The following is a 72,089-nucleotide window of genomic DNA, read 5'->3' as shown; positions in this document are numbered from 1 at the left end:
GGACAACCACACCAAGTCCCCAACACGAAGACGAGGACCAACACGACGATGGTGATTAGCAAAACGTTGAGTCCTCTCCTGGGACAACTCCAAATTGTCCACCACCTGCCCCCAAATACGATGCAACCTATCCACCATGGTATCCACTCCAGGACAATCCGAAGACTCCACCTGACCAGATGAAAAACGAGGATGGAACCCTGAATTGCAAAAGAAAGGGGAGACCAAAGTGGCAGAACTGGCCCGATTATTAAGGGCAAACTCAGCCAACGGCAAAAAGGAGACCCAGTCATCCTGATCAGCAGACACGAAACACCTCAAATAAGTCTCCAAGGTCTGATTAGTACGTTCCGTCTGGCCATTTGTCTGGGGATGAAATGCAGACGAAAAAGACAAATCAATGCCCATCCTGGCACAAAACGCCCGCCAAAATCTGGACACAAACTGGGATCCCCTGTCGGAAACGATATTCTCCGGAATACCATGCAGCCGAACCACATTCTGAAAAAACAGGGGCACCAACTCAGATGAGGAAGGCAGCTTGGGCAAGGGCACCAAATGAACCATCTTAGAAAAGCGGTCACACACCACCCAAATGACGGACATCTTCTGAGAAACAGGGAGATCAGAAATAAAATCCATAGAGATGTGTGTCCAAGGCCTCTTAGGAACAGGCAAGGGCAACAACAACCCACTAGCCCGAGAACAACAAGGCTTGGCCCGAGCACAAACATCGCAAGACTGCACAAAAGTACGCACGTCCCGAGACAGGGAAGGCCACCAGAAGGACCTAGCCACCAAATCTCTGGTACCAAAAATTCCCGGATGACCTGCCAACGCAGAAGAATGAACCTCCGAGATGACTCTATTGGTCCACTCATCCGGCACAAACAATCTACCAGGCGGACAACGATCAGGCCGATCCGCCTGAAACTCTTGTAAAGCACGTCGCAGGTCTGGGAAGACAGCAGACAATATCACCCCATCCTTAAGTATACCCGTAGGTTTAGAATCACCAGGGGAATCAGGTTCAAAACTCCTAGAAAGGGCATCCGCCTTCACATTCTTAGTACCTGGCAGATACGAAACCACAAAATTAAACCGGGAGAAAAACAACGACCAGCGCGCCTGTCTAGGATTCAGACGTCTGGCCGACTCAAGATAAATCAAATTTTTGTGATCAGTCAAGACCACCACCTGATGTTTAGCACCCTCAAGCCAATGACGCCACTCCTCGAATGCCCACTTCATCGCCAAAAGCTCCCGATTACCGACGTCATAATTTCGCTCGGCGGGCGAAAATTTTCGAGAAAAGAACGCACAAGGTCTCATCACTGAACAATCTGAACTTTTCTGCGACAAAACCGCCCCCGCTCCGATCTCGGAAGCATCAACTTCCACCTGAAAAGGAAGAGAAACATCAGGCTGGCACAACACCGGAGCAGAAGAAAAACGGCGCTTAAGCTCCCGAAAGGCCTCCACAGCAGCAGGAGACCAATCTGCAACATCAGCACCCTTTTTAGTCAAATCAGTCAAAGGCCTGACAACGCTAGAAAAACCAGTTATGAATCGACGATAAAAGTTAGCAAAGCCCAAAAATTTCTGAAGGCCCTTAAGAGAAGTCGGTTGCGTCCAGTCACAAATAGCCCGAACCTTCACAGGATCCATCTCAATAGAAGAGGGGGAAAAAATGTACCCCAAAAAAGAAATCTTCTGAACCCCAAAAACACACTTTGAACCTTTAACAAACAGAGAATTGGTCCGCAAAACCTGAAAAACCCTCCTAACTTGTTGAACATGAGATTCCCAGTCATCCGAAAAAATCAAGATATCGTCCAAATACACAATCATAAATTTATCCAGATATTCACAGAAAATATTGTGCATAAAAGACTGAAAGACCGAAGGGGCATTTGACAGACCAAAAGGCATCACCAAATACTCAAAATGGCCCTCGGGCGTATTAAATGCGGTTTTCCACTCATCCCCCTGCCTAATTCGCACCAAATTATACGCACCGCGAAGATCAATCTTAGAGAACCACTTCGCCCCCTCAATGCGAGCAAATAAATCTGTCAGCAATGGCAAAGGATACTGATACTTGACTGTGATCTTATTCAAGAGTCTATAATCAATACAAGGTCTCAAAGAACCATCGCTTTTAGCTACGAAAAAGAACCCCGCTCCAAGAGGAGACGAAGAAGGACGAATATGTCCCTTTTCCAAGGACTCCCTAATATACTCTCGCATGGCAGCATGTTCAGGTACAGACAGATTGAATAGACGACCCTTAGGAAATTTACTGCCAGGGATCAAATCTATGGCGCAATCGCAATCTCTGTGAGGAGGAAGAGAATTAAGAGTAGATTCCTCAAAAACCTCACGAAAATCAGACAAAAACTCAGGAATTTCAGAGGGAATAGATGAAGCAATGGAGACCAAAGATGTGTCCCCATGATTTCCCTGACATCCCCAGCTTAGTACAGACATTGTTTTCCAGTCAAGGACTGGGTTATGAGTTTGCAACCATGGCAATCCCAGCACCAACACATCATGTAGATTATACAGTATAAGGAAGCGAATCACCTCTTGATGGTCTGGAGTCATACGCATAGTCACTTGTGTCCAGTATTGTGGTTTATTACTAGCCAATGGTGTAGAATCAATACCCTTTAAAGGTATAGGAACTTCCAGAGGCTCTAGATCAAACCCACAGCGCCTGGCAAAGGACCAATCCATAAGACTCAAAGCGGCGCCAGAATCCACATACGCATCCGCAACAATAGAAGATAACGAACAAATTAGAGTTACAGACAAAATAAACTTGGACTGCAAAGTGCCAATAGCAGAGGATTTATCAACTTTCTTTGTTCGTTTAGAGCATGCTGATATAACATGAGTAGAATTTCCACAATAGAAGCACAAATGATTTTTGCGCCTATAAATCTGTCGTTCGCTTCTGGACAGAAAGCTGTCACATTGCATACTCTGTGGTGCCTCTTCAGAAGACACCGCCAACTGGTGCACAGGTTTGCGTTCCCGTAAACGCCGATCAATCTGAATTGCCATTGTCATGGACTCATTCAGACCAGTAGGCGCAGGAAACCCCACCATGACGTCTTTTACAGCATCAGAGAGACCTTCTCTGAAAATTGCCGCCAGAGCGCACTCATTCCACTGAGTAAGCACAGACCATTTTCGAAATTTTTGGCAATATATTTCGGCTTCATCTTGCCTCTGAGAGAGGGCTATTAGGGCTTTCTCAGCCTGAATCTCCAAATTTGGTTCCTCATAAAGCAACCCCAAAGCCAGAAAAAACGCATCCACATTGAGCAACGCAGGATCCCCTGGTGCCAATGAAAATGCCCAATTTTGGGGGTCACCCCGCAGTAAAGAAATAACAATTTTTACTTGCTGGCAGGATCTCCAGCAGAATGAGATCTCAGCGAAAGAAACAATTTACAATTGTATTTAAAATTTAGAAAACAAGATCGATCTCCAGAAAAAAACTCCGGTATAGGAATTTTAGGTTCAGACCGAGGAGCATGTAACAAAAAATCTTGTATATTCTGAACTTTAGAGGCAAGATTATTCAAATTGGTAGCCAGACTCTGGGGATCCATATTTCAACAGATAAAGTCTGAGCCATTCAGGGGTTAAGAGGAGAGGAAAACAGGAGACTGCAATTAGAGCTGGAGTGCAACTTCAGAGGAAGGAAAAAAAAAAAAAAAAAAAGGTTTCACACAGTTCCTTTTCTCTCCTGCTTCAGCCTATAGATTAAACATTTGGGCTGGCCATACTGTTATGGTTTCCAATGGCAAGGAAACATCAGAAGCATAGAATAAACGGACAAGCTCTCGGGTGATGGAAACTAGAGCTGACCGCGATGCTAAACCTACACACCACACTAGAAGTAGCCAGGGGGCATTCCTGCGTTGTCTCTAGATGCCGCGCGCCAGCCGGAGAACTAACTACCCCTGGTAGAAGAAAACACAGTCCTGGCTTGCCTCCAGAGAATGTCCACACAGGAGATAGCAGCCCCCCACATATAATAACGGTGAGAGCAGATGAAAAGACACACGTAGTATGAAAGCAGATTTAGCACAGAGAGGCCCGCTAACTAAATAGCAGAAAGATACAACAGAGGACTTCGCGGTCAGCTGCAAAACCCTTCAAAACACCATCCTGAAATTACCTTAACTCATGTGACAACTCATGCCACTGGAGTGGTAATTTCAGCCCAACAAGAGCTTCCAGCTGCAGAGATTCACATAAGTGCAAACTGGACAAAACATACAAAAATAGACTTAAGGACTAAAGTGTCCAACTTAGCTGAGCAGAAAACTGGGAGCAGGAACATGCAACAGAATCACTCTGGATACATTGATGGCCAGCATTAGAATGACTGAGGAGCAAGGTTAAATAGGATACTCCCACATCCTGATAGGAACAGGTGAACTGAGAAGGCAAAGCTTGCAGGACACCAGTACCACAAGAGACCACCGGGGGAGCCCACGAACTGAATCACAACAGCATGCGCAGCACAGCTCACATCAATGCCTTTGGGACTGTCGGAGACAGCTTTATTCCAAATGGGCAAGTTGTGACTTACTTACAGGATAGTTGGTACCGGGTCCATGAGCAGGTTCTGACATTCACTATTGGAGCAGTGACTTTGTATGAGCAGCACCGCTCAGTTCATTGCCTGTCGTTCTGCTGGTGGTTCTATTGAGGCGTTCCAGATCCCCATTGTTGGGATCGTTAAGGGTCCCAGTAGCGATGCCCCCATCTGTGGATAGGGATAACATTGTCAAGTTGGAGATAACCTTTTACTAATTTAATCCAGAAACAGGATATTGGTGCAATAAGTGATTATTTCCAAAATGACAAATTTATCCTTTTTCCAAGGGAGAGGGAATAAGTGGCTGATTGCTACTGTCCGACCTCCAACGATCCCAAGATTGGAGCTCAAAGAACAAACTTTGCAGTCCCATTCTGAATGGAGTGGAGATGCACACGGTCAAACTCTGCTCCATTCATTGTCTATGCTCCATAAAGTCAAGCAATGTATTGGGATATTTCCGGCAGTCCCAATCAAATTGAACAGAGCGGAAAATAAACATGCACACTTCTGCTTCACTTAGGACTGTGATGCAAAGCCACAGTCTTGGGGTTCGAGAGCCTCAATCTTGGGATCGTTTAGCTTCTATCAAAGCATCCCAAAGGGGAGAACTAGATTTTGGGAATAACCCTTTAACACTAACTGTGACCCATTATAAGGGTGTAGCAAGATGGCTGTGCTCCAGGCACAGGGTTCTAGAGAGGAAGAAAATAAGATACTCTACCGTAACCAGGGTAATTTTATGTAGAGCTAGGGCAGCAAGCTGAATATATATTCCTGGTAATGGAAAGTCCCTCTGTCCATCCAGGTGAAGCCCTCCATCATCAGGTCCAGTAAATGTTCTATCCTAGTTATGAATGTCTTGCCAGTAGTTGTTCATGCCAAGTAAGGTGATAAATACATAAGCAGCTCTCTATGCAAATGCGAAAAAAATTGGCTGATTGGAAATTCTCCGGAGGGAGATCCATACGTTCCCAGCTATATTAACTTCCATGCAAATGAAGAAATCTTGCCTCATTATAAATTCCGATGGATACATAGTCATTACTGTCTAAGACTTATCACCTGCTCAGAGGTGCTAATCCTGACATGGGCTTGTTAATATTTGGTGGAAAGACATCTAATGGGAAACCCCAGAGTGCACGAACAGCATTAATAAATAGCTACATCACGTGTCTCCGCTGAGCGAAGAGGATGAAATATATAATCCTGTCTTTTCCGAGTTTCCTAAAAGTTTCTTAAGTAACATTCGGATACTTTTAGTCTAAAACAAATTTCCCAATTAAATTACAAAGCTTTAATTATAAGGTTATCTCCATCCTAAAAAGTGTCCGACTCTCCATAGAATTGGTGATAACTTGCTGATCACTGCTAGAATTCACGCTCATCCAGAGTTCTGAAGTTCCCCGTGAAATGAAGCAGTGCAGATGCTCCACCGCGTCATCAATTCATTGTCTATGGGACCCCCAGAGATATTCGACCTATCATAGGTTATGTCCAGCAGTCACATAGACAGTCAATGGTTCTGCGTATGTGGTAGTTCAGAGCCACTTTTGTTGAGATTGTTTTTGGTTTCATCGAGTGATCGAGAACCACTTTTGTTGAGATCGTTGCTGGGTTCATCGGGTGATCGGCAATGTATCACCTGTCTTTGGGAATGACCCTCAATTGTAAAGGTAAGAAATAGAGAAACCATGGCCTTGGTCCATCTTTTGCTTTGAATAGAAGACCAGAGGTATTTGAGGTAGAGTTGTTGCATGGAGCATAGTGGAAGACCAACTCAGAAAAACAACTATGTTGGTGTCATGATCCAGGCCGGGGTTTGTTTCTTGCTATTCTTTCCCTGGTCGGGTCATGCGGGGGTTAACCCTCTTTGCCTTGTTTTGGGATGTTTTGCTATTTCGGTCCATGGCTGCCTGCAGGCATTGTCAGCTATAGTTCTTACCCCGGTTTGACCCTGTTACACCTTGATTTGTGCTCTGCCCATTTACTCTGTTCCCCTAACTTCCCATTCCTGCTTCCCCGCTCGTTTTCCTGTGTGCTTCCCATGCTGTGACCTTGGTGTCTGACCCGGCTTGTCTTCTGACCTGTTTCTCTGTCTTACGTCTCTGGCATCTCCGCTCCTGTCTGGCTCTGACTTCTTTGGCTTATATCTGACCACAGGTATTGCTGTTTCCCCTGGTACTGCATTTCCCATCCGTTTCTGATCCGGCTTGTTTGACCTCTCTTTCGCAAACTAGTGGCGCCTGCGCTGCCACACTGAAGTTTTACGCCGTGAGTGCTAACTATCTTCCCTCTCGAGCATCCCCTGGGATAGAACTCATGATACTGCGCTGTGGCAGCATTACAGTTGGTTCAGCGCTGTGTCACTTCTAACGAGAAAGTCCACAGTAATGGACCCCAAAGAAATAGTAAAAAAACATTGTTTGTCAAGTGGTAAGTGAGAGGTTCGAAAACAGCACCAAAGTATTTATAAATAGATCCCCTTATGATCTGTCACCATAATTGAATAACAATTAATATATCGTAAAGTAAGGACACCATCCAGCTACTGTAGCCGTGGCAGAATTATTTCTTTAAAGTTTTCTTAAAACAGGGAACTTATCCAATTTGCACCATAAAGGCTCCTCGTCAGGCTACTTAGCCTCTTGAAGAAACTTTTTGTATGCTGAACTGTACAATATCTGATGTGGAGATCCCTGGACATATCTTATTGAATTACGAGACTTCTGTCCTTTTTCCTTTAAGGCAATTCCCGAGACATAAAATTCCATTGTATCACTGCCACAATTACCATAGTTGGATGCCAACTAAATCCTATGGATCTTATTTATAGAGGATGTTAACTACTTTATCACTGATGACTTATCCTTTGGATTGGTCATCACTATATGATCGGTCAGGGTCCTTCACACAGCACCTCCGCCGATAAGCTGTTATCACTGTTGGCGGCCACCAGACAATAATGCTAAATTGCGAAGTGGTCTAGTGGCCTTGGCCGGGAACTGCATATCCACCTCCCATTCATATCAATAGAATGCAGATGTGCAGTACCATGCCATGGTCACTGTCAGAAGACAGTGTAGCTCCACAATTGAGCCCGTTGGTGGTGGCCGCTGCCATCACCAAGAGCAGCTGATTGGTAATGATGCCGGGTGTTGGACCCCGACTGATCAAACATTGATGACCTAACCTAAGGATTGGTCATCAATGATAAAGTAGTAGGGGACCTCTTTAAGTAAAATCTAATCTTTCTCATACTGCTAGTCATAGATGCCATCTACTCCTATCATAAGAACTAGAGATAAACTATTGGTACCATCCTATGTCATCCATTAATTATTAGAGAGGAGCAAATGCTTCGGTAGTTGTGCAGAATTTTGTCAAATACATTGCAATCACCATCTCTCCAATTGTCCTGAAAAGATGTGTAACTCTCTGAGGTACCTTAGAACTGTATCTAACCCCTTAAACAATGAATTTCTAAAAATTCTACATGAATATGGTATGATTTGCCAGAAATTGATTCACTCATCTCTATTAATTAGTCATTGCAATTTACTGTTGGTTTGTGACGGTTGTCATCCTGGGTCATGATGGTCGAAAAGTCACAAATCCATCTTTTTCATGATATGTGGCTTGGTCTTGGTTTCTTTTGATGAGATACAGATCTGTCATTTACTATGAGTGATTTCTCAAGTAAGGAATCTAACAGTGACCCAAACAATTAAGATAGAAGCTGCCTGCCATGGTTTGGTATCTGTCATTATGATTTAGAGTATGAAAAGATGGCGTTCATCAAAATAAAATCATCTAAATCAGCCTGGTCTGTTGTCCTCAATCTAATCTATGACCATGCAATAGTAGCCATAGTGGCTAGTGTCATTTGTTATATCAAATCTATCCAGTTTATGGCTCCTGATTCCGCAGACTTTGCACCATAATGACGTTGGGTGGTCCCAACTGCTAAACCAGCGATTGATTCTGGAAACCTAATGAAATGGAGGAGCCCAATGAAGCCCTTGAATAAATGTCCTTCATGTGATTAATTAGATTTTACGTTTAAAGAAAGACGCAAATGTGACAAACGAGGGTCGAGATCTCACTAATGCTCGGTCCCATGTATTTCAGCTGAGCCTATGTGTAAATATTCTGTCTCGTCCTCCACAAGTCCCTGCTTCATACCGTGCAAGGAAATGGTCTCCATCCAGTCTCCCGAGTACAAAGCAGTAAATTATAGATATTGTTCCTTCTTCAAAACAAACCCTTCCAATATCAAATGTACAAAGTAAGAGACGAGGGAAGGACAATGGCTTGTGCTCGTCTAGAGAGTCGCTAGTTGAAGCAAAGTTTTTGTTTTTCTCGGCGTCTGTCTTATAGTCAAAATGCATGAAGGTTAATGGGATAATAATCTTTGCGTATTTCAGGATCTGTGCTGGGGGTTCTGTTGGGAGCGGGCTGAGGTGACATCTGTGATAAAAGTTATTCTAAGGACACGCAGATATGTCTACACAATAGGCGCCAGCAATTATACTGGAGTCCTTGGAACAAGTTACAGACGATAAAAATGTTTAGTGACATGATACTAAAATGACAATAAACTGTTTTATAGGTTTTTTTTAACTACTTCTGTAAAGTCTGCCAAGAATAGTTGCACCAGATTTAATTGTCTTCATCTTGGGGTCCTGTGACATCTGCACTATTACAATTCTCCAGACTTACTGACGGTCTGAGAGAAGAGAACAGCTGTCATAGGACTCAAGTACTCATCTTATTTTTTTATTTTCACCTCTGATATCTTTTTAGTCACCTGACTTCCATCTTTTCTTTGTTTATCTCTATTTTCCTTTTCACATCCAATTCCTTACCTTTTTTCTTTTTTGGTTCTTCCTCATTTACCCTCCTTTCCTTGTGTTTTCCCTCTCTTCTTCATCATTCCTTACTTTCATCTTCTTTATTTCCTTCTTTTCTTAACTCATTCGTCCTTCCTTCTTCCCCCTTTCCCTCTCTTCTTTGCTTATTCACTTCCTTATTCCATCTTTCCTTCTCCCACCTTCATTCCATTCCTTCTCTTCCTTTTTCTTTCCTTTTAACATCTTCCTACCTCCCTCCATATCTTGCTACTTTAATTTTTCTTCCTTCCTTCCTTCCTTCCTTCATTCTTTCTTTCCTCCTTTGTTTCTTTTTCCATGCCTTATTTCTTTCCTTCCTCCCTCCTTCCATTTCTTCCAACTTTATTTCCTCTCTGTCTTCCTTCCTTCCTCCCTTCCATTCTATTTTACTTTACTGTCTCCTTTCATATATTTTCCAATCTTATTTCCTCCTTAATCTTCCCTCTCTTCATCCATCCTTACCTTATCTTCTTTCCTCTCTGCCCTTCATTTTTTCATACATTTGCTTTCTTTCTTCCTCTCTGTCTTCCTACTGTGTTCCTATCATTTGCACTTCCCTCCCTTTCTTGCTTCCTTACTTTCATCCTTCCTTCCTATATTGCTTCTTTATTCCCTTCCTTTCTTTCTTCTTTCCTTCCTCCCTGTCTCCCTACTGTGTTCCTTTCATTCCAGTTTCTTCTTTTCTTCCTTCTTCCTGTCCTTTCCTCGTTTCTTCCTTAATTCCGGTCTCTGTTCCCTTTCTTTCTCTCCACTTCCACTCCATACCTTCCTTCCTTCCTTTCTACTTTCCTCCCTCTCTTCCTTCTTTTCTCCCTCCCTTAGTCTCTTATTTTCTTTGTTCTTGCCTTCTTTCTTTAATTCTCCCTTCCTTCCTCACCTTCTTTCCATCCTCAATTCCTTCTTTCCTCCTTTCCTTCTTTCTTTCATGCTCCCTTCCTTTCTTCCTCTCTCCTTTCTTCATTCTGCTTTCTCCTTTCTTCTTTCCTCCCCATCTCTTTAATTTGTTCCTTTCCCTCTCTCCTTCCTTCTTGACTTCCTTTCTTTGGTCCTTCCGCTTCTTTCTCTCCTTCCTTCCTTAATCCTTCCTCCATTCCCAGTGGTTCCCTTCCCTCTTTCCTTCCCTCTTTCCTTCCTTCTCGACTCCCTTTCTCTGTTCCTTTCTTGCTTCCTTCTCTCCTTCCTTCCTTAATCCTTCCTCCATTCCCTGTGGCTCTTTTCCCTCTTTCCTTCCTTCTCGACTCTCTTTCTCCGTTCCTTCCTTGCTACTTTCTCTCCTTCCTTAATCCTTCCCCCATTCCCTGTCGTTCCTTTCCCTCTTACCTTCCTTATTCCTTCCTCCCTTCCCTTACGTTCCTTCCCTTCTCTTTACAATGCATTCTCCCTCTTCTTACACTATTGTGGCTGGAGCAGTCACATTTTCTGGTATAATAAAGCCCTTTACCTCTCGGAGATTAATAAGACTCAGTGCAGTAATATCAATATTAATGTGCGAGAGTAAAAACATGAAATAAATATAGTTTTGTGAAGGTTTCAGGGGTTTCGGCCTCGCGGCTGCTTCCTCTCTTGCAGATTGTGCCCCGGCCTTCTACATAAATGTATAGATCGGAGGTCTTTCATGCACTCGGCAGGAATGAACCGGAGAACCACCTCCCCGTCTTTTCTTTAACCTGACATCTACAAAATATTTATTCAGCCCGAGCTGACAATGGAGCCGTGAGGTGATAAATTCATTCATTAGGGCGATGAAAAGGCTTTGGCTCCAGAAAGTAATTTTACTAAATGTAGAAAGGTGACTGTAAATTGTGCACGGCGTGAAGTCCAGCTAAATAGGTTTGGAATAGAAAATGACGGGGTCGCGGATTGTCCTTAAAACCGCGGTATTGTCACACAATGTATTTTGGCCGAAAATCTCTCGGAAATCACTGACATTTCTCAACTGACATCTTAACTGCTCGACACATGCGCGTTCTGTACAATTAACTCAAGTATCTGGAACTGAAACATTTGCATTGTAGGAACCCAACGAGGCCAATGGTGGCACCATGACGGCACTCTCCATATGGTACATTATTCTCGACGTAATCCTACTGTAAACTGGTCATGGCCGACAGACAAAGCCCGGCCAAAGCGCTGATAATAAACCTCACGGTCAGATTATAATGCACGTGGAAAGGTAAAATCCTAGGGCGTCTACAGCTAGATATGTCCGCAACAATGAGCGATTCAAAGTCTGCCGATCCCTCGAAATTGGCAGAGAACTGCGATTTTCATCAAAGTAATTCATTGTAAATGAAATATTCTACTCTGAGATTTATACAGATCCCAGAATATAATAGACGTAGGGTGAAAAAAAAGGAGAATTAATAATCACCATGCAGATCACCTGTCCTGACATCGGTGCAGCCCGGAAGTCCTGACGTAGAGTGAAGAAAGCCAAATAAGAGGTAAGAAGATGCCACATGGAGAGAAGGACCGGAGGGCGGGCTGCAGCAATGGCGGGACATGTAAGCTGCCTGATGAATATTAGTCTATATTGAGCAAAATCCTTCCAAAACTCTTGAAAGACCTCAATCCACATCACAACTACTGCATGCCCCATACAGACTGATATCACATCAATATGTACGGATTAGGGTTGGTCTCATTTTACACAGATCTGGATATTTTGAGCCAAAAGTTAAAGGGGCTGGCACTCAATGAACAGTTATTTGCTCCAGTGATGGCTGGATGTAAAATCATGGAATGAGCTGCAAAGTGCATGTGTAGTGGCCACTGCGGAGCACCACGGAAGAGCTTCATACAATCTGCAGTGGCCACCGCCGGGTGCTGCAGAGCCAATATTTCCAAACTTTTCCTCAAAAATGGTGAATCGGAAGCACTGCAAAGACAAATGTTTTCTTTTTCTCACACAATAATCATCTTCCCTGCTGTACTGTCACACGCTATCTCTACAGTTTCTTCACTGGATTATATTCTTCTCTCCCTATCTCTATGGATAAGCTGTGAGGTCTTTCACTATCCAGATTCATCTAAAATAGTTGCTTCATTCATAGATAGATAGATAATAGATAGATAGATAATAGATAGATAATATATACAGTTAGGTCCATATATATTTGGACAGACACAACATTTTTCTAGTTTTGGTTATGGACATTACCACAATGAATTTTAAACAAAACAATTCAGATGCAGGTGAAGTTTAGACTTTCAGCTTTCATGTGATGGTATCCACATTAAAATTGGATGAAGGGTTTAGGAGTTTCAGCTCCTTAACATGTGCCACCCTGTTTTTAAAGGGACCAAAAGTAATTGGACAATTGACTCCAAGGCTATTTCATGGACAGGTGTGGGCAATCCCTTCGTTATGTCATTCTCAATTAAGCAGATAAAAGGCCTGGAGTTGACTTGAGGTGTGGTGCTGCATTTGGAAGGTTTTCCTATGAAGTAAACATGCGGTCAAAGGAGCTCTCCATGCAGGTGAAACAAGCCATCCTTAAGCTGCGAAAACAGAAAAAACCCATCCGAGAAATTGCTACAATATTAGGAGTGGCAAAATCTACAGTTTGGTAAATCCTGAGAAAGAAAGAAAGCACTGGTGAACTCATCAATGCAAAAAGACCTGGGCGCCCACGGAAGACAACAGTGGTGGATGATCGCAGAATAATCTCCATGGTGAAGAGAAACCCCTTCACAACAGCCAACCAAGTGAACAACACTCTCCAGGAAGTCGGGGTATCAATATCCAAATCTACCATAAAGAGAAGACTGCATGAGAGTAACTACAGAGGGTTCACTGCACGGTGCAGCCACTCATAAGCATCAAGAATAAAAAGGCTAAAAACATCTAAAAAGCCAGCACAGTTCTGGAAGAACATTCTGTGGACAGATGAAACCAAGATCAACCTCTACCAGAATGATGGAAAGAGAAAAGTATGGCGAAGGCGTGGTACAGCTCATGATCCAAAGCATACCACATCATCTGTAAAACACGGCGGAGGCGGTGTGATGGCTTGGGCATGCATGGCTGCCAGTGGCACTGGGTCACTAGTGTTTATTGATGATGTGACACAGGAATGAATTCTGAGGTCTTCAGAGCCGCCATACTGTGTGCTCAGATCCAGCCAAATGCAGCCAAACTGATTGGTCGTCGTTTCATACTACAGATGGACAATGACCCAAAACATAAAGCCAAAGCAACCCAGGAGTTTATTAAAGCAAAGAAGTGGAATATTCTTGAATGGCCAAGTCAGTCACCTGATCTGAACCCAATTGAGCAGCATTTCACTTGTTATAGACTAAACTTCAGACAGAAAGGCCACAAACAAACAGCAACTGAAAACCACCGCAGTGAAGGCCTGGAGAGCATCAAAAAGGAGGAAACACAGCGTCTGGTGATGTCCATGAGTTCAAGACTTCAGGCAGTCATTGCCAACAAAGGGTTTTCAACCAAGTACTAGAAATGAACATTTTATTTAAAATTATTGAATCTGTCCAATTACTTCTGGTCCCTTTAAAAACAGGGTGGCACATGTTAAGGAGCTGAAACTCCTAAACCCTTCATCCAATTTTAATGTGGATACCCTCAAATGAAAGCTGAAAGTCTGAACTTCAACTGCATCTGAATTGTTTTGTTTAAAATTCATTGTGGTAATGTCTATAACCAAAACTAGAAAAATGATGTCTGTCCAAATATATATAGACCTAACTGTATATGTTATAATGATAGATAATACATTGATAATGGATAGATAGATGATAGATAAATAATAGATAGATAATAAATAACATAATAGATAGATAGACAAGAGATAATAGATAGAAGATACATAATAGATAGATAATAGATAGATGATAGATAATAGATAATAGATAGATATTAGATAGATAGATAGATAGATAGATGATAGATAATAGATATATAGATAGATAATAGATAGATAATAAATAGATAATAGATAGATATTAGATAGATAATAGATGGTAGAGTATATTTGTAGATGTCATTCCTCAGGGATGGGCCCCTTGTTGGCCGAGGTTTTGCCTTTGGCTATTCCTCAGACTTTCCGCTTATGGCTCGATAGTGATTGTCGCTGTTCTCTGAGTGCAGTTCATTCAGTGACTGTCACTTGGTTATTACTAAATTACTACTTTTGCCGGATTGTGGCAGACAGACGGGGATTCGCTGACATATCCGGGGAGGTGCTCGCCGCCTCGGTCAGTACAATGCTGCTCATTGATTATTACAAGAGGAGGCACAAGGAAAATCCGTCCTGCTGTAGAATGGGAAATGGAATATTAATTGTCGCTGCCTCCCATTTTATCTTCTCGGCTTATATTCTCCGGCAGCGGAAACGCTTGTAGAGCAGACAGACAGCGAGGCCCAGATCTTGATAAATCTGTCAGCCAATCCCGGTCCTGAGATCTGCGGTTGACGTCGCTCGCTGAGATTGTTTCCATGAAGAAGATTTAATACGTGAGATTTATAGAAGATTTTATTTACGGCCTCTCTCTTTCTCTTCTTAATTTAAATTACACGTCCGCTCCATATATCTGCACTAAAACCGGCTCCTTAAGATGAATTTTCCTTTCATTGCAACATATGAGGAGCATATATCATCCTGAATGGATTTGCAAATGTATCCTTAAAAAATAAGCTTTTGTTTCAGTTCTGGGTTTTTGCCAAAGAATTATGGACCGATTCATTATTGCATTTGTGACTCTTCTTTATCTAGTTTTTCCTGGCTGCTTTATATTTTGCACCATATTCTTTTTTTACATTACGATAATTTTGAAGTCTATTTTCTACTTGTTTGTGTGTTTTTTTTCTGCCATTGTGATCATGTTTTTTTTTTTTTTTTTATAATCCATCCAATTCATTATTTGTAACTTTTTAAAAAGTTGCAAAACTTTTCCGCAAACTTAATCCGGTCCTCGCTTTCCTCTTTGGAGTGAGTTTTTTTCATTCCAGAATCTTTTGCACAAAAGAAAAGAAAAAAATAAATAAATAGCATTTTTGCTTTTAGGTAAAATTTATGAACCACATGCGCTATTTTGCCGAAATTGGGGCAAAAATTGGCATCAAACGGCCATCATGGCCATTGAAGGACCATCAGTGAGTTGCAATAGCATGGACACCTGAGTGGTGGTCTTCCCAACCCCTCACCAAAAAAATCATGCTCGCCTCGTCTCTTACCTGTCCCTGCTGTTGCAGCTGCCCGCTAGCTTTCTAGGGCACGCACTTCGAGTCTTCCGGTGCCAGCCATGCCTGGATGCACAATATAATATCATCATGTCAGAATGTCTACAATACACCAGAAGTGTCGGCGAAGGATGACAAGTTGACCGAAGCTAGAGAGGGAGTGATTGCCTTAGGAAGCCAGTGGGGAGCTGCAACAGCAGGGACAGGTGAGGGGCAAAATGAGAATAATGTATTATTGTTTTTTTAACCATTTTTATCCCATAATCCAGCAAAATCTAACGTCGCCATTTTTCTAGGATGGTAGAAAACGAATTCCCCTACAATTATTTTTTTATTTAGAATTTTGAAAGATTCTAAACGAATTTATTTAGTTCAGAATCAATGTGCCCATTCATAGTCAAAAGCTAACTAACATTAAAGGGGTTGTCCGGCCTTGGGATACAAGTCTACAGTCACTCTATGCGACTGCAGACTTGTGAATCCTTAGACAGCACACTGCGAGGATTCTTTCGTGCCAGGATCCGGAGTAGGCAGTCGTGTGAGTGCAAGTATGCGATTTGCATACTTCCAGCCACATTCCGACTAGACTTGCATTGCATTGAGCGAGGTGGCGCACATCTAGTTGATATGTGACCGCATATATGCAAATTACATACTTGCTGTCATGAGCCCACCACTTTCGGTGCTGGAGTGACTGCAGACTTGTAGACTTAGGTCGGACAACCCCTTTAATGAGTTGTCCAGAATTGAAAAAAACGTGGTTTGCTTCCAGGAGCGACTCCATTCCTGTCCACTATTGTTTCACATATTACAGCCCAGCTGAAATGAATGGAGCTAAGATGCAATAACACACGCAGCCTGTTCAAAGGGGTGACGCTGTTTGTGGAAAAACTCAGACTTCTTTTTCTATTCTTGAACAAAATGCAAAACTAACTTGCTAAGAAAGCAGAATTCTGCCAATTCCAACTCTTTTACTGGATAATATGTATCACTGTCCATGGTGCTGAAATCTTCCATTGGTCAATATTTACTTTGTTTTATTAAATAGAATACTTCCGGACTATACTTGGGTTTTCCAGTATTAGAAAGAAAAAGGGTGAATATATTTCCAGGCAGAGAAACATATATTTTTGAGCTGCAAAACTAAGCACATTCTATGGAAAAGGATGTATGTTCTGCGGGGGGTAGGGGTAAAAAGCACTTTTTGTCCGGCCTTGACTATTTATTTTTACTACGGTCCTAAAAACTAACAGATAGATAGTCGCCAATTACCTGCCTCTTCTACCCGTTGCGGCACAGAGTGGTCACTGACCGTTCCACCTCAACAGAGCAGCTCTTCTTCTTCCAGGCTGATCTGTTATCAGGGCATGACACTAGGGGGGTGATAATAACTTCAGATTAGTGCAGATTTAAAAGTGGATTATACTAGTTAATTCTGTATGCACAGACAACTGAGACCACACTATGAATTTCGTAATAACCCTGTAATGGATTTCTGAGCCGCTGTCCATGGTGCTGAAATCAGTCTATAACCCTGTTATACAATGTTGTACAAGAGTGCGGAGGCCACAGATTGTATATAATGACTACTGCGGTGTGTAGAACAGCGGGTATATTTATTAATAACGGTAGCCATTGCTGTAATGGATGAAGATCTAGGACCTTGTCACCTTCCCGTCCCTTCATCCTCGGCTGTTATGATTGAACGTTTTCTCAGTTACTGTTCATGGGACGGAATTCAGTCTAATGCTCCATTCGTAGTGTCTATGCAGGTAAGAACTCATTTATGTGTCAGTCATTAGAGAGCTGTCCGTCTGCAGTCAATATATTATACTTCTGGTACCGAAGTGTGAAAATGCTTAGAGGACAAACATTTCACACAGCGTCTGCTCTAGCCAAAAATATATGTACAAAGGACGGGAACAGGACTTATTCCTTCCAAAGACCATACTAAGGACTAGGGGGCACTCATTATGGGTGGTGGCAGGGCGATTCCGGCAGCTAAGTAGGAAAGGGTTCTTTACAGTTAGAGCAGTCAGACTGTGGAATGCCGACCACATGAGGTAGTAATGGCCGACACTATAACAGCCTCTATACAAGGGCTCGGCGATTTCCTCAATTCACATAACATTGCTGGTTATAGATAATTTAGTCACAGAATGTACAGTTGGTGAAGAAAGGTTGAACTTATTGGACCGAGAACTTTGTAAAACCCATGTAACTGTTTTCTCTTTTAATGTAGTAGTGAGAAAAACGGACCACATTCCGTCACATTTGTGCTAGTAATAAAATGTTACAAGGGGTTGTCCACTACTGAAGAACCCCATCTTTACAGCTACACTGTAACCTGAATGGGGGGCCAGAACAACCATTGTTTGCTATGCGGTCATCTGCCTGACAGTGCGTAAAACACTGCCTCTGATCGAAAGTAAGATTAGTACCGCTGGTCAGAAAGCTGTGGCTCCCACTCAGTCACATGACAGTGTAAGTCAGCAGCTGTGAAGGGCAGCAAAAAGTTTACCTCCGGTCTCTGGCATTGGCTGGGGAGAGAGTACTACTCCCATCAGGATACGCCTGCTGTCGCTGAAAACAGCAAGAGCAGGCGCCGCTGATCAGAGTATTTATCAGCCGGTGCCTGTGCTCTAAATAAATATTTTGCTGTTTTTTTTCAAATTACATGGGGCCTCTTTTATTTTTGATAAAGAGCACAGGTAAAACTGACGGGCTGCAACCGTCAGCTGTCAGCTTTATCATGGCTGGATATGAAAATAGAGGGGTCCCCACGCTGTTTTTTTAAATTATATAATAAATTAAAAGAAAAAACATGTGGGGTTCCCTCCATTTTTGACAACCAGCCAATCTAAAACAGACAGAAGGGGGCTGGTATTCCCAGGCTGATAAGGAAATATTGGTATCCCAAGCCTAAAAATAGCAGCCCGCAGCCACCCCAGAAAAGACACATCTATTAGATGCGCCAATTCTGGCACTTTACCCAGCTCTTCCCACTTACCCTGGCTCGGTGGCATGTGGGGTTCATATTTGTGGGGTTTATGTCAGCTGTTTTATGGCCGCTGACATCAAGCCTAGAGGTTAATAATGGAAAGGCGTCTATACGACACCCCCATTATTAACCCCATAATTAGATTGTAAAAAAGACTGCCAGAATACAGTCCTTTATTTGAAAGAAAGACGCAGACTCCTTTATTTGAAGTAAAAATAAAAGGCACAATAATACTCACTTTATGCCTATTCCATTGAAGCTCTTGTCCTCTATAAAAACAGAAGATAATAAACAACAAAAATACTCACCTTTCATATAACCCACCAATATCCATGTACCGTGTAAAAATATCTATATATACAACCATGTCCCTCACCTGTCCAACATGAAGATAAACCATACTGTCCCACGAAGATCTGGATGATTTGTATAGGGGTCGCCTGAGTGATGTGACCACTATTTCCCCCAGCCAGCACACACTGACAGGAGCGTAAAAGCTCTTGTCAGTTTCTAGGACTGATCTTCCATGAGAAAGTTCATAGCTGAACCCTGGTGAACCCTTATAGCACCACCTTTTCTGGGTGGCTGCGGGCTGCTATTTTTAGGCTGGAGGGACAATATTCATGGCCCCTTACCATCCTGAGAGTACCAGCCCCCAGATGTCTGCTTTAGCTTGGCTGGTTGTCAAAAATGGGGGTGACCCCAGGCTTTTTTTTTTATTATTTATCTAAATAATGAAAAAATGGTGTAGGGACGTCTCTATTCTTGATAACCATCCAGGCTAAAGCTGACAGCTGAGGGTTGAAATCCACAGCTGTCAGTTTTGCCTGCACTGGTTATCAAAAATAGAGACCCCACAAAACTTTTTTAAAAATGTATTTATTTATACACGAGCATCGGCTGATGAATACTCCCTTCAGTGTTGTCTGGCCTCGCTGTTTTTAACCCCATAGAAAACCTTTGGAGGGAGTTGAAAGTCCGTGTTGTCCAGCGACAGGCCCAAAACATCACTGCTCTAGAGGAGATCTGCATGGAGGAGTGGGCCAACATACCAACAACAGTGTGTGCCAACCTGGTGAAGACTTACAGAAAACGTGTGACCTCTGTCATTGCCAACACAGGAGATATAACAAAATATTGAGATGAACTTTTGTTAATGACCAAATACTTATTGTCCACCAGATTTTGCTAAATAAATATTGCAAAATCAAACAAGGTGATTTTCTGGATTTGTTTTCTCATTGTGACTCTCATAGTTGTGGTCGACCTATGATGTCAATTACAGGCCTCTCTCATCTCATCTCATCTATTATCTATTTATCTATCAGTTTCCATGAATAGGTTTGGTTGTAGCGACCTCTTAAAATGTTGCAAACTTGGAGACAATGTGACTGATGGAGATCAGTAGGGAAAGTCCTAGAAGTGAAAAGCCAAGAAGGATGATGGCAGCCATAGGCCTATGGAAGAGATTTGGACGCAGATTATAATTTTTCATTTGCACAGTTTAATTGAGCTGCTTACTATTTACGTCATTATACAATATCCATAAGCCCAACATCAGAAGATGCATTTGCTGCGTAGAGCGGCTTCACTGCGCTAATGTACTGTAGCGTCGTCTGAGTCACTCGCGCTCCAGCCGGCTTTATCTAATTTCCAAATGACTTTTTATGCCCGGTTAAAATGCTGTTTTTATATCAATTAATAATTCAGCTAATAACACAATTAAGGAATTTGCCACTTGCTGGGAGCCATTGGAGAGCAGCTGTGGGGGGAGGAGATGGATGGTGTGTGTATAAGTGTCTGCAGGAGCTGGAACGGGCAGGGATCCAACACATGGAGAATGCTTCTAACTGGGATTTTATATAGACTCTGGTGCGTGTTGGTTTTGGGCTTCATTGTAGAATGGCTGCCGAGCATCAGCCGGAGACCTCTTCTTTTTATGTTCTCGCTGTGTAAACAGGAACCTGCGCAGCATATTGATCTTACCCTGGAGGGAAGATACAGTACAGTATATCAGATACACACGTTAACTAAGGAAGAGGCGCATATACAGCGGGTGAAATAAGTATTGAACACGTCATCACTTTTCTGAATAAATATTTTTCAAAAAGGCACTATTGACATTCTCACCAGATGTCGGTAACAACCCATCCAATCCACGCAGGCATAGAAATAACTATAGATGTCCATAGAGTATGTTTAATAATGAGAACTGACTCGGAGAAAAAGTATTGAACACATGAAGAAAGAGAGGAGCAAAAATCCCTGGAAAGTCCTGACACCAGCTGAAATCTACCACTAAAAGGAAAGCAATCCTGCCATTTAGTGACAAATTATAACAGCTGGTTCAACTGTTGGCAGATAAAAAAGGGGTTTAATTATCAAGGTGCCACACATCTCATGATGGGTTAAACCAGTGAGCTGTCTCAAGACCTTCGCAACCTTATTGTTGCAAAACATACTGTTGGCATTGACAGAAGAATTTCTAAACTACTGAAGGTCCCAGTGAGTACCATTGGGGCCATAATCCGAAAGTGGAAGGAACATCATTTCACAATAAGCCGGCCTCGACCAGGTGCTCCCAGCAAAATTTCAGACAGAAGAGTGAAAAGAATTATCAAAGGAGCTAAGGACCAAGTGGGTACAGCTACAGAAAGACCAAGAATCAGCAGGTACAATTGTATCAAAGAAAAACAATAAGTAATGCACTCACCCTCATGGAAAATCTCAGTTAGTTTCAGGGAAAGAAAATAAAGCTGCTAAAATGGCCGAGCCGATCACCGAACCTGAATCCAATGGAAAATGTATGGAGTGAAATAAAGATCAGAGATCATATAAGGAGCCCAGGATGTAGAATGTTTATGTGGAAGAATGGGCCAAAATCCCACCTGAGCAATGCCTGCGACTAGTTACTCTATAACGAAAGCACCATGAAGCTTCATCAGCAACAAAGACTTTTGTGCAAAGTATTAATTACATTTCAGTAAGCGCGTTCAATACTTTTTCCCCGAGTCATTTCTCATTATTACACATAATCTATGGACATCTATGATTTGATTTCCTTGCCTGTGTTGAATGAATGTGTTGTTAGCGAAATCTGGTGAGAATTTCATGTCAATAGCACCTTTAGAAATAGATTTGGATGAAAAAGTGGTGACATATGCAAAACGTATTTCATCCCCTGTATATATATATATATATATATATTCTTTTTAAATTAATATTGTTATGGTTAATAGATGCCAAACACAAAGCTGCAATTGTGATCTGGGGGTGCGCATATAAATGCAAATATGCATACATTAAAGGGGATGCTACTTACTTTGCAGTCCGCTCACCATCCTGGTCGCTCTTCTCTGAACTTGCTCCAGTTTTTCAATGTCTTGTTTAAAATGTGGTTCCCAGAACTGGACCCAGTATTCCAGGTGAGACCTGACCAAGGAGGAGTAGTGGGGGATAATTACTTTCCGTGAGCTAGACTCTTAATACATTCTAGAACTGTGTTTGCCTTTTTTCCTGCTGCATCACACTGTTGACTTATGTGCAGTCTGTGATCTATTAGTATACCCAAGTCTTTTTCAAACGTGCTGTTGCTTAGTTCTATTCCTTCCATTCTGTAGATGTAATGTTCCAACTTTTCTTGGAATAAACATGTATCCAAGCAATTTGACCCCAAGCAATTAGCAACTTAGCACCTATCTTGTAGATATGTATTGTTATGTTAACCATCTGTCTCTGTATAATGCTCCCTATAAGTTCTGCGCACTTGTAAATCAGTTCCATATGGTATTTATTAAAGGAAGTCTAATATATTTTCTTAATCACAACATCCTTGCTGATTCCAGTTATTGGAAGAAACAATAATGAGGTAGTTTGTAGCGACTTGTACACATGGTTGGGGTACACTGAGGTCACTCATGAGTCACAGTTTCGCAACCTGGTGTCCAAATGTAACTTTAGCCCCAGCTTCGATCTGTCTTGGCGTGTGTCATCTGTCAACGTCAAAACCTCAATGAGTTAAGAAAAAATATCCTCCTCCCTTCACACCTCGCACATGGACTGGTTTCTTGGATCAATGCCTCTATTAGTATTTGATTGACAGCTATCAATACCATTCCCTGTAAAGAAAAGCCTCCAATCCCTCTTGACATGTTTCCATTGAAATTCATCCCAAGCAGAAAATTCCACTATTCAGTTCCCCTTTAAGGAATAAAATCCACAATAACAAGAAAAAAAATACTTCTTTGCGTATTACAGGATGCATTGTAAACATTGTAACTTTCTAATCTATATTGATCATAAACAATAATAAAAAAAGAATCTAGTGACAATTCGTAATATTTAATTACAAAGTACAGCACAAGTTGGTGTCAAAGGTCGAGCTGAGCCCGGGTGGACTCACATGCTCAGTCACTCTCCCCACAGTCACGTCTCTGCTCCACTATTGGGCCAATAGAAATAACTTTTTGCCTGCTTCTCAGGAAAGGAGCGGATCATCTGTAGAATCAAAGCAATATCACTAAGAAGCCCCATTGTAAAGAAGAAGTAAGAAAGAACTATATTGTCAGCTGCCAGAGGGTGAAGGAGACTGATTCTTTCTTTATTATGCTCCAGCAGCACCATTGAAGCCACATTTTATGAAAAAGGGTATTTAATCATATTAGAACCACTGTTACTTTAAAAGAGATATTGAGAACCTTTCAGACCTTCAGTATTAACATAATTCATGGGATAACCTTTTCAATCTTTGTCCAGGATTCTGCTCTAACTCTCCTGGCCAAGCGCTCCTGTGGGCTCTAGGGGACATTCGGTGGCTGCTTATCTCCAGGAGAACGGAAGGATCGGCATTATGAATTCCGACATCCCCCCAGAATGATACCTCCCTGGACAATGAGTTGCCCTGGGCTCCCATACAAACTAGATTGTTGGCCGAACTCTTCAGTACTAACCCCTAGAAGCCTGGCTGCCCAACCTATAAGCCAACTAGCAGAGCCTCATCCCCTCAATTACAATATGTGAAGAAATTAAAGACATTTTCAGGTTATTGTTGAACTATACTTATGAAATTTCTTTGATCACTGGGGGGGGGGGGAGATCCGACACTTAGCACGCAGCACCCCCACCAATCTGCTGTTTGCAGCTCCCATACACAACTCCATACACCGTATAGTGGCCATTCTTGGTATTGCATCCATCTCAGCAGCAGTATGCAAGAGCAGCCACTACAGAGTGCCCTGTGTCGGACCTCCATCAATCTAATGATAGGTAATAGACATAAAATCCCTTTAATCAGCACTCAGTCTTGGACCATTTTAGATTTTCTTTTATTTATGACACTGAAGGTTTTTCCATTTAATATCTCTGTAATAAGGTATCCATTCTTATAACCCTGGGGCAAGGACCAAAGTAAATTAGGAATTAATTGAAGGACGAGATTGACTAATGAGCTTTGAAAATTAATTTAATGTAATCCATTGAGGACAATAGACCATGAGTTCGCAGAGAAACTTACTGGAAGTCCGTCATTTCCACTTTCATGACTAAATTAGCAATGTCAACCAGGGATGAGCGAATGGATGAGCAGCTATTGTATAAAGTTTTCCAGATTTGCTCATTTCGATGGTCAACCACATTTACTTTTGTTTCCCTGCAAGGTCGGACTGGCCCACTTGATAATCGGAGGATCCTCTGATGGGCCACTCCTAGGCACTACAACATTGCTCATCTGTGGTATAGATCCTTTACATTGACCGTACTGTGCTTCTCTGGTATTGTGATCACAGGCACCGCTCCTCAGACAGTGGTACACATGGTGTTCTACTCCTGGCTGCACTATTTATTGGCATGTGCACTGTCATCGGCATGTGCACTGTCATCGGCATGTGCACTGTCATCGGCCATGTGCACTGTCATCAGCATGTGCATTGTCATTGGCAAGTGCACTGTCATCGGCACATGCACTGTCATCAGCACATGCACTGCTCATCGGCACGTGCACTGTCATCAGCACATGCACTGCTCATCGGCACGAGCACTGTCATCAGCAGATGCACTGTCATCGGCACATGCACTGCTCATCGGCATAGCTTCTCCACGTCACGTCCTGGCTTCTATACAGATTATAAATAATTCCTTGTATAAATACAGTATTTATGCTTTTGAGGGGGTAAAACCGTCATTATGACCAGTGGTGAATCTAACATATTGCAGTCCAGAAGGATTATATGTTTTTTTTTTTACACTTTTCAACAGATAAATTACACATCGGGAATGGAGTATCCACCTAACGTGTAATTGTGGGATGTCGGTGTATTATTTCACTCCATTATCCACATTTACTGTCACTTAGTGCATTTTAGGAACTCAATTTGCGGTTATTTTATCAGGAGTATGCTTCTATAATATCCTTGCTGAGACCTAATTTAGGTATTTTACGTCCAGTCCATTGTTATGTAGAGTATATATCTAGTAATCTGGAATTTTCGCTAATTTATTGTCTAAAGAAACTGTTTCAAATTGCCAGTGCTGCAGTATAAAGGAAGGGGATCTTGTGTCGCGAATGGAATTACAGTCCTCATGCTCCTGATGGAGCTGCGTACATGGAGCGCTATAGGGGTGCTGCTCCCCAATTCCCCTCTCCTGCACATCCCGGCTGTGAGTATTAGGTCTTAATATGGGTGGATAGTGGCTGGATATCACCAACTCTACAGGCCCGTTGGGCAACATAGCCCCTTTTAAAGTATAACTAAACTTTTGATGTTTTTCTACATATTGTATTGGCCTTTTAAAAGCCTTATAAATCTATGTGGTTTGGGTCCAGAGACCTCCTCTGATTGCTCAAACCACAGGGTGGTGTACCAGCTCAATATAAAGTCTATGGGTCCAAGAGATCTCATGCATGAGTTGGGTGCTACAATGTTGCATTTGTAATTATTGGTGTACCTCCACCGATCTACAGGATTTTTTTGTATCAAAATACTAAAGTAAATTTTAGCTATTTTATAGGACTCTCAATAGGATAAGTTATAAGTTAGGGTCCTAAGGATAGTTCACTAATTTCTTATCCTTAGACCACCCCTTTAAGTTACTAGCAGTAATCCTTTGAAATTACAATTTTCTGTTAACGATTTGGTGATCACGATGATTGACATACTGTTTTTCTCTGTTTTTGTCTCCGTAGGTAAGTGGATTGTCTCTACGGGAAGCTTCCTTCATAAGTTGGGTCGACTTCTTTACCCACTTCTCCATTTTTGAGGTTTGGAACATTTGGCTCATGTTGGTCGTATTTGCCCTACAATGTGATATTAACCTAGTGTGGATGAGTCAAAGTGGATCTTGGAAGTAACTGAGATGTTTTACCATCATATTGTAGGAGAAGTCAAGAAAATCAAGTAAAGCCAATGACTGCAGAGGCAATGTAATGTCTAATGTTGCTTGTTAAATGGGTATACTGGCTCGAAGCATTTACCACCTCTCAACTGTGCCAAATTGGTGGGAGTCCACCTGCTCATCTGTTTCCACCTTTACCATAGACCTTGAATGGTGCGGTAGGGCGCGCGCTTGACCACCACCCCATTCAAACCTCTTTTAGTGGTCTTCTTGCATCTGTAGAGAATGGCGGACAGGGAAGTACCACCGATCTAGCATTTATCACTAATAGGTGATCGATAATCAATTTTTTTATGGCATCAATACTCCTATAATTGGCTTCATAGTTGGTTTTCTGCCCAAAGTTTGAACTTGACTCATTGGAGAACTTTTTTTGTTCTCAGACGTCCATCTTCATTATTCTCTTGGTCAAATGTTTAATAATTACTCTATGGTTTATTGGCAAACAGTTATCAATCAGTATATTCTTAGGAACCAGGACTCAACTGGACAGATGGAATCCCCACGTCTATCTAGAGTAGAAGATTGTCAGTAGTCAAAGAGTAAAATCATTCTGAAGGTTTCCTGTAATGCTAATTGGAGAAATTCCTTTCATCTGCAGAGAGGAATTTAAGAATTTGAAGGTTTACAATTTCTTATAAGTGTGAGAAATAACGAGCAAAAAAAAGGAATTTAGAAACAATTTCAGAACTGCTTTTTGGAATTTTTGCAATTACCACGACACCATTTTCATTGGATTGGAATTTACAAGGTCGTAAGAAGTTTTGCGTCGATATCAATTAATCTGATACTCTAAATCCTCCCCATCTATAGTTACAAAGGAGAAGTTTGTTCACAAATACTTGACACGTCTTTGCTTTCAGAAGTCGTCTTCAAGTAAATATTCAAATTTAAAAAATTCCAAAATGTATCCAATATTACAAAGATGATGAAGAATGTAAAACTCACAACCACTGATAATACAATTGTATCAAAATCCAGTTTATTGTGAGCCCGGCCATCGCTATAAATATAGCCTATCCATTTGACACTTTTGACAAAATCATTCATTTTGTTGAGCCCCTAGGATCTCCCAGATGATTACGACTTTCCATCAAAGTGATTGAATCCAATTGACTGACTTCAGACTGGGATGCCCTTAAGTCCGGACTATTAATAGCCATTGACCAGAATGCTCCTCCGCAGTCATTGTAAATACACTTTACTGTTCTGTAACTTTCATGTAACCTGGTGATACATTGTTGGAAAATTAACCTTCAAGTCATCTATCACTGCTCCAGAGACACATGAGCGCTCCTGGGGGAGACGAACGCAGCTCAACATAAGTTACCAGAGTCATAAAATGGAAAGAAAACTATTTTCATATCAGATGGATGAGTGATATTAATCATGGGACATCTGAAGATGACTTGAACATTTCTAACTTGACGCTTTTATTATTATAAGTGCCATCAAGATGGTTTCCACTCCTGGAGACCAATGATACAATGTATCTCCAGAGTGTTCTTTCAGGTCCTGATCTGTCTTCTGTTTCATTCCTTTTGCGTCTTAAAGATATTTTCATGATTTCTGCTTCCACAAATTTTCAATTTTATCTTTATCATGTTCCTCAACTCTTCTCGTAATTGTCCATCACTAATGTTCTAGATCAGTTGTCCTCAACCTGTTATGTTCCACAACTGTTACTGCTGTCGGACAGCCGACTTTCACAGCATGTTGGGTGTTGAAGTTCTCCAATGAATGGAAAGTCTCAAGTTGGAGACCAAGAGTCTAATATTTCCTATGTTACGTCAAGACTTCAGTCCAATAATTGGTGCTTCATCTTTGGGCGGAGAGGGCATTTTCTAGGATAGGCGAAAGTTGCAGATCACTAGTTCAAGTCTTCCCATAAAATGTCCAATAAAGCTTCAATCTAATTATTGGTTCTTCTCTTGTTTTCTTCCAGGGCATAGTTGGGTTGTTGCATTGCTGTGGTCAAAGCCAAACTTTTTAGATTGCTGGTCTCTATGTTTCTCCAGTTTTGCTCGTCTATTGTCCATCTGTTACATCCAGCAAAGATACATTGTTGATATCTTCAGGTTTCTTGGCTTTTCCAAGTGCATGTTTGTGTCATATCTTCTGACTATTGGCAAGAACATGAGTAGAGGAAGCCCATGGCGCTGCTGTAAGACACTTAGGAAGACGGTACTAAGTCCTTTTGGTTCCATCAACTTTGCTTTTAACAATGTATTGTTCTTTACATTATCATGAGATGAGCCATTTTGGAGAAAGAAAATATGATTTTCTGATACTCTGTTTGGAGATGGTTATGCTATATGTGTGGAGCGCCCCCACACCGCCGCAGGGTCAAGGGGTACCCGGAGCCGGGCCTCTGGGTCTCAGTCCTGGGGTTGTCACGGTGGCTAGACCCGGTCCGTGGCCCTGACTGTCAGTGGGGGACGTCCGGTGAAATAAGTGGTGTTGTAACGGTGCAGTTGTGGGGTGCAGGTCGCGGTAAATAATGAGGACACCAGGTTGCAGTCTCTTTACCTCTTTACTGAAGATCTCTGAGTCCTCAGTCCAGAATACGGATAACCAGGCTGCGCAAGTCCGGCCGGTCCAATGGCACTTCCAGAGTTCTCTTCACAGGAGGAAATCTGTGCCTTCCCCCTAGCGCTATGTGTTGTAGTCCTTCCCTGCTGTGCTTACGGAAAGTACCCCACAACTGTTGTGTCTGTTTCTGATGTTCCCTCACAACTCGACTAGATGATGTTCTGCTAATCTTCCGTCCCTCCCTGAGGTTCGGGTAGGAACGGCACCCGTTTGACGGGTAGGCCTGGAGTTCTTCCGGGACCCTAGAGACGCCCCTCTCCCACAATTGCCTCCCAAGACTTCATAGGTGATTTGAGTTAGACAGCCCACCTGAGACTGACTGTCCTGCCGCTGTTTGGAGTATTGCTTGAAGCTGAATATTATTCTACTCCCTCGGCGTTCCGGCCACCGGTAGTGCGCCTCAGTAGGATGTTGCTTCGGTCTTACAGCACGACTCCTACTGGTATTTCTCCTTTGCTTTGATCTCGTTTCTCACTCAGCACAATCTATCTCTCTTCTAATCCTTTCTTGGGCACCGCCGCTACCCGGAGCAGGCACGGTCCCGTTACGTTCGTTCTCGTTGCCAAGCCTCTGTCAGGATCCCACCCCTGACAGAGACCCTACTGTATCTTCCCCTACAACACCCTCTGCCACAAGGTGTTGCCTGGTTCCAACCCAGTCAGCTTCTGATCTAACTTCCTGCCTGACCCCCAGTTTACCCACTATGGTGGGGAGTGGCCTAATGAATAGCACCCTTAGCTCCCCCCGGAGGCCCGGCTGTGAAATGTATTGGTGTCTGTGATACCTGATCAGATGAACTCCTTCAGTGCCATCGGACGCACCATAGCTCCCCATAGTGGCGGAGCCACAGTACTGCAACGACCAGGACTCTGGGGCGCTGCATGTGCCTATGTGTGGCCACCTAGTGGCTGTGACGTGAAATACAACCAGATGAGATTTTTTGGTTAACGTAGCAATATTGAAATGATTGAAGGTGTGAACTAGTCCGAGCCTCCATCATCAGCAAACACGGTTACTGGAAATTAGAGTGTGGCAAATCCTGCACCCTAATGAGGGCTCATCTATCATTGCTATAAATCCTCCATTCTTCAGTGACCACCTCTGACTTTACCCCTTGTATTTCACATTAGTTAATGTTCCCGTTTCATGTTTCCTTTTCTTCATACTTAACCTTGTATCATCCTAATTAGAGCTGTGTATCCGAACGCTTCTCTCCTAATTAGTCATCTAGGATCTAAATCTGTGAAATTATGGTTTTCTCCATCCCTTCCTGTAAATGACAACAATGCCTCAATCAACGGTTTATTCTAAGACCGGTCGTACACAATTCAGTCCCCCACAAGAAGACTAAGGAAGGTTTGAGTAAAGTTTTAGAAAGTAATCAAGTTTTTCTGATGAGTGCAAAAGATAAAATGTGCATAAAATGCTCTTAAATGTGCACATAATAGGATTATATACACTTTAGTAATATTTCAAATACCAGAGATGCCCCGAGCCCGTGTTTAGAAGTTCCGCTTCTGGTTTGTGTTCACATCATCAACGCTATGTGTGAAGGGGGCTGGCTGATGACCATTTCAATAGGTGAGGCAGTCCTCATTTAGTCATTGCCTGTGATATTAAAGGGGGCTGGCTTAGCTATTGAAATGACCAGTCAGCCAGCCCCCTTCACAAACTATTATCACGAGCTATTCGATTGTATATGTTTAATCTGAAAAATAGGCAGTGTCAATGAAAATATACAAAAGATGTCACAAAAGGGAACAAGACAATACAGTATATACAACTGTATAAAATAAAAAGGATAAAGAAAGAAAACTACTAAACCTGTGGTCATAGGAATGGCTGTGATCTCCTTTGAAAATGGTAAAGAACTACAGCGGACTGTATCTTCGAGGACTGACAATGATTATAATTCAGAATTTGTATTTATTAGATGACAGTCCGCTCCTCGGTGATCTCATATGGGGCTGGTCAATGGGATGTGACTAGGTCCCAAAATATTGCGAGATTCCCAATTTTCAGGATATCTGCCCCCCTGGATGTCCCAGGCGGGAGATATTAATTCTACATTTCCTATCATGGTTTTAACTTTCCATAGATAGAAAACTTGGCATATGTAATGTTATCCATCTGTCTGACATTAATTTGGGACTGATGCGCAGACCTCCCAGTGATGTAAATGATTGCATTATATTCACCACTTCGTCACAATGCCAAAAATATGTCTCCCATAACTGTAGGACCTATGCCTGTCACAAGAAACACAATATTCATAACTTTACTCCAGTGCCGGAGTGTGTGATATAATTCCTTTGAAGACCAGAAGAGTTATCTCAGGAGGTGATAAATTTGTTGTCTCACAACCTCTGGTATAGACTTCGTGTCTGCTCTCCATTGGATGACCCACTTCGATTAAATGTGCACAGCAAGGGGAAGCTAGTGGAATAAGGTTCATGTGGTGTCATGATCCAGTCCTGAGTTTGTTTCTGATCATTCTCTCGCCGGGATGGTCATGAGGGGGTTAATCTTCCCTGCCTCGTTTTGGTATCTGTCTGGCTATTTCAGTCCGCTGTTACCTGCTATCAGTGTCAGTTATAGTTCCTGTCTTTGGCTTGAGCAGCGGACCCCGTTATACCCTGATTTGTCCTCTGCCCTTTTACCTAGGTCCTGTTCCTGTGTTCCCCTGAGACTTTGCTCATTGTAGTACTTGCTCTCCTTGTTGTGACCCCTCGGTATTTGTCATCTGACCTGTTCGACTGACTTGTGCCTCTTGCTTTCCTGCTCCCGATCGGCTCTGACTTCTTTGGCTTGTTTCTGACCACGTGTATTGCTGTGACCTCTGGTACTTCGTTCCCACTCTGATCCTGACCCGGCTTTTTCTGACTACTCTTTCGCCACCTAGTGGCTTCTGCCTGCTGCTCTGTGATTTCACTGTGAGTGTACCTGTTTTCCTTCACCCGCACTCCCTGGTGGAGGTTGCCTGCTATTACGCTGCAGCAGGCATTACATTTGGACTGTTTTTTGAGCTCTTGTTTTCTTCAATTCATGATGAAGCCATGTTTCAAACCCCAATTTGAGGGCAACACAGCCCCACCTAAAAGATGGCTTTATGGATTTTGTTCCCATTTTACCATTACATCTATGAGAGAGAGGGCGTAAAATTAGTCAGGACCCATCAAACATAGCTCATCGATAGCAAACAAAGGGGGATCAAAAGCTGGCAAAGTTTAAGAAAGTGAGAGCATACAAAGTAACACTTTTCTACCCATTGTAAATCAGTTTGTCTCATTCTTTCAGCCAAATAAAACTTCCGTAAAATACTAAGATAACACCGCCATATACAGTACATATAATATCATTAAAGAATGATGAAAACATAAACATTAACCAAAAAATGATCATATAAAAGAGTGTTCTCAACTAGCTATTCCCCCTGAACATAGTTTTATGCCTTATGGCTATAAAAGTGTGGGGGTCCACATTATCGGACACAGTGGGGGTCCACATTATCGGACACAGTGAGGGTCCACATTATCGGACACAGAGTATTCATAGTGATGCTGGATTTTAATTCTACATTTTCCAACTAAAGGAGGACTGTGGTTGTCCAGCAACAACAGCTGAATTAATACCGCCATCCAATGCTAACTAATATTGGGTGGTTTTATATTGTTCCATGACTTCGTTAGTCTTTCAAAAAATATGTGTAACAAATGCAAGGTTTTATGTTCCAGATTTACTTACCGTTTACGATTATGGAGTCAGATTCATGAGTAATGACTTTATTAGTGGGTTTTATGCCTAAAATATGAGATGACATCTAATTAACCTTTTAAGCTACCAACAGAACACAGTTGTTACATTGTATCACCTTGTATTCTGCAGTAAGGTTATATGGTAACACATGGTTCTGTCCAGTTTCGTAAGGTTACACTCTCGTTACATTGTATCATTGATGTCTCTGACCTTTCTGCTCTACTATTAATGACTAGAGCGGATGTATCGGTGTCTTTCAGCCTTAATCTTATCAATTCCTACTTAGTTAAGGACTCCTCTCTCCCTTTGCAAGCCACGGAGAACATTAAGTCTGCCTAGACCATTCCATGACTTAATGGAAGTTAAGGCTTCTGTGTATAATTGGGCGCTAAAATGCCTTAATCTAATTGCAATCCACTTACAGGACATCGGTTTCCAATGGGAATCCTAGTAGCTGCAAGCCGAAATACAGTAAGCTATTAGTGCGGAGGCCACGGATGACAAAGAGAAGGATGTTTCCTAGAAGTAATAAGTAAGGGGAGCAAAGGATCTACATAAATCATCATTGTAAAGTATGTATTCTTCATTCAGATAGTTCAGCTTCCACAAAAATATTAGCACAAAAAACGCAATATATATGCATAAGCAACATAGCAATGGCATATCCATGATGCCTGAGGATGGAGAAAAGATCTCAATAGCTCATTGGCAACAATTCAACAATGACAACCCCTGCTGAATCATACTAATGAAAAACTATGCAGCAGAGCACTTAATGTGCAAAAACATAAATATAACTACAACTAGATGGTGGCCCGATTCTAACACATCGGGTATTCTAGAATATGCATGTATGTATATAGCAGCCACATAATATATAGCACAGGCCACGTAGTATATTGCCCAGTGATGTAGTATATTGGCCAGTGACATAAAATAAAAAATAAACATATACTCACCTTAGTCCTGGCTCCTGTGTACAGTGCAGGCGGCAGCTTCTGGTCCCAGGGTTGGTATGACTATGAGCACAGGACCTGTGATGACGTCGCGGTCACATGACCGTGACATAATGGCAGGTCCTTCTCCAATAGCATCCTTGGCACCGGAACCTGCCGGCAGACAGGACGCAACGTCGGAGGGTGAGAAACGTTTTTTTTTATTATTATTATTATTATTATTATTTGTAACATTAGATTGTTTTACTATTCATGCAGCATACGCAGCATCAATAGTAAAAACTTGGTCACACAGGGTTAATAGCTGCGTAACCAGAGTGCGTTACACCGCGCTCCGGTAACGCTGGCATTAACCCTGTGTGAGGGCTGACTGGATGACTGGAGGGGAGTATGGAGCGGGCACTGACTGCGGGGAGGAAAGAGCGGCCATATGGCCGCCGGACTGTGGCCGTCGCTGATTGGTCATGGCAATGGTCGTGGGCGTTTTGCCACGACCAATCAGCGACTTGGATTCCATGACAGACAGAGGCCGCGACCAATAAATATCCATGACAGACAGACAGACAGAAAGACGGAAGTGACCCTTAGACGATTATATAGTAGGATAATACTGCCCATATATACAACAATATAAATACTATAATACTACCCCTATATACAAGAATATAACTACTATAATACTGCTCTTATGTACAAGAATATAACTACTATAATACTGCTCCTATGTACAAGAATATAACTACTATAATACTGCCCCTATGTACAAGAATATAACTACTATAATACTGCTCCTATGTACAAGAATATAACTACTATAATACTGCCCCTATATACAAGAATATAACTACTATAATACTGCTCCTATGTACAAAAATATAACTACTATAATACTGCCCCTATGTACAAGAGTATAACTACTATAATACTGCTCCTATGTACAAGAATATAACTACTATAATACTGCCCCCTATGTACAAGAATATAACTACTATAATACTGTCCCTATATACAAGAATATAACTACTATAATACTGCTCCTATGTACAAGAATTTAACTACTATAATACTGCTCCTATGTACAAGAATATAACTACTATAATACTGCTCCTATGTACAGGAATATAACTACTATAATACTGCCCCTATGTGCAAGAATATAACTACTATAATACTGCCCCTATGTACAAGAATATAACTACTATAATACTGCCCCTATGTACAAGACTATAACTACTATAATACTGCCTGTCATGATCTCTGCAGGCAGAGATCATAGCAAGCCTATAGAGGGACAAGCTCTCGGAAGATGGAACTATACTGACCATGAACTAAGCCTGCCGCGCAACTAGAAATAGCCAGGTAGCATTTCCTATTTATCGCTAGATGCCCAGCTCTGGCCTAAGACCTAAATAGCTAGCAGAGGGAAATATAAGACCTGGCTCACCTCTAGAGAAATATTCCAAAGAAGACAGTAGCCCCCACATATAATGACGGTGAGTTCAGATGAAACAACAAACGCAGCAGGAAAATAGTCTTAGCAAATTTGAGGTCCGCTTACTAGATAGCAGAAGACAGATAGTATACTTTCATGGTCAGCAGAAAAACACTAACAAAACACCATCCAGAGATTACCTTAAACTCTGGCATTAACTCATAACGCCAGAGTAGCAATCCCTGATCAACGAGAGCTTTCCAGACACAGTAACAAAACTTCAGCTGTGAACTGGAACAAATAGGCAAAACAAAACATGGACAAAAGTCCAACTTATCTAGAAGTTGTCTAGAAGCAGGAACAAGCACTGAGAGGCATCAGATAACATTGTTGACCGGCAAGAAACCACCAGAGAAATGAGCTTAAATAGCGACACCCACTACTGATGGAACCAGGTGAAACAGGAAAGAGGATGACAAGTCCAATTCCACAAGCGGCCACCGGGGGAGCCCAGAATCCAAATTCACAACAGTACCCCCCCCTCAAGGAGGGGGCACCGAACCCTCACCAGATCCACCAGGGCGACCAGGATGAGCCCTATGGAAGGCACGAACAAGATCAGAAGCATGAACATCAGATGCATTGACCCAAGAATTATCCTCCTGGCCGTAACCCTTCCAGTTGACCAGATACTGGAGTTTCCGTCTGGAAACACGAGAGTCCAAAATTTTCTCCACAACGTACTCCAACTCACCCTCAACCAACACCGGAGCAGGAGGCTCAACTGAAGGTACAACAGGTACCTCATACCTGCGCAATAACGACCGATGAAAAACGTTATGAATGGAAAAGGACGCAGGGAGGTCCAAACGGAAAGAAACAGGATTAAGAATCTCCAATATTCTATAAGGGCCGATGAACCGAGGTTTAAACTTAGGAGAAGAGACCCTCATAGGGACAAAACGAGAAGACAACCACACCAAATCTCCAACACAAAGCCGAGAACCAACACGACGACGACGGTCGGCAAAACGCTGAGTCTTCTCCTGGGACAACTTCAAATTGTCCATAACCTGCCCCCAGATGTGATGCAATCTCTCCACCACCGCATCCACTCCAGGACAATCCGAGGATTCCACCTGACCGGAGGAAAATCGAGGGTGAAACCCCGAATTACAGAAAAACGGGGACACCAAGGTGGAAGAACTGGCCCGATTATTGAGGGCGAACTCTGCCAATGGCAAAAAAGCAACCCAATCATCCTGGTCAGCAGAGACAAAACACCTCAGATATGTCTCAAGGGTCTGATTAGTCCGCTCGGTCTGGCCATTAGTCTGAGGGTGAAAAACAGATGAAAAAGACAAATCTATGCCCATCCTAGCACAGAATGCCCGCCAAAATCTAGACACAAATTGGGTACCTCTGTCAGAAACAATATTCTCAGGAATACCGTGCAATCGGACAACATTCTGAAAAAACAGAGGAACCAACTCAGAAGAAGAAGGCAACTTGGGCAGAGGAACCAAATGGACCATTTTAGAGAAACGGTCACAGACCACCCAGATGACAGACATCTTCTGGGAAACAGGCAGATCTGAAATAAAATCCATCGAGATGTGTGTCCAAGGCCTCTTAGGAATAGGCAAGGGCAACAGCAGTCCGCTAGCCCGAGAACTACAAGACTTGGCCCGAGCACAAACGTCACATGACTGCACAAAGACTCGCACATCTCGTGACAGGGAAGGCCACCAGAAGGATCTTGCCACCAAATCCCTGGTACCAAAAATTCCGGGATGACCTGCCAATGCAGAAGAATGTACCTCAGAGATGACTCTGCTGGTCCAATCATCCGGAACAAACAGTCTATCAGGCGGACAACGATCCGGTCTATCCGCCTGAAACTCTTGCAAGGACCGCCGCAGATCAGGAGAAACGGCCGACAAAATTACTCCCTCCCTAAGGATACCTGTGGGTTCAGAATTACCAGGAGAGTCCGGGTCAAAACTCCTAGAAAGGGCATCTGCCTTAACATTCTTAGAACCCGGTAGGTATGACACCACAAAATTAAAGCGAGAAAAAAATAAAGACCAGCGCGCCTGTCTAGGATTCAGGCGTCTGGCAGTCTCAAGATAAATCAAATTTTTGTGGTCAGTCAATACCACCACCTGATGCCTAGCCCCCTCGAGCCAATGGCGCCACTCCTCAAAAGCCCACTTCATGGCCAAAAGCTCCCGATTCCCAACATCATAATTCCGCTCTGCGGGCGAAAATTTGCGAGAAAAGAAGGCACAAGGCCTAATGACGGAGCAGTCGGAACCTTTCTGCGACAACACTGCCCCAGCTCCGATCTCCGAAGCGTCAACCTCAACCTGAAAAGGCAGATTCACATCAGGCTGACGCAACACAGGGGCAGAGGCAAAACGGCGCTTAAGCTCCTGAAAGGCCTCTACAGCATGAGGGGACCAATTAGCAACATCAGCGCCTTGTCTGGTCAAATCAGTCAGTGGTTTAACGACATCCGAAAAACCAGCAATAAATCGGCGGTAAAAGTTGGCAAAGCCCAAAAATCTCTGAAGACCCTTAAGAGAGGAGGGCTGAGTCCAGTCACAAATAGCTTGCACCTTGACGGGATCCATCTCAATGGAAGAGGGAGAAAAAATATACCCCAAAAAGGAAATTTTCTGGACCCCAAAAACGCACTTAGACCCCTTCACACATAAAGAATTAGACCGCAGAACCTGAAAAACTCTCCTGACCTGCTGGACATGAGAGTCCCAGTCATCAGAAAAAATCAGAATATCATCCAGATATATTATCATAAATTTATCCAGAAAATCGCGGAAAATATCATGCATAAAAGACTGGAAAACTGAAGGGGCATTAGAAAGACCAAAAGGCATGACCAAATACTCAAAGTGGCCCTCGGGCGTATTAAATGCGGTCTTCCACTCATCCCCCTGCCTGATCCGCACCAAATTATACGCCCCACGAAGATCAATTTTAGAGAACCACTTAGCACCCTCTATACGAGCAAACAAATCAGTAAGCAATGGCAATGGGTATTGATACTTAACAGTGATCTTATTCAGAAGCCGATAATCAATACATGGTCTCAAAGAGCCGTCTTTTTTTGAGACAAAGAAAAACCCAGCTCCCAAGGGAGAAGAAGATGGACGAATATGTCCCTTTTCCAAAGACTCCTTTATATATTCCCGCATAGCAGCATGTTCCGGCACAGACAAATTAAACAAACGACCCTTTGGATATTTACAACCCGGTATCAAATCTATGGCACAATCGCACTCACGGTGCGGAGGTAACGACCCAAGCTTGGGTTCGTCAAAGACGTCTTGATAATCAGAGAGGAACTCAGGGACTTCAGAGGGAATGGACGACGAAATAGAAACCAAAGGTACGTCCCCATGAATACCCTTACATCCCCAGCTCAACACAGACATTGCTCTCCAGTCCAAGACTGGGTTGTGAGACTGCAACCATGGCAATCCCAGTACCAAATCGTCATGTAAATTATACAGCACCAGGAAACGAATAATCTCCTGGTGATCCGGATCGATACGCATGGTTACTTGTGTCCAGTATTGTGGTTTATTATTAGCCAATGGGGTGGAGTCAATCCCCTTCAGAGGAATAAGAGTCTCCAAAGGCTCTAAATCAAAACCACAACGATTGGCAAAGGACCAATCCATAAGACTCAGAGCGGCGCCAGAGTCAACATAGGCGTCCGTGGCAATGGATGACAAAGAACAAATCAGGGTTACAGACAAAATAAACTTAGACTGAATGGTGCCAATGGAAACAGACTTATCAAGCTTCTTTGTACGCCTAGAGCATGCTGATATAACATGAGTAGAATCCCCACAATAGAAACACAATCCATTCTTCCGTCTAAAATTCTGTCGCTCGCTCCTGGACAGAATTCTATCACACTGCATACTTTCTGGCGTCTTTTCCATAGACACCGCCAGATGGTGCACCGGTTTGCGCTCCCGCAGACGCCTATCAATCTGAATAGCCATTGTCATGGACTCATTCAGACCTGCAGGCAAAGGGAACCCCACCATAACATCCTTAACGGCATCAGAGAGACCTTCTCTGAAAGTTGCCGCCAAGGCGCACTCATTCCACTGAGTAAGCACAGACCATTTACGGAATTTTTGGCAGAAAACTTCAGCTTCGTCTTGCCCCTGAGATAGTGCCATCAAAGTTTTTTCTGCCTGAAGTTCCAAATGAGGTTCCTCATAAAGCAAGCCCAAGGCCAGAAAAAACGCATCCACATCGCGTAACGCAGGATCCCCTGCTGGCAATGAGAAGGCCCAATCTTGAGGGTCACCCCTGAGCAAGGAAATCACAATCCTAACCTGCTGAGCAGGGTCTCCAGCTGAACGAGACTTCAGGGACAAATAAAGCTTACAATTATTTCGGAAATTCTGGAAGCTAGCTCTATTCCCTGTGAAGAACTCCGGCAAAGGAATTCTCGGCTCAGATACCGGAGCATGTACCACAAAATCTTGTAAATTTTGTACTTTCGTGATGAGATTATTCAAACCCGCAGTTACACTCTGGAGATCCATTATTGTCAGGTGCACACAGAGCATACAGAGATTAGGAGGAGAGAGAGAAAAAAGACTGCAGCAAGGCAGACTGGAGGAAAAAAAAAAAAAAAAAAAAAAAAATTCCAGCAGACTTCTTATAACTCTCCTTTCTCAACCTGGGTCTTTAACACTTTATGGGCCGGTCAAACTGTCATGATCTCTGCAGGCAGAGATCATAGCAAGCCTATAGAGGGACAAGCTCTCGGAAGATGGAACTATACTGACCATGAACTAAGCCTGCCGCGCAACTAGAAATAGCCAGGTAGCATTTCCTATTTATCGCTAGATGCCCAGCTCTGGCCTAAGACCTAAATAGCTAGCAGAGGGAAATATAAGACCTGGCTCACCTCTAGAGAAATATTCCAAAGAAGACAGTAGCCCCCACATATAATGACGGTGAGTTCAGATGAAACAACAAACGCAGCAGGAAAATAGTCTTAGCAAATTTGAGGTCCGCTTACTAGATAGCAGAAGACAGATAGTATACTTTCATGGTCAGCAGAAAAACACTAACAAAACACCATCCAGAGATTACCTTAAACTCTGGCATTAACTCATAACGCCAGAGTAGCAATCCCTGATCAACGAGAGCTTTCCAGACACAGTAACAAAACTTCAGCTGTGAACTGGAACAAATAGGCAAAACAAAACATGGACAAAAGTCCAACTTATCTAGAAGTTGTCTAGAAGCAGGAACAAGCACTGAGAGGCATCAGATAACATTGTTGACCGGCAAGAAACCACCAGAGAAATGAGCTTAAATAGCGACACCCACTACTGATGGAACCAGGTGAAACAGGAAAGAGGATGACAAGTCCAATTCCACAAGCGGCCACCGGGGGAGCCCAGAATCCAAATTCACAACAACTGCCCCTATATACAGGAATATAACTACTATAATACTGCCCCTATGTACAAGAATATAGCTACTATAATACTGCCCCTATGTACAAGAATATAACTACTATAATACTGCCCCTATGTACAAGAATATAGCTACTATAATACTGCTCCTATGTACAAGAATATAACTAATATAATACTGCTCCTATGTACAAGAATATAACTACTATAATACTACTCCTATGTACAAGAATATAACTACTATAATACTGTCCCCATGTACAAGACTATAACTACTATAATACTGCCCCTATATACAAGAATATAACTACTATAATACTGCCTTTATGTACAAGAATATAACTACTATAATACTGCTCCTATGTACAAGAATATAACTACTATAATACTGTCCCTATGTACAAGAATATAACTACTATAATACTGCCCCTATGTACAAGAATATAACTACTATAATACTGCCCCTATGCACAAGAATATAGCTACTATAATACTGCTCCTATGTACAAGAATATAACTAATATAATACTGTCCCCATGTACAAGACTATAACTACTATAATACTGCCCCTATATACAAGAATATAACTACTATAATACTGCCTTTATGTACAAGAATATAACTACTATAATACTGCTCCTATGTACAAGAATATAACTACTATAATACTGTCCCTATGTACAAGAATATAACTACTATAATACTGCTCCTATGTACAAGAATATAACTACTATAATACTGCCCCTATGTACAAGAATATAACTACTATAATACTGCTCCAATGTACAAGAATATAACTACTATAATACTGCTCCTATGTACAAGAATATAACTACTATAATACTGCCCCTATGTACAAGAATATAACTACTATAATACTGCTCCTATGTACAAGAATATAACTACTATAATACTGCTCCTATGTACAAGAATATAACTACTATAATACTGCTCCTATGTACAAGAATATAACTACTATAATACTGCTCCTATGTACAAGAATATAACTACTATAATGCTGCTCTATATTTACAGACATATGAACTCTATAGTATTGCTCCTATACACATGAATGTATCTTATGATACTTTTTCTGATGTTTGTGCAATACTTCTGTCCTTGATAAGTCTAGAGGATAAACCATTATTGCGGCACATTTCATCGTAACAGTCTTGGCTTATCGAATATGTTTACAAAAAACATGAAGCATAAAAATAGTTTGTGTGTCAGTCGGTGTCAGGTACATCACATATAAACATGCCCTTTGCCAGTCAGTGAGTCTGATGTTTCCTAACCCGTGGAGCATTACTCACCAATGCGGAACACAAACACATCTGACAAGTGGAGCAGATTGGATCACTAATACAATAAGGCTGAGTTGCAGCTTCCTGGCATCGTCACCCAGATACCCAGCCTCTCTCCTATTTATTGACTGGCACTCAAAAGCCAATTTCTTTGGCAGAAATTTTAATGTACAAGACAACTTTATAATCACGGCCAAGCTGTATCTGGTATTTATATGGCCAAAATCTCTGAATATGTTCTGATTATCTTAAAATAAATGCTTTTTAGGAAAAAATATATCTTTCTAAATGGCGGAATGTCCAAGAAATGAATAATATAACCGATGACGGAGGCGAAAAATAATATGAAAAATGTTTGTGGTTGACATGTGTTGTTTAGTTATTCTTTGCCAGGAATTTGCACTGCGCTCACTCACTTCCTTTGCCTTCCATATGTATAGAGGATACATTGAAACGAGGCTTGATACATTTGTTGCCATTTGGCTCGGGATCCGTAAGGGTATAAAAGTCTGTGCCATACTCCACAGTGCGGTGCACAGAAGGTTCGTCATAAAGATACATTGGATCTGTATTGCTTAATAAATATACATTGTCTCATTTCGGATCAGCCCCCTCCTTATTTTATCACTGAAGCTCGGCCCATTCCTATTGGCTCCTATATATAAGCCCAAGTGCATCAGGACATTGGTTTCTGAACAGTTTATTTTCATGACAGCAGGAACAAAATTATTAAAAAAATAAATAAATAAAAAGTTTTTTCAGCTATGGAAGTTTAGTAACTTTTTAAAAACTTTTTTACATTTTCGGATAATCTCTTAAATGACGCAAAACTTATTAAAAGTCTCTTCATTCTGCGAACCAGTGTTGGTTTAATGGATAACTGTGTCCAAAAATTAATCAGAATGCTCCTAATCCCATATGTTTTCTCAAAAATGATCAAGCTACCTTTCAATTAAAAGTAGATCAGTTTAATTCCTGTAAATCAGCAACTGATGGTTCGTAAATTCAGATATAGTTCGGCAGATGATTTAAAGGGTTTTTTCTATCTTCCTGTAGATGGATATTTTCGGATAAAGCTTGAAATCACGAGCACTTTTGTAATTTACTGCTTGTTAAAATTTGCAGCCGTTCTTGAGATATTAATACTTTTCTTTTGTTAAACAGCTTGTTGCTAAGGAGACCGACCACCACTGCTATTCAGCTTGTAAGCCCTGCGCTGCAGGCTGGCCGGGATGAGCAGGTAAAAGAGCACTCTCGCAATCCTGCCCAGCTTCAAAACAGCACTTACTAGCTCAATAGAGAAGAGTTTGTAAGCTGTTCTGCGCTGTTTAGCTGCGGTGGTCGGTCACCAAGGAAACATGCTGAAAATGAAAGAAAAAGTGTTAATATCTCAAGAACGGATGGAAATTTTAACAAGCAGTAAATTGCAAAATTGCTCATATATAGAAGTGCTATTTGACAATGCCCATTTATGAAGATGGGAATAATCCCTTTAAGCATTAAACTGACCAAAAATTAGAATTTCACAAGATTAACTTTAGGCGGTCTAGGTTGCTACTCTACCCTTGTAGTAAGTTTAATATATATTTGTTTATAACTGACTAATTATCCAGGATATTGCTCATCTTTCATGTCCCAATTTTGCCAGATTTTAATGGGTTTTTCATGATCAAAATTCCCATTTTTGTTACAAATTCCCTGTGATCATTTCTCAAGTTAATGGAATCTTTTGAGGAGTTTTGCTTAAATGTATATATTCTGGACTAAAGTTAATTTGTAGGATTGGGTTTCATCGAAAATTTGGCACTGTTGACTTTTTTGTGTCTGTTTCCCCACGCCATTGCAGGATGCTGAATGAGTTAATCTAGAATCTGTCAGCGAGTTCCCTCTGTCTGGGATTTTATTACTCTTTATATTTTTCTGAATTCATCTTTGCTGATTTGTGACCTCAGACCTCATTGTGGTCAAATCAGCTCAGGGAAAGATACCTGAAAGATTTGCAAACTTGGGGACTTGAGAATGTTCTCACTGATGGATTCTCAGTTATCTCATTCTGAATCTTGTAATGTTCAAGTAATCAAAAAACCTGGAAAAGCCAAATGGTTTAACATTTTTGAAGAAACCGTATTGCAAAATGTTTTTATTGAAAACACGTGCATTTAAGAATAGCTTGTGATCCCCATTGGGGACAGGACTGATAATATATATATATATATATATATATATATATATATATATATATATATATATAGCTCGGTGGAATATGATGGCGCTCTATAAGCATAATAATAATAATAATAATAATAATAAAAAACTGCAAAGATCTCGGCACTGCAGTGACCTCTGAGATCAGAAGTGATCTGTGGAAGAATCTGGGAGCAACTGTTAGATTTCCCTGCAGTGCCCCCACTGGTGGAATAAAGAATTACACACATGTCATTGAAATCAATAGATTCCGCAAGCAATGGAGGCTCCGTCAGAGACAGAAACTATCTTTATAGCAACTCCGCAAGAATTTGATTATGAGTTTTGCAAACCAGGCATCCAGCATTGGACTGGCCCACCAGAGGACCAGAGGATACTACGGTGGGCCCTTGTCATGCTGTTAATGTATGTGATTAGGGAAAGCGCCCTACTCCATCCCTAGAGCTGGGGCCTTATCTTTCCCTGCTCCTAAAGGTACCTCTAAAAGTGAGGAGGTTTGGGCCACCAGCCTTACTGTTCTCCTGTAATACCCTAAGCTTTCCCCTCCCTCTCCACCAAAGTTAGAGAGGTTTATAGGGAATGGTAGGGACATACAAACCAAACGGGAATAGGAAAATGGAGAAATCATGCATCCAAAAACAGCATACAACAATCTCCAGCAGCAACTACGAACTCCAACTTCAGCACACCAACACCAGCAAGCCAGGAAGTAAATATCACAGGCAGGGATGAGAAGGTCTGGCCAGGTTTTATAGGGAGAGGAAATGAGCAGGTCAGGAGCAGCTGTGAAATGGTGCTGCATGTCTTCAACCAGCATAGAAAGAGTTATTAACCTCTTCAGCACCAAGGGAAATTAAGTCCATGTAATATGAGGAACAAAGCATACAGACTAAATGGAAGACCTGCGATTCACAATACGTAATGATCGCCTCCCTATTATCAACTTGAAAAGATGGGAGATAAAAATAAGGTGTGTTAATACCACTTAGGCATGGTGAGCCCCAAGAATGATTTCTCTGGTGGGCCCAAACTACTCCAGACAACCCCTTTTAGTGAATATTTCTGTATTTCTTAGCCTTGATCTCCTGCGCTCTGAGCGCCGGTGAGTTCTCCCAGACCTCTAACCTAACATTTATACTTCATAAGGCAAGTTTCTGCTGTGCGGGAGTAAATATTAGGACATGCTGTCATTAAACATAACACCAATCTGAAACAAGCTTGGCTGCCCTTGACCTGCTTACATTAGAAAGCGATTTGTGTAGCAATTAACCGGAGCATTGATGTGTTAAGTGAAGGAGTCATGTACTTCAGATTGGAAACGTTTGTATTCAGGGTCAGACTTCTCCGCAATGTTTCTTTTTTTAACCTGCGATTTCCTGAGTCTGCTAACCGGCATGAAGAATTAAGGTCTTAGTCTACTTCATGGAAGAAGAAAGGGATGCTGCTCCAGAGTCATTAGCTCCCCGGCAAGTTACGTAACTTGCTGACATTTTCCTTTCAGTGTCGGTTAAGAACTAAAATTAATTTCCGTGGCATTGACTTCTTGTTATCTTGTATATAAATGTTTTATAATGTAGCAAAATACTTCTTCTCTCTGGCCAAAACCGGAGGATTTTTGCATTGCAACAATTTTTTTCCAGAGTAACCTCTTCCCGCAGTGGCAATTTTTTATTTTGTATATTGCTTTTTTTCTTTTTGCCTCTACAGCCATTTTTTGTCTTTGTGCTTCTGCTTTTTTTCCTCCCCTTCTTTTATTGATATCGCCATAGGATGACTTTTTTAGGGATGAGTTGTTTTTTACTCACACCATTCACTTTACTATAAAATATACCGAAAATTATTTTTTAAAAATCCACTTTGATTGAAATGTTGAAAAAAAAAAAATCCATTAATTTTTGCTTTTATTTTTTACATTTTTTTAGTGTGAGCTGTAAATATGACCTGGAAGTATGATTCTCCTGTATAGAGCACTTAGGGATATCAAATCTATATTTTTATAGTGTTCTTATATACAGTATATGTTAATGGAGTAATCCCTTCCCGACATTGGACACACTGACACGTCCAATGTCTTTAATGCAGGTTCAGGAGCTGAGCCTGCAACATTGCCAGCAAATTGTATTTTGCCATCATATTCCTGTAACAGAAGCAAGCAGAGCAGAGCCCTGTATACTGCTGGTAACTCCTTAAAGGGGTTGTCTGGGACTTTAACATTGATGGCTTATCCTAGGTAATCAATGTTTAATTATATCGTATAAGCAATCAGAAAATTGCAGGCTGAAGTTCCCTAAGGGGGACCAAAAAAATAAAGTAAAAGGAAAAGAAATGTTTTTCAAAAATATGGGCTTTGGAAAATGACGATACAAGTTAACTGTTTTTTCTTTACAAATTTCCAAATTTTTTCCAACACTTAAATAAAAAAAAAATTAAAGTCTGGTATCAAATTGACCTTGAGAATCCTCAGTCAATTTTACTGTAAAATAAACGCCATATAAACAAAACTCAAAAAAAACAAACTTAAAAATTGCAATTTTGCCACATATGGATTTTTTTTTTCAGCACATTACACGGTGAAATTAATGGTATTGTTCAAAAGTAGAATTTGTTCTAAAATAGCCCATATACTGCAATATTTATGAAAAAATAAGAATGTATAGATTTTAGAAGAAGGGAAGAAAACAACTAAAGGTTGTCAGTGCAAAATGGGTTAAAAAAGTATGTAGTTTGTGTCACCATTTTCTGGAAACTTAACTTTTGTGTTACCGATGAAGCTGAGCGAGGACTTAGCTAGAGTTATCTTAGAGGACATACAATGTTTTGATGCTAATGTTACATTTTTGGGAGAGGTGAAATAACCAAGAAATTCAATTCTGGCATTTCAATTTTTAAACTTTGTCCCATTTACTATATAGTGAAACAATCATATATTTTAAGTGAGCATTGTTTTTTTTTTTACATTTTTTCATTTTTTTATATTTTGGTATTTGGAAAAGAGAAGAGAATACATTGTTAGATTAACTTTTTATATTTTTTTTCCGAGTCATCTATGGGGCTAGAACCCACTATCCCTTGATTGCGATACTTTTGTATTACACTGTATAATTCTTTGAAAAATGTATAGTCTTGCTGTGTTTTTTATACAAGGGGAGAAAATAAAGTTTTAGTTTTACTTTTCATACTTTTATAAACTTTCTTAAATTACTTTTTTCTCTTTACACAGTGGAGAGGGTTTTTTTTTCCCACAAGTCATTAATGGGAACCCTTGATTGAAGGTACAATACGCTGCAATACTTTTGTACTACACTGTACTGTTCTTTGAGAAATGTATTGTCTCTCTTTAGTCAGGGTGTAATAGGAGTACCAAGATGGCTGACTCACTGGGCTTCACTTGGCCTCCGTCTGACATCACAACCCAGCGGCAATGGGTAACGTGGTGGTAACAAAAGGGGCCGACTAACTGCTTATATGCAACAGTTGTTATTGACTGTGGCATCTATGGGTTTAATTCTGTGATTAGCACTATTGGGGGCCGGATCCATAAATCCTGATATTGCTCTCAATATATTATACACAGATATATCTCATGTAGAAGGTTTCTTTCTGGACAACTTTTTGATTACTTTTGACCCCCATTTTGCCAACTATTCAAGCCTCTAAACTTTATTTTTAGAGATTTTACATTGAGGGTCAGTTCAAGGTGTGACCATGGGGGAATTTTACCTCTGACTCCCCACCAATCAGGAGAAAGAAGCAGCTTGTAGTGTCATTGTGGCCCTCCTCTGCAGAACCCATCCCACTGCCACTCCCATCCCTGTTGCTGTTTTTGGTACTGCAGTTCAGCTTCATTAATTTAAATAGGTTTTTTGGCACTAGATTTTAAGGTTTCTCCTTAGACGAGGCCATTAAAGGGATGTTCCCATTTGATATATTAAGTCATATTTAAAGAAATGGCCACTAATGTCCGATAGATCTGGGTGCCCTAGCTGGGACTTGCTTCTACTGTGACTATCAGTTAAGCAGAGACGTCTTTGTTAATCTTTCTTCTTAGAATGACGCGTCCCAAAATGAATGGCATGATTTTGTGATACTCTGTTGGGAGACGCTTATGCTGTATGTGTTTTTATGTGGCCACCCAGTGGTTGTGATGAGAATTACAGCATTTAGCATGTAGCAATGTTACCGTATATGTATTTTGTATCCAGTAAAACTGGAAAGAATGGACACATCCGTATGTTAATTCAAGGACAGTAAGATACATTGTCCATGTACTTTATTTGTAAATAAAATCATTATCTATTGTGGTTGTGTCCACGGTTCTGCTGATTCAATTTTTTTTTTGCTTCTTTGTATTTCTTTTCATTATAGTCTACATGGAAACATTTGATTGTTAGACTTCCTGCATCAGTCCTGTAAATGCAGCTCGTTCCATGTGATCACAAAGTGCTACAATGTATCAAGGTCCCTGGGAGGATGGATTAGGTGCAGACACCGATGGATAAAAGAGGGGCTTCTAATGGGGTCAATCACTGTATTGGACTCAGCTGTGTAACACCCTAAACTGTTGTGATGAGCTCAGAGTGGATGGTCCTGGATCTCCGAAAACAAGGTCACGGAGACGATGTATTAAGGGATCATCTGCTCTCAAGCGAGAAACTTAAAGTGACAAACGGTAAATATAGCAGGTGGCGTTAGTAAGAGAAAACTATATTATTGATTTACTGTACGACACGGGAGCGAGGCCGACATTAAGAAAGGAGGCTTACCTATGTCAGCAAGTCTGCACCAAATAAAATACAGTAAATCTATCATCTATTTATCTGTTATCTATCTATTATCTATTATCTATCTATTATCTATCATCTATCTATCTATTATCAATTATTTATCTAATATCTATTAATCTATTATCTATCTATCACCTACCTATTATCATCTATTAATTCTATCTATCTATTATCTGTCTATTTACTATCTATTATCTATCTCATATCTACCTTCCTTCCTTCTTTTTCCTTCCTTCCTTGCCTTTTTCCTTTCTTCCTTACCCCACCTTTCTTTCTCCCCCCCTTCCTGCTCTCCTTTTTCCTTCCTTTCTCACGTCCTTGCTTCCATTGTTCCTTCCTTTCCTTCCTTCTTCATTATTGTTTCCTCCCTCACTTCCTTTGTTCTTTTCTTCTCTCCCTCCTTCATTCTCCCTTCTTACTCCTTACCTCATTTCTTTATTCCCTCTTTCCTTATCTTCTTTCTTCCCTACTTCATTCCCTACTTCTTTCCCTTTCTTATCTCCTATTTCTTCCTTCCTTCCTACCTTTCAACCTTCTTTCTTTCTTTCCTTCCTTCTTCCTTCCCTCCCTGCATTCCATCCCTTCTTCCTTCCTTTACCTCCTTTATTTCATCCTTCCCTGCCTCCTCACCTTCTTTCTACCCTCCCTCCTTCCTTCCTGACTTACCTTCATGTAACTTTAACTGATCCACACTATCTTTAAACAGAGAGATGGTGAGGGAACACTGAGCTAATTTACATGAATTTAAATCTTCTGGTCCAGATGAATTACATCCGAGGGTACTGAAAGAGTTAGCAGAATCTTTGCAAAATCCTAGAAAACAGGAGAAGGCCCAGAAGATTGGAGAAGGACAAGTGTTGTCCCTATGTACGAAAAGGAAACAAGATGGAGCCAGGAAATTACAGGCCAGTGAGCCTTACTTCTATACCAGGAAAGATCTGTGAACAAATTATTAAATAGCATGTATGTAAGTGCTTGAATAAAAATATAGTAATTAACCAGATGACAAAAGACTGACTGGCACTTCCAAGCTAGTGTGATCAAGTGCATGTTAGGAACAGCCAGCTTTCCTTCTTTCTTCTGTCCTTCCCACACTATCTCCTTCCTTCCTTTCTTTCCTCCTTCTCATTCTCTCTTTCTTTAATTTCTTTCTTCTTTCTTCTGTCCTTCCTACTTTCTATCCTTCCTTCCTTCCTGCCTTTCTTCCTCTTTTGCTCTTTCTCTTTCTCTCTCCTTCATTCATTTCTTCCTTCTTTCCTTCTCTTCTTTCTTTTCTCCTTTCTACTTTCTGTCCTTCCTTCCTTTTTCCTTTCCTCCTTCTCTTTCTCTCCTTCATTAATTTCTTCCATCTGTCTTTCTCTTCTTTCTTCTGTCCTTCCTACTTTCTCTCCTTCCTTCTTTCCTTCCTTCCTTTTTCCTTCCTTCATCTTTTCCTCCTTCTCTTTCTCTTTCTCCTTCATTCATTTCTTCCTTCTTTCCATCTCTTCTTCTTCTGTCCTTCCTACTTTCTCTCCTTCCTTTTTCTTTCCTTCCTCCTTCCTTCTCTCTCTCTCCTTCCTTCATTTCTTCCTTCTTTCCTTCTCTTCTTTCTTCTGCCCTTCTATTACTCTCCTTCTTTCCTTCCTTTCTTTCCTCCCTCCTTCTCGTTCTCTCCATCTCTTCTTTCTTTTGTCCTTCCTACTTTCTCTCCTTCCTTCTTTCTTTCCTTCCTCCTTCCTTCTCTCTCTCTCCTCCTCTCCTTCTCTTCTTTCTTCTCTCCTTCCTACTTTCTCTCCTTCTCTTCTTTCTTCTGTTCTTTCCTACTTTCTCTCCTTCTCTTCTTTCTTCTGTCCTTCCTACTTTCTCTCCTTCCTTCCTCGGCTGCTCTTGTTCCAGCCATTCTGTCATCTAGTAGTATGTCTTCTATCATAAAGCACAGAACACGACACTAACAATATTTACAAGACAACGCATCCTTCACTTGTAGATTTTTAGTGTATTCCTTCCTCTGACATCAGCGGCCATGACATGTGTTCCTCCGGTAATGAAACAGATTGGTAACAAGTAAAAGGTGATGTCAACAATGCAAAATCCGGGGTCAAATCATCTGTGTCCGTCATCTCCTGCTCATTACCGATTATGTCACTTCCCCGGGGGTCTCTGCTGCCCCTCGGCTGTTTGTTGTGTCGAGCTGCGCACAGTTGTGAGGAATACCATATCATTCTGCTCCCGCCGTCACTTTGTTTCCTTTTTCCTTGGATGTGTTGGGATTTTTCTTCTCTTTTATATAGACATTGGCCTGATTTGTGTTTGTGACCGAGCGAAGATTAACGTCTCTCTGTTCTGTCTCGGCACTAACGTGTTTCTCTGGATCATCTCCGGAGAGGGGCGAGGGTGCAAACATCGATAGCGGCCATCATTCACATTGGGCCACTGTGGGTATAGATAATTTCCGATGTATCCCTTGTATCTCATGTATCTGTCTAAACCCCATCATCTTCTATATACTTGTATTAATTTTAGGTAACTTTTTTATATCCAGACTCTGATAACAGATTCATTGTTGTTTTGCCTGATTTGTGATGCAATTAATTAAAAAAAGTAATTTCCTGTAGTACATATCCTTACCACCAGGTGGAGCTTTAATTCTTTGTGGTAGTTGTTGAAAGGCCTTAACTTTACATCATTTTTGTATTTTAACTACATGTTTTTTGGGCTAAAAATCATTTTTGCTATATCAAAAAGGGGGAGACAGCATGTAGCCCAATAAGTGAATATTCTAATGCTTTCCATACCTTTGACACCATGTTGACTGTGGAGATCAAGAAAATAAATAGGAAGGACCCTAAATATGCACCTCACAATCTTAGTATTAAAGAGAGAAAATCTATTATCGATCTCCAAGAAATCTATGATATCATTATCTGTCCAGCGGACAAAGGGGGGTGGCATTGTGGCTCTTAACCACATGATGTACCATGAAGAGTCTCTTAGGTTTTTAGAAGACCCAATTACGTATAAAAAGTTGACAAATGACCTCACTGACAATTACATTAAAACTGAATGTCTTAGCTTTAAAAGGCAAATCATTGGGGATTTTAAATAAAAAGGAATTTTACTACATAATGAACAGAACCCCAAACATAGCGATCTTCTACCATATCCCTAAGCTACATAAGAGCATTAAATGCCCTTCCGGGAGGCCGATTATATCAGGAATCAACTGTCTAACTGCCAACTTATCTAGATCCGTGGATACACACTTACAGAAATGTATGACATTATAACCTGCATATTTGAAGGACACTGACATATATTAAAAATTCTTGAAACAGTCTATTAGAATCATAATTACATTCTGGGCACCCTGGATATCAAATCTCTATACACGATCATCGATCAGAAAAAAAGTGTGCCAAACAGGAGAGTACTTTCTCCGCACCCTGGGGATTTATAATGAAAATCAAATTCAATTTGTTGTGGAAAGCATGCAATTCATTTTAAAGCACGATTATTTCATATATGAATGGCAGTACTACCTACAAACATGGGGTACCGCAATGGGGGCACGTTTGGCGCCAAGCTACGCAAATCTGTATGTTGGAAAATGGGAGGAAAGTCATTTACATAAGATCTGGTATTATGGGGTCGTTTTATAGACGACATGCTATTTATCTGGGAGAATCCTCAATTAGTCCTAAACTCATTAATTTCGAGTCTTAATAACAATGATCTTGGCCTGGAATTCACACCAGCTACCAGCAACAAGAGCGTGAACTTTCAAGATCTTACCACCTATGTAGAAAAAAATAGTTAATAACTAAATGTTACCGTAAAGATGTAGATTCCAATAGCTTTATACATATGAACAGTTGCCATTTGCCAATATGTCTTCCCAATATCCATAGGGGCCAATATACACAAATCAGGCGGAACTGCACTAAGGTTGAAGACCGGCTTGTCATGTCCGCACACCGCTGGTCCAACTTTTTAAGTCTGTAGCACGGTGGTTTAGTAGTTTATACATTTTTGCTTAATAATTTCATTAAATATTTTGCACCCTTTGGCTCTTGGGTTCTTTATTTCCTTGCACATTTAACTTTGATGTGGTCTGTGATCATACATCAGCTGGGAGGAGCTCAGAAAAAGACAGATAAAAGAGTTACAGACTCCCGATAAGTCTATCAAAATGAGCTCACTGATGGGTTTTCAGTTATCTCCTTTTGCAGCAAGCAATAGACAACGCAGACCAAATGCTGCAGAAGCAAATAATGTAAAATAAAGATAATGAAACCCAATCGCAATTTGGTGAAAGAAAAAAAAAGGGCAAGAAAGGACACATCTATGTTTCTGGGCTCATGAAAGTTTCATTTTAATATTAGGAAGTGAAACTTTCATGAAAGATTATATGGTTAATTCTGACATTGATTGTCACTGTAAGTATACCAGCCTCATCAGGTCTAAGAGATCTAATGAATTATGTTTGCATTGTGAAATCTGCTGATAAATCTGCTCTAAGCTTCCAAAAGTCAGTAAACAGAGGTTAATAATCTAGATGGGCCGGGACATGATTATTAGCACCATTTTTTGGGGTTTGCTTTTGTGTGGACATATGGCAGCTTAAACTGTAAATTTATGGCAGAATCCAGAGGGTCCGGCTGCAATTTCTGCCTCCGATTCTGGAGCCAATACACATCACATTGTTCGTACATGGGTGAGCAGTCAACAAAAGACTTCTACAAGCTGTGGAGCTGGTACAGGAGCTACAAACAGAGCTTTACAGTCTCCATACATTACCATACAGTCTCCATACATTGTCGTACAGTCTCCATACATTGCTCTACAGTATCCCTACATTGTCATACAGTCTCCATACATTACCGTACAGTCTTCACACATTGCTATACAGTCTCCATACATTGATGTACAGTTTCCATACATCACTGTACAGTCTCCATACATTGCCATACAGTCTCCATACATTGACGTACAGTTTCCATACGTCGCTGTACAGTCTCCATACATTGCTGTACAGTATCCCTACATTGTTGTACAGTCTCCATACATTGTCGTACAGTCTCCCTATATTGCTGTGCAGTATCCCTACATTGTTGTACAGTCTCCATACGTTACCATACAGTCTCCATATATTTCTGTACAGTCTCCATACATTTCTGTAGTTTCCATACGTCGCCATACAGTCTCCATACATTGTCGTACAGTCTCCATACGTCGCTGTACAGTCTCCATACATTGCTGTACAGTATCCCTACATTGTCGTACAGTCTCCATACGTTACCGTACAGTCTTAATACATTGCCGTACAGTCCCCATACAGTGCCGTACAGTCCCCATACATTGCCGTACAGTCTCAATACATTGCCATACAGGCTCTCCATCAGACTTTGTGTGCACATATTCTCTATAGATGAGAGAGTCGAATTGAATTTGGGTCAAATTTTACAAACAATATTTTGAGATCCACATCCGAGGAAACCAGAAAAATGGCAGCAGTTGTGGAGGTTTTTTTTAAAAAAAACTCAACTGTCTTTGACTCTCTTTCTAAGTGTCCCACCGAAGCCGATCCTCCGACCATTTTTTCTGTCTTCTATCTTTCATTGTGGTCTTCTGAATGGAAGACCCAACCGGATGGAAGATAGCAGAAAGACAACAGAAGAGCTGATGAGTGGAGGCGGCAGGACAGGAATGGTGGATGGCTGAACAGAGGTGAGCATAAATTGTAATAATTTGATGCAATTGAATCCACTTTTTCTTCCGCAAAATTTAGCAAATCTGCCCAAATGTTGTTTCGCTCAACTCTGTCCGTTAGATAAAGTGATTCCTTAATTTGTCTTCTCGCACCGAATGATGACTCTGCCCAGAACCGAGCCATAGTATGTCCATACACTATAAACTAACTTATCATTAAGATGTCTTTATCTGGTGATCCCCCACCATGAGTAACATTCATTGAGACCCTGGATGATCGATATCCTCAGTGTAACATGGCGTGACATTGTGTCAGTGACTGATCTACAGCCGCCATCATCGAGTGGAAGAAAAGTCTATGGCATCGGAATGAGGGATCACTGTGACAACTGCAATTGGAAGCCACCATGTCAGACTTGACATCCCATCGTGGTGAGATGGGTCTTTTCTGTAAGATACAGGGACATCGTGAGAATATATGAACGTGTTCAGCACCTGCAGAAATTCCGACGGCTCCATGGTATTCTTAGAATATCGATTCTCTTGATTCCCTCGGCATTAATGTCCATTTGCTGTGACCTTTAGTCCTCATTAGCTGCACATACATATGGATTCACCATCAGAACATTGCTCTATCGGTTTTCCATTTAAGCGTTGTCTCCGTGCCGTATGTATTCATGCCCTGACTTGGCGGAGTTTAGAACTTGTGTCGGACGTTTGTCAGCATGTATCTAATGTGTTCTATGTGGTTGATAGAAGCGTTCCCAGTAGGGTTTTGTAAGAAGGTTGAGAGTCTGCTGCCCGCACTACAAAAGATAACGATGTACAGTGCCCAAAAAACACGGTTATATTCAGAACAGTGGTATGACTATTTATGCTTATTGCTGCCATGGTGCATGTGCGGGGGTGCAAGTGAGAAGCGAAAGATGTGCAAAATATTGTCCAACCAATCAGGGAATTCTTCATGGTGGCAGCCACATACATACTCGTACTTGCCACCTGAAGCAAAATGTTCCTGTTTTACACCAGTAAAGGTCAGAAACATGCAGAAGGAGGAAGAAGTTGCGGATGCTGCAAAAAGTGTCCAAGTGAAAGTTTGACAAGCTAAGGAAGTTGGGGGGAATATAACTTGCTATGCATGGTGCACTACTTTAAGTCTATAGAAAGAGCCACAAAGGAAAATAGAAGGGAGTTCCAACCTAAGCTGGCTACTGGTCTAGAAGGGTACATCCACCATAAAGCGAAGGTTAACAGTGAGTGCTACACTAGAGAAGTATGTATGGATAGGATTTTGCCATAGGGATAAAAGACGTGTTGTATGTTCCCAGTCTAGAAGGAGGACTGCTATAAGTAAAGCATATTATAATTATATGACTCACAATAACATTGCAAGACAACAAGAGCGCTATCCTGTAAAAAAAGTAGTTGATTGCCATTGCCAAAGCGTATAAGCATTTATATCATCTCAACACAGCAATTACACAAATGAGGCTGCACAGATGGACACAGTGACTGCATTTGGCATAGACGTCTGGGTAATAGACATTCAGAAACATTAAGGACCTACAAAAGCTGAACCTGACTAAGACCTGAGTGTGAAGACGAGTGCAAACACAGGGAATGCCAAGGCGAAGGACTGATAAATGGTAACTGGGTGAGCAGCCCGCAGCAGTGTGCAAGATGGCTAGTCAATAGAAATCTGTCAGTAGATCCCACCAAGAAAGGAGCAGAACAAAACAAAAAGAATGTCTTGTAAACCCTTAAGTGTATGGCAGATTCAGAAGATGGATTAAATGGGTTGTCACATCAAAACAACTGCTATGTATGTGCCTTGTTATGTATGTATGTTCCTGTTAGGCTACTAGAACATCTCTTTTAACCAGAGTAGAAAGTCACTGAGAAAGAGTACCACCACTCCATCAGATCCAGCCCATCAACTGGCATCACATAGTCATTAATTCATTCAGTTTTGTGTTCAATGATAACTCCATTACAGAGGACCTGTCATTTGCTCAAAAATTCTTGTTAAACATTCCGTAAAAATACTAGATCTCAACTGATTCTGATGCATTTTTCCTGCAATAGACCCTTGCAGAGATATTAACCTTTGCTGCGTTTGGAGCTCAGTATGTGAAATCTTTGCTTGTATGCAAATGGGGATTTCTTCAGTGTCTTCTCTAGGGGTGTGCACTTTCACCCCTTCTTCCATATGCTGCAAATCACAGCTCGACAACGTATCTACTAGTGTCGTACACTATCTGGCTGTAATTGTCAGTGTCTAATGAGAGGATAAAGTGCATGCCCCCCAAGAAGACTCTGAGACTGCTGAGCTATGATTGGCAATATCTGGGAGGGAAGACTCTGAGGCTGCAAGACTGCCAAGCTGTGATTGGCAGGATCTGGAAGGAGAAGTGAAAGACCATGCCCCCAGAGAAGACTCTGAGACTGCTGAGCTATGCTTGGCAGTATCTCAGGGGGAAGGGTGAATGTGCACACCCCCAGTGAAGACTCTGAGATGGCTAGACTGCTAAGCTATGATTGGCAATATCTGGGAGGGAAGACTCTGAGATTGCTAGACTGCCAAGCTGTGATTGGCAAGATCTGGAAGGAAGAGTGAAAGAGCACACCCCCAGAGAAGACTCTGAGACTGCTGAGCTATGATTGGCAATATCTGGGAGTGAAGACTCTGAGACTGCTAGACTGTGATTGACTGCACCTGGCCCCTGAGAAAACTTTGAATAAATGCCTATTTGAACTACAAGCAGAAATTTCACATATTGAGCTTGAAGAGCAGCAAATGTGAATATCTCTGCAATAGAGCGACGCAGAACTAAACGGGAAAAAGTATCAGAATCAGAGGAGCACAGGGATTTTTACACTGTATCTAACTCAATAGTTTTAAGCAAGTAACGGGTCCTCCTTAAGTCCCGTATTTGGAGGACTTGTGGTTGAGATGCTGCCACAGTGTTTTTCAGTCTTTGTCAAACTTTTTGTCGTCAGATGTAAATATGGAGCTTTGTGCCGGAGATGAAGTAATGGATTTATCTCTCACCTATTTGAAAATTGTTTAAAAAAAGATTTAAAAGGCGAAGAATCTGCGACAACCAAAAGGGAAAGGCGCTGTGAACTCACAGTCCTAAAGTGCTGGGTTGGGAATCCTAATTTGCTGTCGTGTAACAGATTTGGAGACAGATGTTTCATGTTTCATGCGATTACGCTCCATGTTATTAACTACTAGTGACAACTTTGAGGATGAGTGAATCAATGGTTTTTTAGATTTCCCCGGGAGATAATCAGAAGAGGGAGGGCTTCTTGCCAAATCCATCAATGATCGCAGTTCACTGAGCCTAGTTTTTATGATACGTAAACTCAATATTAGAGAAACTACAGATGCTTCATCTATAATTTTCTATAATTTTCGCAGCTGTAACAGAGGCAACAGTAGAATTTGGCGCACTCCCTCGTGATTTTTTTTTAACACATACATAATAAAATCTTTTCAATTTGAATGAAGTAGCAGCATACATGCCTGACCATCAGCCCATTCAGCTGGGGACATTTGGCACAGGGTCATTGATGCATGTTTGATTCAACAAAAATGTTTTGAAGTCGACCTACTTAAAATCATCACAAGGGGGAGAAATACTGCACGCTATTTGTTATAATGTCCAATGCAGTAGTCTCCTTAGCTCCCCCTAGTGGTGACCGCAGATACAAACAATGTTATTATGTAACAATTACAGTATGTGTATGAAATGTTAAACTTGGGCCAAAAAAACCCTTGGATTCTGACTGATATAGATGACTAGAGATGAGTGATAGATCAAAGAAAAATGTATTTTTTTGGATTTAGCAAAATATTTGGACTCACAATTCAGTTTGCTTCCCAGCCGTCATGTTTCTCGTTTCAGCCAGGAATGGGTTAAAAATAAATATTATACTCATCCCTGATCTGTCCCACCTCCCTATCTACCCTCCCGGAGTCTTCAGTCTTTTTCTTCAGTCCTCATTCTTTGGTGCCTCCGACACTGACTTAACTGACAGTTGAGGAGTAAGATGAGTAAAATAGTTATTAATCTTCTAAACCTCTTTTTGACAGAAATCAGAGCATATTCAATTCACTTTGCTTCAATATGAAACAAATCAAATTCCTGGCTTAATTTGAGTAAACTTTCCAAACGTGATTTTCGGCAGATGCACTTATCTCTAAAAATGATCTAAAAGAAAGGTTATTTACCAATATTGCTTTCAGTGGATAATTTTACATGCAGAAAATTGATAAAAATGGCTCAATCAGAATAAAAAACTCAGTGTATCGCACTGGACACAAGCCTTAAAATAACAGTGCGCATGTGATTAAATTTGGCTCAATCCGTCATTTTCTCTTCTTACTAGAAACCATTAAGAATTAGTTAAAAAGTAACTGTGATGAATCATAAATTAATAAATTTCATTTTTGGGGGCACAATTTGTATTGCTGAGCCATGCGCTGTGACACCCTCTCACTATCCAGATTCACTGCATAATGGCAGCTGCATTCCCTGCTTCGGTTTTTATACAGACTGATTGGCTGAATTATTCCATGCGAACCAAATTTTCAGCAAATGTATAGTTGGGCTTGTGTGTATCCACGCAGCTAAAATGTATCAGTAGTATTTTATCTCTGGTCTAGGATGGGTTAATTTTTATAACAGCCTGTCATAATGAAAATGGCAAAAACAAAGTAATTTCGGCTGATGAAACTGTAAAAGCTAAACTCGATGGAGGCAAAGTTTTGTAAACATAATTTTCTCTCTACAGAAAATGAAATATCATTTCGGCAGGTGCTTGTGTTTTGTGGATTAATTGGCTGGAAGGAAACAACGTTTGGGATAAAGGAAAAGGAAAAAAAAAACAGTTGAGATGTTTTTGTGCGAATGGTTTTGTGTTATTAAATGATTTTGTTGACGAAAATGATGGGGCCAACACACATGATAGAAGCGACGGCCATTATACCTGCACATGGATAACCTTTCCTTCTCAAGCAGAGCGTCAGCATCTATTTCTGGTTTCAGAAGAAAAGGCTTTATCTAGACAAAAGCGGACACAATGGATGTGCTCTCGACATGAGGTCCCGAGCGGCGGACCCCAGTGGCAGTGTCTCGGAAAGTTCCTTAATTAGTTACATTGGCTTGGAGTCTGCCAAGTACAACGGGCACACAGACCAACTGTGCAAAAATCAGTTTGTCCAAAATGCACCAAAACAAACCAAAGAAAAGCCTGACGGTGTTGAAAGAGATGAACTTTTTGGCCCCGAGTCAGCTGTAATAGAAAGAAACAGCTGGACATTGTATAGCAAATTACAAGGCAAACAACCTTTATTCATAGCAGTTTTATGAAGCTAGCAAAAAAGCTACAGTGACTTGTTCCAGGAGGGAAGATAATAATCTAGGACTTCATCTTTTTTCTAATTAAAAATGGTGTAAAAATTGTCACAAATCCATGAAAATAACAAAAAAATAACTATATCACAGTTAACTTTGGAAAGAAAATAAGAAGTTTTACTTGTAATACTCCTCCTGGCCACATGGTGTGCTGTGAGAGCAAACATGACCATGACAAACATAGAGAATAACTGAACTTCTAATTGCAACCCCAAATCTGACCACATGGTGTGCTGTGAAATGGACTGATCACCACAAATGAACTTTTCAGAACAGTTCCGGCGGGATCTAAAATTCTGCCCTGTTGGAAGACCTGCCTTCAGGACTAGATGGTGCCAGCTGTCCCAGTGTAGGAAGCCATTACTTTCAATTGCTTTCCTATATATATCAGTGTGGATCTAGCTGCCATCTTCATTCCTTATGGTCAAGTCAAAGAAGTTAAGGGCCCTATCCCCTATCTCAAGTGTAAAGAACATACCATATAATTTCTATTCAAAAGGACAAAATCAGAAAACAATTGTGCATCACCATGCCAAAGAATAAGAACATCATCGATGTACCTACCCCAAAAATAAAATGTGACTGGAGTAAAATGAAAACAATTCTATCTCCCATCACCCTAAAAATAAGTTTACAAAGGTTGGCGCATAGGATGTACCCATGGCGGTACCCCTTACCTGATGGTAAAAAATACCGCCAAAGGTAAAGTAATTGTGTGTAAGAACAAAACCTAACAGTGAAGTTAAAAAATCACTATGTGCTCTAAATTTTGTAACTTTAGTGGAAAGAAAATGTGAAACCGCTGTAATACTTAAAGTATGGTCATTTTTAGAATATAAGGCTTCAACAGCTAGGCTTATGAGAATTGTTGATTCTGATACCATAGGGTCCTGTAACTTCAAAAATGTATCCTTTGTGTCACGAATATAGGATGGCAAGCGTTGGACAGAAGGAGATAGTAACTCATCCACATACTTGCTGATACCTTCATTTGGTGGCTTATTACTCTGTGCTAACTCATAGCCAGTGTGCATTTCATTTTCTGCTGCACCGACAGCCCAAACATGCCCCAAATACTTATATGTCTATTAACCAATTTGCTACCTTACTACAGCGGATTTTTGCTGCACATCAGTCTTGATAAGTTATTCCCAAAGTATATTGCAAACTTGTAGAACTCTTCATTCTACAGTGGGTGAGATTTATTACCGCAACACTGGGGAATGCCTTTCGACTTCTACCAACATCCATTGCCTACCGGTCAGCCAAGTCACATACATAAAGATGCATCCTGCCTTATCTTTTCTCTTGAAACTACCTACCCTGAGATGAGTGGCGTAAGATGGCCACTTTAAAGAAAAAAAACATGATTTTGTGATACTCTATCATGAGATGTTTACGCTATATGTGTATTTATGTGATGTAAATTGCAGCCTGTTAGCATATTTTAATAATGTACCGAATTTGTAAAATTGGAGTCGTTAATAATTTATATACTTCAGGCACCTTTTTTAGTAAAACTGTAACAGTGTATGGGGATTTATATCTAATACGTGGGGATTTAACCTCTTAGACCCGCCCTTATACAGAAAAGGGGGTCCCCACCCAATGAGTTACATCAACATCCATCGGCCATAAATAATGGTCCAGGGTGGGAATACCTCTTCAGTACTGTTTCCTCCTCCCTGGTGCCCCGGTCTTGTGTATTAGTTGTCCACGTACAAAGCTTTATTTCCCTTGTGGTGATACAGCAAGAAATATTTCCCACCATTTCGAACACAGATACAATGGTCTTTACAGCAGGGTCATCTATGAACCATTTAGAAAAACTAATAATAAGTAGACAAACCCTTTAAGCTATTTTTTTAAAATATTTTTTAACTTGTGAAAATTGTGAATAATTTTCCTCTGTTGGTCGCCACTAATGTTTTAAAACAGAAACATTTGGCGGATCGTGTTAGTTAGCGGAATTGATCACAGTTAATAAATATCATATAAACCAGCGGTAGGGTTCCTACGCAAAGAATAAAATAAGTGAGGAAGAAAATGAGAGATGTTATTGAAGAATGAAATGCTCCGCTCTGTGCCCATTAACGTCAGACCGCATTGCCCTCCCGGAAAACAAGCCGAGGCGCAGCCCTGCTGCAAGCTAGGAATACATTAGGCACGATTCTAACAAATTGTCATTACTGTTTCCATGACGACCTGAATGAAAAAAAAGGTCCATGTATGATGTTTGTGTTCTGTGTGCCTGGCTTGAGGAAATCAAGGTTAATGAATCATTAGCCACGACCATGGGAGATAAAGCAGAGTTTTCAGTCTTTGCATCAGAGGGCAACTTCTCTGAGCTTTTGTAAAAGTCTGATTGCACTTGTGCTTCACCTCGGCAGACCTCGAGGACGTCCTCCACCACAAAAGTTTAGATGGCCTCCAGATTTTGCATGCCCCCGTGTCCGGTGTGAAGGGGATCAGAGCAGGTGCTTAGGATCATTGAAGCAAATTTTTCTAAGTGTCTTTCATACTCAATAATAGAAATGTTTTGTGACCCAAATTCCTGTTCGTTTCTTTTTTTTTTTTTAGTTATTCATTAAAATTAAAGGAGTTCCACCAGCTTCTGAAACAAGGTGACACAAGTTGTTGACTACACGTAGATGATTTTCCTCACTTCTGATACATTTTTTGCAGTTTTGCTGGGACTTCCTGCTTGGAGAGAGGCAGAGAGAGCTGCTTCATTCAAGGATATTTCGATACCACATTTGTGCAGGTGTCTCTGAACAGTAGAACAATGTCCCACAACTCCAGAGGCTGCTAAATCTTTCTGAAGGTCCTTTGCAGTAACGTGGAGGTTCTTTTTGATTTGCCTCTCTAGCTGTCCTACAAACAGCTCTCACTGAAATTTTGCTTGGTCTTCCAGACCTTATCTTGACCTCCACTGTTCCTGGTAATGGCCATTTTTTAATTACATTTGAACTTAGGAAAGGGCAACTTGAAAACTCTTTGCCGTCTTCTCATAGTCTTCTCCTGCTTTGTGGGCCTCCTCCATTTTCATACTCAGAGTGCTCGGCAGCTGCTTAGAAAAAACCATGGCTGCTGGTTTTTGGCACAAGGTTAGAGGAGGCTGGGTTTTTAGAAAGCTGAGAAATTTGCATCACCTGGCCTATGATAGTGAACAAGTCATAACCCTGACAGGCTAATTAAGATCTGAAACGAAACCTTGGTCAAAGTTATCTGAGCACACAAATCCCCAAGGATGCTCAAAACTTTTGCATCGGCCCATTTTCATTTTTTAAATGTAAAAAATGACTATATACACTCACTGGCCACTTTATTAGGTACACCTGTCCAACTTCTTGTTAACACTTAATTTCTAATCAGCCAATCACATGGCGGCAACTCAGTGCATTTAGGCATGTAGACATGGTCAAGACAATCTCCTGCAGTTCAAACCGAGCATCAGTATGGGGAAGAAAGGTGATTTGAGTGCCTTTGAACGTGGCATGGTTGTTGGTGCCAGAAGGGCTGGTCTGAGTATTTCAGAAACTGCTGATCTACTGGGATTTTCACGCACAACCATCTCTAGGGTTTACAGAGAATGGTCCGAAAAAGAAAAAAAATCCAGTGAGCGGCAGTTCTGTGGGCGGAAATGCCTTGTTGATGCCAGAGGTCAGAGGAGAATGGGCAGACTGGTTCGAGCTGATAGAAAGGCAACAGTGACTCAAATCGCCACCCGTTACAACCAAGGTAGGCCTAAGAGCATCTCTGAACGCACAGTGCGTCGAACTTTGAGGCAGATGGGCTACAGCAGCAGAAGACCACACCGGGTACCACTCCTTTCAGCTAAGAACAGGAAACTGAGGCTACAATTTGCACAAGCTCATCGAAATTGGACAGTAGAAGATTGGAAAAACGTTGCTTGGTCTGATGAGTCTCGATTTCTGCTGCGACATTCGGATGGTAGGGTCAGAATTTGGAGTAAACAACATGAAAGCATGGATCCATCCTGCCTTGTATGGAGCATCTTTGGGATGTGCAGCCGACAAATCTGCGGCAACTGTGTGATGCCATCATGTCAATATGGACCAAAATCTCTGAGGAATGCTTCCAGCACCTTGTTGAATCTATGCCACGAAGAATTGAGGCAGTTCTGAAGGCAAAAGGGGGTCCAACCCGTTACTAGCATGGTGTACCTAATAAAGTGGCCGGTGAGTGTATATATAAAGTTTCTCATATTTTTTTTACTAACGATTTAGGCAGAGCTAAAACGACAGAGACTCTTTAGGACCGGAATCACGGAGATATCACATCTAACCTTAAAAAAAAATTAAGGGCTGCAATCATTTTCAGATTCTTTTCCTTAATTGAAAAAAAACAAAAAAAAAAGAAAGGAAAATCTCTGACTTTCCTAAGTGCAATGTGCGATGATAAAGTGTTTGTAATTAAGTGTCTGGCGTGAAAAAGTAACACAAAAACAAGCGTCCGTCTCGGCTTCCCGCTGCTGACTGTAGGAGAAGCAGGCAGCTGTGATAGATCGCCTACTCTCCCGTCTGGCCCCGTGGCTTTGTGGAGACGCCTGACACTGTGCTGTGCAATCAGCCTGCTAGGAAAATACCCAATGGAGCAATGGAAAAGCGTCGAGAGGAATCCCTCAATGGCTAGCACCAGAACGTGAAACCCCCGTCATCCCCTTCTCCACCTCCCCGAGCAGCCTCCAGCCTACTCTCATCATTGTTCTCCTCCCGCTGACGGAAACCTGAAATACCGTGAAGATGTGAAAGCATTTGATGAGCGAGTATCACTACGGTTGCTAAATGCGTGTTCCGCGGCTGCGCTCAAAGGCTTTCTATAAGTAATGGAAACCAATTAGAAAATCCTCAGAAGGTGCAGTGAGTAAGAAGTCTGCAGCCCTCTCCCCGGATGAACTAATGGATGCGGTGGGCGCGTGTTTTCATATTGCCAAGCCTTATTTCACTTGCAAGATGTAGCAATGAGCAATGTCAGTAATTATCTCTACATTAAGGCTGCCGGTGGCGGCGGTGCCAGCCCGTATTGATAAAACTTCATGGTAGTGCCGAGGAGGGGGAACTGTGAGAGTATACAGCCGTGAGATCTATGAGTACGGCTCTACAGAGTTTTCTTATCTCGCTAATTCATAGAGAAAGAAAATGGCCAAAATGGTTTAATTTGATTGTTGTCTGTGCAACAAAGTTTGCATAAATCAATAGCACAAGTAAAGTGTAAGAAACTTTGTAATGTGTCTTGTGGGATAAATCTGCTTCTTTCTCCACTAATGAGCCACTTCTCCTTCTCCCTCTGCCTCTTAAAGTTATCATCCACTCTCAAATACTAAATCCATCCTGCTCAAGTCTAGACAGACTGCCGGCTCACTGAGGGATCAGATTACAGCTACGTATTGCTTTATATGGAGAGGAGAAATCAAGAGAGAAGGGTGGTGCCCTGTGATAGAACAGGCAGAGAGACACAGATATACTGTGCTCCTACCTTCCAGGAACTGTTTTATATCACTTAGAGCTGGATTCACACCTACATTGCTCAGTCAGTGCTAAATATGATCAGATCTGGCAAAATTACTGTTATTGTGAACAGTTAAAAAAGTTGATGATTAAATGATCTCTAAAAGGCCTAAAGTTACAGATGACACATTTACGTTGTATTTTAGGCAAAAAAAAAATAATATACAGTGGGGCAAAAAGTATTTAGTCAGTCAGCAATAGTGCAAGTTCCACCACTTAAAAAGATGAGAGGCGTCTGTAATTTACATCATAGGTAGAGCTCAACTATGGGAGACAAACTGAGAAAAAAAAATCCAGAAAATCACATTGTCTGTTTTTTTATCATTTTATTTGCTTTTTATGGTGGAAAATAAGTATTTGGTCAGAAACAAAATTTCATCTCAATACTTTGTAATATATCCTTTGTTGGCAATGACAAAGGTCAAACGTTTTCTGTAAGTCTTCACAAGGTTGCCACACACTGTTGTTGGTATGTTGGCCCATTCCTCCATGCAGATCTCCTCTAGAGCAGTGATGTTTTTGGCTTTTCGCTTGGCAACACGGACTTTCAACTCCCTCCAAAGGTTTTCTATAGGGTTGAGATCTGGAGACTGGCTAGGCCACTCCAGGACCTTGAAATGCTTCTTACGAAGCCACTCCTTTGTTGCCCTGGCGGTGTGCTTTGGATCATTGTCATGTTGAAAGACCCAGCCACGTTTCATCTTCAATGCCCTTGCTGATGGAAGGAGGTTTGCACTCAAAATCTCACGATACATGGCCCCATTCATTCTTTCATGTACCCGGATCAGTCGTCCTGGCCCCTTTGCAGAGAAACAGCCCCAAAGCATGATGTTTCCACCACCATGCTTTACAGTAGGTATGGTGTTTGATGGATGCAACTCAGTATTCTTTTTCCTCCAAACACGACAAGTTGTGTTTCTACCAAACAGTTCCAGTTTGGTTTCATCAGACCATAGGACATTCTCCCAAAACTCCTCTGGATCATCCAAATGCTCTCTAGCAAACTTCAGACGGGCCCGGACATGTACTGGCTTAAGCAGTGGGACACGTCTGGCACTGCAGGATCTGAGTCCATGGTGGCGTAGTGTGTTACTTATGGTAGGCCTTGTTACATTGGTCCCAGCTCTCTGCAGTTCATTCACTAGGTCCCCCCGCGTGGTTCTGGGATTTTTGCTCACCGTTCTTGTGATCATTCTGACCCCACGGGGTGGGATTTTGCGTGGAGCCCCAGATCGAGGGAGATTATCAGTGGTCTTGAATGTCTTCCATTTTCTAATTATTGCTCCCACTGTTGATTTCTTCACTCCAAGCTGGTTGGCTATTGCAGATTCAGTCTTCCCAGCCTGGTGCAGGCTACAATTTTGTTTCTGGTGTCCTTTGACAGCTCTTTGGTCTTCACCATAGTGGAGTTTGGAGTCAGACTGTTTGAGGGTGTGCACAGGTGTCTTTTTATACTGATAACAAGTTTAAACAGGTGCCATTACTACAGGTAATGAGTGGAGGAAAGAGGAGACTCTTAAAGAAGAAGTTACAGGTCTGTGAGAGCCAGAAATCTGGATTGTTTGTTTCTGACCAAATACTTATTTTCCACCATAATATGCAAATAAAATGTTAAAAAAACAGACAATGTGATTTTCTGGATTTTTTTTTCTCAGTTTGTCTCCCATAGTTGAGGTCTACCTATGATGTAAATTACAGACGCCTCTCATCTTTTTAAGTGGTGGAACTTGCACTATTGCTGACTGACTAAATACTTTTTTGCCCCACTGTATAACTTTTGCATCGGCCCATTTTCATTTTTTAAATGTAAAAAATGACTATATATATATACACTCACCGGCCACTTTATTAGGTACACCATGCTAGTAACGGGTTGGACCCCCTTTTGCCTTCAGAACTGCCTCAATTCTTCGTGGCATAGATTCAACAAGGTGCTGGAAGCATTCCTCAGAGATTTTGGTCCATATTGACATGATGGCATCACACAGTTGCCGCAGATTTGTCGGCTGCACATCCCAAAGATGCTCCATACAAGGCAGGATGGATCCATGCTTTCATGTTGTTTACGCCAAATTCTGACCCTACCATCCGAATGTCGCAGCAGAAATCGAGACTCATCAGACCAAGCAACGTTTTTCCAATCTTCTACTGTCCAATTTCGATGAGCTTGTGCAAATTGTAGCCTCAGTTTCCTGTTCTTAGCTGAAAGGAGTGGTACCCGGTGTGGTCTTCTGCTGCTGTAGCCCATCTGCCTCAAAGTTCGACGCACTGTGCGTTCAGAGATGCTCTTAGGCCTACCTTGGTTGTAACGGGTGGCGATTTGAGTCACTGTTGCCTTTCTATCAGCTCGAACCAGTCTGCCCATTCTCCTCTGACCTCTGGCATCAACAAGGCATTTCCGCCCACAGAACTGCCGCTCACTGGATTTTTTTTCTTTTTCGGACCATTCTGTGTAAACCCTAGAGATGGTTGTGCGTGAAAATCCCAGTAGATCAGCAGTTTCTGAAATACTCAGACCAGCCCTTCTGGCACCAACAACCATGCCACGTTCAAAGGCACTCAAATCACCTTTCTTCCCCATACTGATGCTCGGTTTGAACTGCAGGAGATTGTCTTCACCATGTCTACATGCCTAAATGCACTGAGTTGCCGCCATGTGATTGGCTGATTAGAAATTAAGTGTTAACAAGAAGTTGGACAGGTGTACCTAATAAAGTGGCCAGTGAGTGTATATCTTATCAGTTATATATGCTTCTTTCTCCACTTATAAGCCACTTCTCCTCTCCAGGACTACCGAATCAGCAATCACTCTAAAAGAAAGAAACTGCTAAAATCCATCTTGGTTAAGAAAAGATGATGATAAATAAATTACAGTGTCTACTGAAGTCTATGGAGAGGTGAGAAGGAGGAGCTGACAAAATGAGAAAGATACAGCCACATACAGATCATCCTGCTGATTTCCTTAAAGTGTTTTATCTCCCACCGGTTTCTGGATTTACAGCTACACTGCTCAGTACTGCTTTATATTGGTTTTTATGCTGCTCTTGCTTTTTAGCAAGGTATAGTTACACTGCTCAGTACTGCTATATAATGTTCTCCAGACTGTTGCTGCTTCTAGTACTTTATTTCAACCTAGACCTAGATTCACAGCTACACTGCTCAGTACTGCTGTATAATGTCCTTCATGCTGCTGCTTCTCAACATGAGACCCTATACTATTAGACAGCATTTGATAACCACTGGTTATGAGAACAGGAGTCCCAAAGTCCTCTTTGTGAAGGGAGCGGTAGTGCGTATATGGATGTATTGGAGCAGTAGTGCCCTATGGGTCTAATGGAGCAGCAGTGCACGTATGGGTCTATTGGAGCAGTAGGGCACATATGGGACTATTGGAGAAGTGGTGCCCATATGGGTCTATTGAAGTGGTATGGCATGTATGGGTCTATTGGAGTGGTAGGGCACGTATGGGTCTATTGGAGCGGTAGTGCCCTATGGGACTATTGGAGCAGTTGGGCACGTATGCGTCTATTGGAGTGGTAGGGCACTATGCGTCTATTGGAGCAGTAGGGCACATATGGGACTATTGGAGCGGTAGAGCATGTATTGGTCTATTGGAGCGGTAGAGCACGTGTTGGTCTATTGGAGCAGTAGTGGACGTATGGGACTATTGGAGCGGTAGAGCACACATTGGTCTATTGGAGCAGTAGTGGACGTATGGGACTATTGGAACGGTAGAGCACGTATGGGTCTATTGGAGTGGTAGTGCCCATATGGGTCTATTGGAGTGGTAGGGCACGTATGGGTCTATTGGAGTGGTAGTGCCCTATGGGACTATTGGAGCAGTTGGGCACGTATGCGTCTATTGGAGCGGTAGGGCACGTATGAGTCTATTGGAGCGGTAGGGCACTATGGGACTATTGGAGCGGTAGAGCACGTGTTGGTCTATTGGAGCAGTAGTGGACGTATGGGACTATTGGAGCGGAAGGGAACGTATTGGTCTATTGGAGCGGTAGAGCACGTATGGGACTATTGGAGCAGTAGTGGACGTATGGGACTATTGGTCTCTCTCTAATAGACAGTGAATCAAGCGGTGGTCACACGCACTACTGATCCGTTTATAAGGGGCTTAGATTTGATCACTAGGGGTCCCTTTGCATTTATCACTAGGGATGAGCAGACCCATGGAACTATGGGTCCTTTTACCCATCTCAAAATTTATTCCAAAGTTTGGTTAAGGTACCACAACTGCACCCGAACTTCAACCAGAACCCGAAATCCATTGAAAACAATGGTACCCAAACTTTGATCAGGAAAATATTCACTCTCTTCCCTCTCCCGGACTTCACCCAGAACCCAAAACATTGCAAAGGATTTCTGGGTGAAGTCCATGTTTGTCGATTAGCACCGAATACTAACTTTCTGGTACGAACCTTAAACTTTTACGTTCGGGTTCGCTCAACTCTAGTTATCACCTGTGTTTTGTATGTTGTGTATGGGACCACCCCTTTATATATTACCAGCCTAGCTTTGGGCATCAATGTTTGATTTGATGGGGTCCTGATCTTTGGGTCTCTTCCAATAAGGAAAAATTAAGGAGCATTTATGGGGATAAATGGGTTTATGGGGATAAAGAATGAATGAGCTATCCTTTGGATTTCAGAGTTTGTCAGATTATTAAAGGGACGGATCAATGACTCACACCATAGGCGTATGATAACATTCCCACAGTGCATCCACGACAGGTTTTTTGTGGCATCATTTTCCAAAATCGCAACAAAACTGCATCAATTTTGCAACATTTCTTTTGTGGATTTGCAGCAATTTTGTACAAATGTGCCACGTCCCCACTGTCTGGCTGCAGCGTACGTCTGGGGCCGCTAATGTGATTCTCCAATATAACGGTATAGATTCACCACCGCGGTAATTATAGAAATCACCAAAATGAGGAAATTAAAGGAATGATGATACTTTAGCCTACACGATGGCGTTAATTCTAATCCCGGCGCAGCAGCTGGCGCCTCCTGACGTGTATTATTTCCTCTAGCTGTCATTGAGCCGTCACTTCCCCTATAAACCGATCTCATAAGAGATAATACCGGCGCTTTGTATCTGGGAACGGCTTTGTGTCCCAATGGAACAACAAGTGTTAATTACAGAAATCGTTTATCCTTTGTTTTTCTGTTACATTTATTCTCATCTCTGTTCTCCTGGCGTCCCCGGCATTGCGCCCAGTAACTCCTTCACCGACGCACTCTCCGTGTTTCGGAACTCTCTGATTTTTATCATGCTGAAAATACAAATAAAATAATTTCTCAGAATTTCTGGAATTCTTGCTCATCTGGCCCATAGAGAAAAGTGTTCCATGCTAACTGCCCTCTGGGGTCCACGGCAATATTGCCGGCATCAGCTGGTACGGGGTACCTATAGAGAGAGGTCCTTGGCTGCACTGGATGGCCAAAATCTCCGCCATTCTCCACATTCCTATGAGCAAAACAGGTATGGGCATTACCTGCATTACCTGCTTGGCGCGACTGGGCGAGCATGCCCAGAAACGTGCCATCAGCTCAAGTATAAGGGAGCTTCCATCATTTAATCCTTTGGAATTGTCGATCATTGCTGATGAGCGAATCTGCAGACATCGCCATTCAGCCGTTTGCTCGACTTTTACTTGCTCGAATTCTAGTCACATACAATATGCAAATTGCCTCTTCTGAGAAAAAGAGGACTTAACTCTATAGCGCCACCTGTTGGAAGTAGCGATCCTACAAGTCACAATCAACCCTCTAACGAGTCGTGCAATATGACTTAGGATAAAAGCCAAATCAGTATCTCAATTCGCAGACACGGTGTTTCGGGCTGTTGGCCCTCGTCAGTGCGAAGCATGAGAACTGATTTGGCTAGGTGAGAGGCTCTGGACTGGGGTCTAAGGGGTATCATTTCTCCTTATGGAGAGTGACATACCATCTCTGGCTTGTCAAGGTAAGGAGGCTTAATGCTCCTCTGGGAAATTAAATATGCAAATTGCCTCTTCTGAGTCATTGGATGCGAATCAAATGTTTTGTTTTCCTCTAGATCTGAGAGAAAAATATATGAGCGGGGGGGAAATAAAAACTGTTACCTCGTTACTCACCTGTCCACATGTCGCAACTCCCCACCTGGTCATTCGTCACCTTGTGCCACTTGAACTGTCCTCCCACCTCTCCTCTTGCTCTCTCTTTGACCACTTACAATCTGGCTCCAGACCACACCACTCCACTGAAACTTCCCTGATTAAAGTCACCAATGGCCTACTAACCGCCAAAGCCAAGCAACACTACTCTGTCCTCCTCCTCCTGGACCTGTCCTCTGCCTGTGACACAGTGGACCATTCCCTCTGACTACAGATTATTTCATGTCTTGGCATCACTGATTTGGTCCTATCTTGTATCTGTTCATACCTAACAAACCGGACATTCACACACCACCTCCTCACCTCGCCCCCTATCTGTCGGTGTCCCCCAAGGTTCAGTCCTTGGGCCCCTGCTCTTCTCCATCTACACCTTTGGCCTGGGACAGCTCATAGAATCTCACGGCTTTCAGTATCACCTCTATGCTGATGACACACAGATCTACATCTCTGGACCAGATATCACCTCCCTACTAACCAGAATCCCTCAATGTCTGTCTGCTATTTCATCCTTCTTCTCCACTAGATTTCTAAAGCTTAACATGGATAAAAGAGAATTTATCATCTTCCCTGCATCTCACTCAACCCATCCATCAGACATATTCTTTGCTAACTCGGGGTAACAATTGACTCTGATCTTGCCTTCAAACAACATATCCAAGCCCTTTTC

Source organism: Ranitomeya variabilis, chromosome 3, assembly GCF_051348905.1.
Source record: "Ranitomeya variabilis isolate aRanVar5 chromosome 3, aRanVar5.hap1, whole genome shotgun sequence".
NCBI lineage: Eukaryota > Metazoa > Chordata > Amphibia > Anura > Dendrobatidae > Ranitomeya > Ranitomeya variabilis.
Note: the sequence above shows the minus strand (reverse complement) of the source record.